Genomic DNA, 60948 nt, shown 5'->3' with positions numbered 1-60948 from the left:
ATCAGGCATGGCTGCCGCAGAGCCCTCAGTGCAGGGGTCTCTCCACCAGCTAAGACCCCACATCCCCCTGAGCCGTGTATCACCTCAGCCCTGACACTGCCTGCTCTGAGGGGGCTGGGTCAGGCCCATCGTGTCAGCACTGGGCCCATTTCTCCCCACCTGCCCCCACATCAGATCATGGCCCCTCCGCCCTGCTAATGAGGTGCCAGGCCCGGCCCATTGCCAAGGCTCAGCGAGGGGAGTGGGCTGGGGGGCTGGGAGTGGGGTAAGCTGAAACAGGCAGCAGCCATCTTCCCCACTACACCCCCAGCCCCACTCCAGCCGAAGTTGGCCGTTCCCAGTGGAGGGCTGTTTGGAGAGCTGGGGCACCAGCCCAGATCAGAAGAGCCACCGCCACCATGGGCATTAACTGGTGCTTGCAGGAAGAGGCCCAGGGCTGAATGGGCCAAGGGCAGGAAGGAGACAGGTGCTGAAGGAGCTGAGGAGGGGGAGAGCTGCCCCCGTCCTGTCCTGGGTGGGGATGGCCATGTCCCAAGAGGTGGCCTTGCAGCTGCAGGTGCTAATTTACCTCGCCCAAGGCCAGGAAACTCTCCCAATTACCGGACCAGGACCGGAGGGAGGAGACGCAGCAGCCCAGCTGGGGAGCCACCTTTGGGGGAAATGAGGCTGGGAGGCCCCCTCGGGCTGACCCCTGCTCTTTAGGAAGAATCGTGTCCACTGGATCGAGGGGGCGGGGTGACCCAACAATGGGGTCTGGGGAGAGGAGACTCCTCCCCTCCCAACTGAGCCCAGCTTCCCAGGGCACCGAAGGGAGTTAGGCGCAAATGGGGCTTTTGCTCCTGAATCATGCGATGCTTTGGCAAATGTCACCTGCTCTCTGGGGTCGGATCTCAGAGGAAGCCCCTCGCCTACAGGTGGACAGGAGACCCTCTAGCCCTGGGACAAGATCTGCTCTTGCCCATCGTCCCCTGGTGAGTAAGGCAGAGCCCTGGGCCCCTGGGGGACCCCCGCCCAGCTGGGAAGAGACAGACAGACGGGCTAGGGCCATGTCTGGACTACGGTGTTTAATGGAAACCTATTTGCCAAAGCAGCACGAGCACACATGGCGCGACGGCCCCGCACACACACGCCAGGGGGAAGGGGGCCCACCCGGCTCAGGGGGCCAGGGAGGTAGTGGGGGGGAGGTAGAGCTGGCTCAGGCGAGATGACACCAGGGGTAGGACACTGGAGGGCAGTTACATGAACCTACCGTCTCTACACGTTATTGTGCTCAGAGCGTGTCCCTCCCAGAGCAGAACCGTCCAGGATGGGACATGCTACAAACCTCCCTACCACAGTGGCAGCTCCCAGGGCTGCACAAAGGAAGGGGGAACTCTGGGATCAAACCTGCCTGGAGATGGTGGGGGGAAGTAACCTGGGAGTGTCTCTCAGAGCCCCCCAGAGCAGGGAAGAGGAGATTTTATGGGGCCGGGCACAGCAGGACCTTGGGGCCAGCAGCATCCCAGAGTAGGGGAGACCAAGGAGGGGGCGGAGGGGAAAGGGAATCTCCCGGACAAACAGCCCCGAAGCAGAAGCTCCCAGATGTGGCTAGAAGGGATGACTCCAGGCTAACCCCTTCGCTGTGTGGGACCTTCCAGGACAAAGGCCACCCCCCCAGAGCAAGACGCAGGGGTTGGAGGGCATTGGACGCAGCACTGCAGCCCGAGCGACTTGCCATTGCTGCTTCGAAGCAGGAGTCCCCTGTGCTAAAACGGCCGGGCATTCGCCCGTAGGGGCTGGGCTGGGGCCGGCCCAGCCCTTCCTCGTGGTCAGCAAGCACCCAGTGTCCCCCCCAGCATCAGAGGGTCTGCACGGCGACGGGGTACAGCAGCGAGAGTTGCTCGGCGCCTTTGACGGGCAGCTGTTGAGCCGTGTAGTAGTGGATGACCTCGGGGATGCTCTCGAAGGGGGCGCTGTTCTGGCCCAGCACATACTTGCTCTCCCTGGTCCTGGTGAACTTCATGTGCATGAAGCCCTGGCTGCTCCTGGGGATGGAAGCACAGGGGAAAGCGCATTAGCAGTGGGCATCCCCTCACATAGGAGCCACAGAAGCAACCCCATTGGCCCTGAGCTCTTGTCTTTGCTGCGGCCAGCCACTAGAGGGAGATATGGTCATACTAAGCAGAGCTGCTTGGCTGTGTGTCATAGGGCCTATACTGCTAGCTGTTGCTGGGGATTCTCCCTAATCTGAAGCAGCAACAAGTAGTGGTTTTTGCAGCAGGAGTCTCTGAGTTGTAGTAGCCACAGTACTCAGCACGGCGATAGCTGTGCAGTCACTGGTGGCCATGTGATCTGCCACGCTAGCCTCCTCCTCATTGCTCAGTGGTGGAATCTGAGACCCCAGAGAAGGGAAGCCACTTGCTCACCATCCCAGCAAACCAGCCCCAGCAAAGAACCCGGGAATGACGACTGGCCACTGTGTCTGGGCATCGGAGCAGGGCACTGCAATGTCTCCAGGCCAGAGGATCCCAGCGTAGGAATATTCCTGGTTGTGGAATCCCTGAGCACCCTGGCGGGTTGCGTGATCCAAGCCAGCCAGGAGAGTGGCTGCTCTGCTATCTGGAGCCAGGCTGGGGGCAGAGACAGAGCCCACCCAAGCCCCATCCCTGTGCAGGGATAAATATTTCAAAGGGCGCGGCGGGGGGAGCGGGGCCCTGGGCTCCTGCCGGGGATCAGAGCATGCTGCTGCGATTAACCTGATGAAATATTCATGATGGCCACTTCCCAGGCCGCGCGGCTCACTCTGTGCACAGACAGCCGACAAAACGTCCGCCGGCCTGGCCCTTTGATGTGCATGTCGGCCGCTAATAAGAAGCAGATGTTCTGGGCAGAGAGTTCATGGGGAGCTACTTGTCAGGTGGATTGTGCCCGTGTGCCGGGGAAGGGCCTGGGGAGAGGAGACTGGGCCTCTTGCCCCTCTCCCATCCAAGGCTCTCCAAGCCCTTTACCGGCAGGAATGACTTAAAAACTTACCTGCCCCAGGAGGGAAGCTTAAGGGTCTAAGCTTACAAGATGCTGATCTCCAGTCCCTTGCTCTGACCACTGGGCCCCGCTGCCCTCCTGGAGCTGGGAACAGGAGCCTTTTCCCAGGACAAGTGGGGACTCTGGAGTCCAGCCCTCCCCTGTGCTAACCCAGCAGACCACCCAGGAGCTGGGAACAAGAGTCTGGACTCTGGTTCTCCTGCACAAACCCACTCGCCCATCCTTAAGCAGTCCTGGGGTAAGAGGGAAGCTCCTCTCCTGGATCAGTAACTGGTTTAAAGGCAGGAAACAAAGGGTCAGTTTTCAGAATGGAAAGCGATAAATTGTGTGTCGCCCAGGGGTGTGTACTGGGCCCAGCGCTGTTCAACTTATCCATCAGTGACCTGCAAAAAGGGGTAAACAGTGAGGTGGCAAAATTTGCAGATGATACAAAATTACTCAAGGTAGTTAAGGCCAAAGCTGACTGCGAAGAGCTACACAGGGATCTCACAAAACTGAGTGACTGAGCATCATAATCCTGCAGTATAAATTAATGCTACAGCCACTCCTTGAATACCGCGTGCCGGCCTGGTCGCTCCATCTCAAAAAGGCGATACTGGAATTGGAAAAGGTACAGAGGTGGGCAACAGGAACGGCGAGCGGGATGGAACAGCTCCTGTATGAGGAGCGATGAAGGACACTGGCGGTGCTCAGCCTGGGAAAGAGACGACGAAGGGGGGATATGATAGAGCAGAGGTTCTCAGTTCAGGGTCCGTGAGTCCTTTCCGCGGCTGAAACCTGGTGCCCCAAGCCCCAGCACCGAAGCCAGGAGCAGCATGGGGCTGAAGGTGGCGCCCGCCCTCAAGCCCCGGAAGCCGGGATCGGCATGGGGCTGAGGCCGGCAACTCCCTCCTGCAAGCCAGGAGCAGCAGGGGGCTGAAGCCGGGAGCCCCAGTGCCCCCCCTGCTGAAGTTGGAAGCTGCACTGGGAGCCCCCCTCCCGTACTCAGCCCCTAGCTACTCCTTGCCTGCACCCTGAGCTCCCCCACTACCTGCACACAACCCCCAGCTACCCCCTGCCTGCACCCTGAGCTACCCCCTGCCAACACACAGCCCCTAGCTACCCTCTGCCTGAACCCTGAGCTACCCTCTGCCCACACACAGCCCCTAGCTACCCGCTGCCCACACCCTGAGCTACCCCCTTCCCACATACAGCCCTTAGCTATCCTCTGCCTGAACCCTGAGCTACCCCCTGCCCACACACAGCCCCTAGCTATCCCTGTCCACACACAGCCCCTAGCTACCTCCTTCCCACACACAGCCCCTAGCTACCCCCTGCCTGAACCCTGAGCTGCCCCTGCCTGCACCCTGAACTATCCCCTGCCCACACACAGCCCTTAGCTACCCCCTGCCTGAACCCTGAGCTACCCCTGCCTGCACCCTGAACTATCCCCTGCCCACACACAGCCCTTAGCTACCCCCTGCCCACACACAGCCCCTAGCTACCCCCTGCCTGCACCCTGAGCTACCCCCTGCCCACATACAGCCCCTAGCTACCCTCTGCCTGCACACAGCCCCTAGCTACTCTCTGTCCAGTTGGGGTGGAGGTGATGCTCCCTCCCTGGGCCCCGTTGTGCGGAGCTGACTCGAGTCCCACCAGCCATTGCCCCCCCAAATAGAAGTAAAACTCTGCCCATGGCCAAGGGTCCCCCCCTGGCCCAGATCCCCGAGTTCGCCCCTCTGCCTGCTGGGCCCTGGCATTTTTGAAGCATGTTGAGGGGGGCCGCAGCAAGGAAAAGGTTGAGATCCCCAGTGATACAGGTCTGTAAGATCAGGAATGGTGTGGAGAAAATGATGAATAGGTGTGAATAAGTATGAATATTTGCTGCTTCACATAACACAAGAACCCGGGATCACCCAACGAAATCAAGAGGCAGCAAGTTTAAAACAAACAGAAGCCTCCAGGAGAAGGTAGCGTCCATAGGGCACCGCTAGGGCTGGCTCTATAGGGCTGGAGAGCAGAAATGCGCCACTCCTAGGTGGGCTCTGGCCCTTGGGGCAGTGACCGATGACACCATGTTTTCAACCCTCAATGCCCCCGTCCTTCACCCACATCAACCCCTTGGCTCCAGGAGTCGCGATGCCCCATGTGTCCCAGTGCCAGGGAATGGGGCAGGAATGTAGCAATCACCGTGCCCCCCCCCCCCTCGCCAGCTCCCCACGGCCTGCGATGCATCCAGCGCCTGGAGGAAGTGAAGTGCTCTCCTCTGAGTCAGTTTCTGCAGCCCCCACCTCCATCTCCTCCCAGGCCTGCAGGGTAAGAGGCAACCAGCTTCTCCCCTCCCGACTCTCCACACTCCCCTCCCCACCACAACCCCAACAGGTCGCAGGCCACGGCACACCCGCTTCCTGCACTACACAGGGATTCGGTGAGATGCTTTCTCTCCCATGCACGTAGGTGGGTATGAGCTCTCGCTCCGACCTCCAGAGAGAGGTGTCTTGGGAGCCCTGGGAAATGAGAGGGAGAGAAAGGGGGAGTCTCGTGGTTACAGCAGGGGCGTGGGAATCAGGACTCCTGGGTTCTACGCTTGGACCTTGTAGTGTGGTCTAGTTTATGGGAGTTAGTTACCGACTTGCACCTAATCCTCATGGGAGTCAGACCTCCTGGGTTCTCTACCCAGCTCTGCCAATATCTCACCACTGGCGACCAGACCTTCCCCATTCTGTGCCTCGGCTTCCCCATCTGTGCAACAGGGCTAACAGCTCCCCCTGGTGGGGATGCCAGTTTAATTCATGACCGCCCACCTGGGAAGCTCCAGGTGGCTGGGTCATAGAGCTGCAGTGCGTCCGTACCCCTGCTGCGGAAAATCCCCTGGCACAGCAGCTCTCTGTAGAGGCTGGAAGGTAGAGAGAGAGGGAGTCTCACCTGAGCGACAGGGAGTAGTCATGGTGGCTGGTTTCACTGTTCCGCACCAGGTAGCTGCCTTCTTTGCACAGAGTCAGCAAGGTCTCGGCGTCCACTCTGCTGATGGAGCCGTGGTACCACCTGGGGTGGGGGGAAAGGGAGAGGGTCACACAGTGACAGACACAGGGCTGCCAAGGCTCACCATCAGCCTCATGATACCTGCTGCTTTTAGGAACACAGAACACAGGGCTAGACAGGAGCTCTTGGGTCTTTGGGCCAGTCCCCTGCTATCCCAGGCAATCCCATCATATCATCCTGGCCACAACCTAGCAAGCTCCATTTTCAAACTAGCTAGGTTGGCTTCCCCTACTCCTCCTATTGGGAGGCTGCTCCACAACCTCCCTCCTCACAAACGTTGTTTTAATTGCCTGCCTTTTCTCAAATCCCCAGCTTCTGGAGTCATGTGAATACAGGAGAATCTCAGCTTTCCTTTAAAAAATTAAGTGGGCTTCTAGCTCTCCTGCTTGCAGAGAAAAGCCTGAAAACACAACCCAAGAGCATCCTGAAAGCTCAGAACCAAGAAGGTAAATTGAAAGAACCTCCTCTCCGCAACGTTTTTAATCCCAGGATTGTTCAAGGCCATCTCATGGTTTTGGGGGGCCTGACTCAGGAACTTTGAATGCTTGGGGTTGGCCACACTGCAGGCAAGGTCCATGTTATCATGGCAAGCACACAACCCCCTGTCCCCCGTCCCACCCATAAAGCTACTTCTCCATCCCCCTGGACCTCATGATGTCTTTTACACCAGTGGACAGTGGGAGCAACACCCTATCACAACCTTTGCCCTGGTGTGACTGACAGTGGAGCCTGTTGCTGCAATCAGCTGGGCTGCAGAACACGCAAGCCAGGCCAGTCCGCACAGGGAACTCTGGAATGACTTAAATACCTGCCCCCTGTGGATCCTGACCCTGGCCCTGTGTTCAGGTGTGGTAGCAGCAGTGCTTTCTGGGCACGTATCCCAGAATGCCCAGCGGTGCTCCGATCTGTGGTGCATTGTGGGGTGATTGCAAACCATCCCCTGGGAGGAGAGAGGTCAAACTCCTAGAATTCCTCCAGGAATTCCTTCCTCCTGTGACAGTTTCCATGGCATGTGACGGTGCCAGCGCTGTGTTCTGACTAATGACCCATACACATGCCTTGCCACAGTGCACCCTGGGACAAATGCATTCGGGGCTCAGAGCTCTGGTCACAGTTGCACCCAACATGGCTGGCTTGGGGGGTGGTACACCCTCAGCTCCCGCCCTGTGGGGCCTGCCATCAGGGCACCGGAGCAGGCAGGGAACTGTGGATCTAAAGGACGCTGGTGCCCGTCCAGCTGCCCGGTTTGCCCACCCCTGGGACTTACACCTGCTTCTCCAGTGGCAGCGAGGGGTCCACGTGCTCGGCCATGGGCGGGCTGCGCTCTGGGCTCTGCGATCGGCCGTGCTTGGGGCCTGCCGTCAGGTGCTTCGGCGGCCAACAGCGCTCTTTGTTCAGGGAGGAGGGGCGCTCCCAGTCGGGGTTCTCAAACTGCACTGCTTGGGTGGGGGGAAAAATGCGTTACATGGGGAGGGAGGGAGAGACAGCAGGCTGCTCCTGGTCGGGCCGCAGTCTCCTGCCCAAGCTCAGCTGAGCTCCAAGTCCCCCTTGCTGGCTCCACTCTCCACTCTCAGTGAGTCCAAGTCTCTTGGGCCCCACTGACGTCAGCAGCTGGGCCCCACACTTGGTACCTGGAGGACACTGCTCCCATCTCCAGCCAGTATCATTGGTCCAGGGACAAAGGAGGGTGAACTCCTGCCCTACAAATGCCACCCCTGCCCTGTACCCAGCCTGGTGGGCAGAGCCTCACTCAGGCCCAACCCTTCCTCAATCTGATTCCTCGTAGCTTCAGCCTGCGTCCCCCGGTGCCCGTCTGCCCACGCACCCATCGAGCTGGGGGACGCTGAGTGCCCAGAACCCTGCTCGTTCAGAACCCAAGCAAACAATGTCAGAGCCGGAGCTCGGGATCCAAACTCTGCCCTCAACTCCACTCTCTGTGCCTGATCCCAGCACCCCTCAGCCTCGGGGGAACCCTGCACCACATCGCCCCGCTACATTACTTTGCTCCTTCGGCTCATTAGGCCAGACACAGAGGCCACTGAAGCCAATGGGAAGACGGCAGAGGCCGCAGGCTCAGGCCTGTGGCTTCTTTGCAGCAGGGGTCTGTAACCCCATGGAGCCTATCTGGGACTGGAATGGAGCCCCAGGCCTGATGGGCTCTTAAGGTGCCATTAGTAATGCCACATCCTTTCCCTCTGACGCCAACTCCTGCTGCTGCGCCGGGCAGGGCAGGAGTCGGGGCGCCAGGCCGGGATCAGGGGGTTGTAGAGTCCCCTTGGCACTCCCTCCCTTTTCTGGCACCATCATGCCTGGCCCTTGTTAAAAATGACATCCCGATGGCCTCTTTCACCCTAGAGGATCCCAAAGCACCATGGGCCTGCAACCCCAGTGACACGCAACCCACCCAGGGCATCAGCTGGACACACAGCCCCCTGGGGGTCATGGGGATGCCTGACCCTACTGGAAAGTGCTCCGGGGTGTTCAACGCTCAGGCAGAGCAGGGAGGATTTCAGGGCTCGGGATCTTGCCGGAAAGGGCTCCCCACCAGAAAGGCATGGAGCTGAAGCCACCTGCCTGGGCAGAATGAACTTCCTGGGAATTTCACACCTGAGACTTAGCCCCAGAGCCATCCCCCTGCCCAGGCTCCAGCAGAGCCCCGTGTCTCTGCACTGCCCCTGCATTCCTCCCCACAGAGACTCGCCCTTCCCTGGGGCACTGGCTGCTCAGCAGAACGGGGCAGGACCCACCTGCAAAGGCCCGGGAGATGTGGTCTTTCTTCCACTCCCAGGGCTGATCATACTCATCCGCCGGCCGCTCGTCATCTTGGGGCAGGCGGCTCTCGCGGGCCGGGCTGGCCAGGCCACCTTCTGGGTCTCGCCCCTGCTCCTCATAGGGGGTGTCGTAAAGCTGCAGCCCCTGCTGGCACTTCTGCCCCCACCGGCCCTCCCAGTCGCCTTTGCCCTGGAGATCTGGGAGTCCAGCAAAAGGGGATTAGTTGGGCAGGGCCAAGGCTGGGCAAAGGAGTCCGTGTATAGACGTGTGCCAGGGCATGGGGGGCAGACAGCAGGAGGCCACACGCAGATGGAGGGGGGCAGTAGATGCTCATATACATAGTGGGATTGGGTGCCAGGCAGCAGGTGCACAGATTCATGGGGGGTACACTGGGTACCAGGTGCCCATGGACATGAGGGGAGATTGGGTACCAGGTACCCATGGGAATGAGGGGAGATTGGGTGCCAGGGGCCCATGTGCCTGGGGGGAGATTGGGTACCAGGTGCCCACATGCATGGGAATACATTTGGTGCCAGGTGCCCACGTCCATGTGGGGAGATTGGGTGCCTGGTGCCCACAGGCATGATGGGAGATTGGGTGCCAGGTGCCCACGTGCCTGGGGATACATTGGGTGCCAGATGCCCACATGCCTCGGGGAGATTGGGTACCTGGTGCCCATGTGCCTAGGGGGTACACTGGGTGCCCCCCACTCACCCAAGGGGTTAGCTAGCCAGGCAGGGGAGTTGATAACAGCCTTGTCCTGCCCCTTGGGCACAGGTCCCTGAGTGAGAGTGAGAGGCAGCATCACCGAGCCCTGCCCCAGCCTCCGGGTGCAGTCGCAGCTGGGAGCCACTCCATGCCCAGCACCATGCAGCATGGAGTCCCCCTGGAGACTGCTCCTGCCCTGGTGTCTCTCACCTGCCACCACCCGCTGGGCGTCGTAAGGCTCCATGTAGCCATTGTTCTCCGGCACCGTCCCCTCGACGTCCCCTGGCTGCTCCCGGCTGGCATTGAAGGGGTTGGAGTACTCGCTGTCGCCATCGCCCTGCGGGCAGGAGGGCTACACTCAGCGCAGAAAGGGCAGGGCCAGGCTCAGCAGCACCCAAACGGCCCAGCTGCAGGAGCATCTCGGGGAACCAGCCCGGGGCACTGATCAGCACGAGTCCCTCTCCCCCAGCACACGGATCAGAGACAAAGGGACTTCACTGTGTGACTTCACTGTGTCCGCACGGATGAGGAAAGGTTAAAACTGAGCAAAGACGCCTGAGGGGGGATCTGAGATCAGTCTTCAGCTTCAAGTATGTGAAGTGTTGTTATGAAGACTGTGGTGACCAACCGTTCTCCATGTCCACTGAAGGCAGGACAAGAAGCAATGGGTTTAGTCTGCAGCCAAGGAGAGTTAGGGTGGATATTAGAGAAAACTTTTTAACTGTCAGGGGAGTGAAGCTCTGGATCAGGCTGCCAAGGGAGGCTGTGGAATCCCCGTCATTTGGGGTTTTAAAGAACAGGGTTATTTGGTCCTGCCTCAGTGCAGGGAGCTGGACTCGGTGACCTCATGATTTCTCTGTGGACATGGGAGTTAAACTAGGAATCCAGTCAGAGCCAGGTAATAGCCCGAACCCAAGGCCACCAGCAAGCTCATCTCATCAGAGGCCAAGTGAAAAGTGCAGAGAGAAGGAGAGGAGCTGTGAGCCTGGAATGCTCTGAGTCCAACTTCCTGCTTTGACACCAACTCTCTGCATGATCTCAGGCAAGCCCCTGCCTCAGTTTCCCCATCGGTGACACAGGACTAGTGACACCTGCCTGCCTTTCACCTGCTTCCCATGGGTTTGTTGGGGGATCTTTGCAGAGTGTGATGAAGAAGGCAGGTACTAAGACCCAGGGCCGCCCACTGGGAGCTGGGCTCCTAAACATCACTGAGGATCTGGCCTAAGCTTTGTCACAGCTGATCTCATGTCTCCGAAGGCAGAGAGGCAGCACGTGGGCTCGAGTGTGAGATGGGAAGGGCTACGCCCTGGGTGGAGAGGTGATGGAAAGCAAAAAAATCAGCGGGACTGCGTGGCCGTGCGGCTTTGGAGCTTTTCACCTCTGGGATTCTGGTCTGAATCCAGGCTGGGGCAGGGAGGCTTGGGAGAAGCTGCCTTCTGGTGGCTGCTCAGTGCAGATCTCAGAGCTGGCAGAACGCATTTAGCGCTGCTGTCGCTGCCAGCCTCAGCAGGAGGGAGCCCGCTGTCCTCGCTCCGTCAGGTCAGGGGGTAGAGGCAGGTAGGCTGGACAGAGAGAGTGTGTGAGGGTGTGTGTGTATGTATGTGAGTGTGTGTGCATGTGTCATAAACAGATAGCTAAGGGTTAATGTTTCTTTTACCTGTAAAGGGTTAACAAAGGGAACCAAACACCTGACCAGACGACCAATGAAGAAACTGGATTTTTCAAAGCTCAGGGAGGGAAGTTTTTGGGTGTGGGTTCTTTGTTCTGTCTGTGTCTCTGCTCTGTGCTCTCACTCGGCTCTGAGAGTAATCTGTCTGTCTCCAGTTTCTAATCTTCTGTTTCCAAGTGTAAGTACAAAGGTGAAACAATAGGTTTTTATATTGTTTTTTGTATTTACATGTTGGTAGTTGCTGGAATGTTAAATTGTATTTCTTTTTGGATAAGGCTGTTTATTCATTTTTCTTTTAAGCAATTGACCCTGTATATTGTCACTTGATAAGAATATTTTTATGTCTTTTTCTTTCTTTTATATAAAGTTTTCTTTTAAGATCTGTTGGATTTTTTCCTAGTTGGAACTACCAGGGAATTGGGAGGAAGGAACAGGGGGAAGGAGAACTCTCTGGGTTAGAGTTGCAAAGCTTACATTTGCAGGACTCTGCTGAGGGTGAAAGAACTGGATCTCTCTGTTTTGCATTTCAAGGAATGAAATAGGTGATCTTCCAGGCCATCCAGGAGGGGAAGCCGGGGAGGAAATAAGAGACAAGGGAGGGTGTTATTTCCCTTGTTGTAGACTCAGGCATCTGAGTCTTGGAGTCCCCCAGGGAAGGTTTGGGAGACCAGAGTGAGGCAGGCACTGGAATTCCTGTCTGGTGCAGTGATATCAGATCTAAGCTGGTAATTAAGCTTGGAGGTTTCATGCAGGCACCACATTTTGGCACTAAGTCAGAATTGGGACTTATGCTTATGACAGCATGTGTGTGAGTGCGTGTGGTGCGTGTGGGGTGTGTGGCATGTGTGTGCAGTGTTGCGTGAGTGTGCATGTGTTGTGAGTGGTGGGGTGTGTGGTGTGCATGTGAGTCTTTGTGTGTGTGCGTGCATGCGAGGGTGTGTGTGTGTATGAGTGTGGGTAGGTGTGCATGTGTGTGGTGTATGTGAGAGTCTGTGTGCGTGTGTGTGTGGGGAGGTGAGTGTGTGAGTGAATGTGTGTGTGCGTGTATCTGTGTGTGTGCATGTGTCTGAGTCTGTGTGCGTATATCTGTGTGTACGTGTGTGGGGAGGTGAGTGTGTGAGTGAACGTGCGTGTGTGGTGTCTGTGTGTGTGTGTGTGTGTGGTGTATGTGTGTGAGTGTGTGTGTGTCTGTGTGTGTATGTGTACCAGTGCGTGTCTTGTCCCAGGCCAGCCCAGAATGCACCTGTTCTGTGGATAAAGAAAACATCAGCCCGCAACGCTATCAATCCCCCTCCTTCCCCAGCGCTCAATTCACAGACACAAAAGGGGAGAAATAGGGTCATTGCTTCGAAAGGCAATTTCCACGTGCCTGTCTCATTTGCCTGCAGCTCTCAAAACATTTCCTCCGCGGGCTGTTTGAGCATGTCTAACGCGCTGTCGGGGGCAGCGAGCAGGGGGACACGGCCTGGCAGCCAGGGATCAGAGATGGGGGAACTGCCCGATTGGCAAGGGGACACCTGCCCCTTCGCAGAGTGTAGGCAGAAGCTGATACTGCTGCTCATCAGGGACGACAGAGTAAATGGCAGCTGGGCTGGGAATTTCGGATGCAGGAGAACTGGCACCTGCAGCTACTGTGAGGAAAATCCCAACGGTCACAGCACCTCCCGCTGATCTCCTCACACCAGCAGCATGAGGCCTGGGAGGGATCTGGGTGGGAAAACAGGCTGGGGTACCAGGAGTGGTGCAGGCACTTCTATTGAGTCAGCACTGAGCCCATGGGGCACTGAGGAGCTGTGTTTCAGGTGAGTTATCAAACCCAGTGTGCTGAGCACCTGTGCTCATTACAAACCCAGGGGCAAGGCATTAGCCCCTGTGTCCTGGTCAAATTCCAGATGGGGAAATGACTTTTTGGTTTCTTTTTCACCTCCTGTCCTGAACTATTGCGCAGTGTTGCTGGGTGCTCTTAGAGCTGCCATGTTCCAGCCCAGAGATAGCTGCATATCAGTGCTGGGTGAGTGAGCCCTATGCAGAGGCAATGTTAAACAGCTGTCGCCGTTCACCCGAGAGGCGGCTGCATTTCAGCAGTGGATGAGTGATCCCTGTGCAGTGTTGCCATGCGCTGCTAAAACAGCTGCCGCATTCCACCCCAGAGGTGACTGCATTTCAGTGCTGGGTGAGCGTTCCCTGGAACTGTAACGTACTTTGGGATGAAAGGCGCTGCCTGAATGTCAGGTGTGTGTATGAAACCACGTCCCTGATAGAGTTAAAGGAAAACAACTCCCCTGGTGAGAAGTACGGCCAGCAAAGGCCAGCATCCCGCAGGGACTGTCTCTGAACTCAGGGTGATCGGTAGCAGAGAGGCGTAAATCAGCAATAATCAGAGTCACTCCTGGTGTAAAGGAGAGGAGGACATGGTCTAGTGATCAAAGCAAAGGGAGTTATGACTCCTGGCCCCTCTTCCTAGCTCTGTTTGTAGGTCCACACTGCAAGCGGGGAGTGTAATCACAGCAGGCCTGGACGTGCCAGAGCCAGCTTAGCTCTAGCTAGGTCAGACACCAACAGCAAAGGAACCATGGCAGCGCAAGCTTCAGTGGGAGCTGTACGTGCCCCCCAGCCAGGACCTGGGTACGCACTGGGGGGATGAGCCTGTTATGAAGTCCAGGCTGCTGCAGCTTCACCGCTATTAGTACCTGAGCTAGCTAGATCAAAGCTAGCTCGGGTATGTCCACACATGGTGCAATCACACCTCCCCAGCTGCAGCACAGGCAGCGTCAGCGTCTCCATCAGCAAAGTGGGGGGGCCATTACGTACCTGCTTTAGGGGATTCCAGGCTTACCGAGGCACTATCGTGTAAACATCATGTTATTCCAGTAGTGCCTTAGCGATCCCAACCAAGATCAGGGCCCCCTTGCCCTGGGCACTGCATGTTCATAAAGTGAGAGACACCCCCTGCCCAGAAAAGCTTCTGATCTAAAGAGATAGGATGGACGGGGCACCAGAGGGGAAGGGATTTGCCCGACGTCATGTAACAGGACAGTGGCAGAAACAGGAATAGACTCCCCAGGTACCCCAGCTCACTGCTCTCACCACTAGATCACGCTGCTGCTGAGCATGGCAGTGCTAGTCTTACCTCTCTAAAACAAACGGGGGCTTTCTTCCTCCGTGTAACCCACTAAAGGAACAGTCCTAAACCCCCCTCCCCCTGCCAGCCTTTGGCTGCTTCTTACCCAGGATGCTTAGAATCTCAGGCAGTCAAGGTCAGATCTAGGTTATTTCTGCCTGTAGAGTCGCTCACCTTCCTAACAGCTTGTGCCATAACCTGCAGCTGCCCTCAAGCCCACGCCCTCCTGAGGAACAGCCATGTTACAAAGTCACAGGGACGATTCAACTGTGGGTTAGGTGAGCTGGCAATCTGCTGTTGATGGCCTCGATCCATAAGCTGGGTGCAGGGTCCTCCCAGCTCCCCCCTCCACCTGATCTCGCTCAGAAATCCTCCGGCACGGGGTGGTTGGAGTTTGGCACCCAAAGCACAGTCGCTCCTGGTATTAAATGTCGCCCACTTATCGTGTCCAGTGAATTAACCATCAAAGGCAGAGGCTGAAGATGGGAATTTATGGCTGATGCTTTAATTATGGTGAGTGGGCAGAGAGGAGGAGTGGGGAGACAGGGGTTCTAATCCCAGCTCTGCTGCTGTCATGTCCCCTCTCCCTGGGCCTCACATTCCCCTGGGGAGAGCAGCACTGACCTCTCCCACAGCAGGTTGCATTAGCCATCGCTGGGCATGCTGGGATGGGGCTACCCTAACGCGCTGCCACCGCCAAACCCAGGGAGCGGGAATGCAGAGGGTGCATGCAGAGGTGTGAAAAATCCCTCTGAGCCTGCCGCACTTCTGCCTGCCTCACATCGCTCCTAACAAGGCTGAGAGCAGGGGTGCTAAGAAGGGTGGGAACCTGCAAACCCAGCAGCAGTCGCATGCATCTGAGCCTGCCAACAGTCTTGCGCTTTGGGCTGGATTTCACACACTCCTCCATGAGCTCACTGATGTGCTGACGATCCCCTAGCCTGCTGCACCGGCCCGTGTTACAGCCAGCTGGCCGAGGGCACTGCAGACCCATCCCCGCCATCTGTGACCTGGACAGAGGGGTCAGCGCTGATCTCTCCTTTGGCAGCACTCCCAGCCTGTTGAGAACCCAGGAGTCCTGCCTCCTCACTCCCCTGTGCCACCCACTGGACTCCCCCCTCTGTACCGTATGTCTACCCAGCAATCACGAGACATATGCAAGCTGGTTTTGTCCACACTCACTCACTAAGTCCTGGGCAGAAGCTCACACAGGTCCTTAGGAATCTGCTCAACCAGCTAACCGAGGCCTCTGCCCATGCTGCCGCGGCTTCACTGCTCTGCTCGCTGGGGTACACTACACGTCCTGCCATTGCACCTCCTGATTGTAGGGTAGACGTACCCACAGCGTCCCCCATCTCCTTCATGGAACATTAGAGCCCATAGTTCAACGGCTAATGGAAAGGATGTGTCCAGAGTCTAGTGGATGGGGCAGAGGTGTCCCCGCATCAGTGCCCATGGGCACGACCTGCATGGGCAGGCACTGGCACAGCTACCCCTGCGCAGGGGCAGAATAATACGTCCATGGATCCACTGCTCCAAAGAGGACCACTGAGTGCAGCAGGTTGCAACCCTGTTGATCCAGGCCCGTTACAGACTTAGCCCATCGTTGTTCCTGCCCCACTGACATGCCCAGAATGGGCCACAGATGAGTGATTGCTGGACAACCCCAGGCATACTCTGAGCAACACTCCAAAGCTTCCCCCCTCTCCCCCAGTGCAGCTCAGCATGCTCTCTGCATGGGCAGCTCCAGAGGACTAGCAGGGATGGAGCTGGGCTGGAGAGGTGAGGCTCACTGACTGTCAGAGGAACAATACAGAAAATGCCCCTGGGAAAGTGTTACACAGCATTAATAACGACCGGTATTCCAGGAGGACTGAGACGCCCCAGATAAGACCAGGCCTCACGGCACTCGGCATTGTACCTACACGCAGCGAGCCCTGAAAAGCTTACAGTCTAACCAGATGAGACAGACCCAGGGTGTGGCAAAGGAAGGCGTTTTGTTTTAGCCCCATGTTCCAGATGGAAAACCGTGACCCGAAAGAGGGGAAGGGACTTGCACAAGGTCCCACTGGGCGTTGGTGGCAGAGCTCCAGGTCTCCTGGGCACCAGTCCAGGTCCCAGTTCTCCTCTCCAGAGCTATGAAACCAGCAAGTCGGCTCTTTCCCTGATGCTGTCAGGAAGGATCATTTATTGCACATTTCTTGCCAGAAGGTGAAACAAACCAAAAAGCGTGGCCCCCGCTTGAAATCTTTCACTGCCCATGGAGCCCCATGATAGACACTCCCGGTCCTCTCCTCCCCTCCCTCCTTCCTTTCTACAATTCATGGGCGTATCCCACAATGCTCAGCAAACTCTCCCCTTGGGAGTAATTTCACACACCGCCAAAATGCAGCCACCTCTGGGGCACAACCAGCAGATGCTTCGTCATAATAGCTCCCTGCAAAGCGCTGTAGGACAGGAAGTGAACAATGCTGAATCTAACTGCAACATCAGGGTCAATTCAGGGAAGCCAAGGGTCCTCACCAGAGTGGGCCTCTGGCCAGGCTGCTGGGCCAAACATGCCAGCTCTTACAGAAAGCGTTCAGGATCAGCTGGACACCATCCGCTGCACAGTGTGCCCGACCGTGGCCAGAACAGCATTGACTCAGAGCAAAGAGCACCAGTGATTGAATCCCCCATCCCACGGCATGCAGCACCTCGGAAATCCCCATCCAAGCGGAAACCTGACCTATCTCTGCTTAGCACGAGAGATCTGATGTGACCCCAGGCCGAGAGGGCCAGGCCTGAGTGTGATCAGACCCCTGGAGGACACCTGCTCAGTAAATCTCCAGCACCTACCTGCTCTTGCCCGCCTTTGAGTTCCTCAGCAGCCGTCGCCAACAGAGCTTTGCCTCTGTTCAGGTCTGTGGACTCCACTTTGATAAGCCTGTGTTTTGGGGAGGTGTATTTCCCTTCCGCACAGCCACCAGCAGCTGCTGTATTTGAGGAACCCGACCCCACAGGATCCAGTTCCAGTTTACTGTTGCTGTCTTCATAGGGATCCTCAAAATCCAGGCTCTTCTGCGCTCTGTAAGCCTTTAAAATCTCACTCTCTGTGTAGTCGGGCTTGGGGGGCTGTGGAGGAGACCTCCTGCTCCCAAAACTCAAGTAATCTTTCAGCCACTTGGCCATTTGTTCCAGCCTGACAACAAAACCCCGACCTCTCTGGGCAGAACAAATGGGTTGGGAAGAATTCTCAAGGTGCCATCAGATAAGCCTTAGTGGGTCCCCATGATTTATAATCCAAATTGGGCGTCGTTCATCTTCCTTTCAGGAGACCCTGAGCATCGAGGGGTCTCCAATGTTTATGTCTCAGACTGATGTCTTATCCCAGAGCGAGCTTCTCCAGGAGTTAGAAATGAAATGTCCTCTCTCCCTTTAAAAGAAGAGGGTTTCAAAGGTGTTTAATGCAAAACGAAAAGCAACACACTCCTGTCTGGAGACCCTATAGACCCTATGAAATAAAATACTTACATCAAACCAGATCTCTGTGTGGGGCTTGGCTCACGGAACGGTTCCACAATCTATTACCAGTTCAAATGCAATGGAAAATTGAGGGGAGAAAAAGTCTTTTTTTTAAAAATGTCATCTACCCTGTACTAAGCTTCAAAAAATAGACACCCGTAGCCAAAAACCTGTCTCGAATGAAAGCCCCAGAGTGTCTTTCTAAGAGATCGGTTTTAATCCCTAAAACGGATTTGCGATTCCGAGCATTTACAAAGCATTAGCGCTTTTAAAGGGGAAAGAAAAGAGAGAGAAAAGAAATTTACCAGTTCATTATGGAACGATCAGATCTAAGCAACAATAGAGCATCCCGCAGACAATTTCCTATGGTCTGGAAAGAAACATTTAAAAAAACAAACCCAAAAAAACCCTAGACAATGAACATCTCACCGGTTCAAACACCAGCCAGGCACATTAATGTCCATTTAAAAACTGCCTTGACAAAGTTCCTCTTAAATACATAAATATCTAACCAGTGGTTCTTTTAAGTCTTTGTTAGACTCCTCTAAGAGATCCAGGGAACGGAATCACATTCTGGCTACATTTGCTTGTCAGATACGAAGCTGTGTATATATTTATTTCCCATCACCACCAGAAACTTCCTTGGTTTACAGTTAAGGTTGCTGAAGTGTCAAACCCTCAGACACGCAATTCCTGGAAAAACAAGACAGTCTCCAGTACACACTGGCACACATCCATCATTCGGGTTTTATTTCTGGTACGGGGGGGGGGGGGGGGGGGAGACAGTGATTTATTCCAAAGCCCAAACAGGGATCTTACAAAACAAAAATAATCATCAAACCTCCTCCCTCTTAAGAGACATTCACAAAAGCAGGACTGGAAAACTTAAGCAAAAGTCTAGCTTGGAAGAGTCCAGTTACAGCTTTCTTCTCCTTTGTTAGATTTGGAGAGGGTTGTTATGATGCTTTCCTTGAGAGCTCGTCTCCTTTCCAGGATCCAGGAAAGCAGCTGCAAACACAACACAGCACAAACAACCGCACCAGTGATCTCCAACCACCACCAGTAGCTTTTTGCAAGGCCACTGCACAAAGAAAAGGAGGCGGGAGTGGGAAGAGACTTTTCAGCCTTTTGCATCCATCAGTTCTTTCCTGTTTTTGGGGACCTGCAGGCTACTTTTGGGAGGAAGGAGGGAAGGAGCTGCAGCTTCAGGAAGCCGGTCATCGCTTTGATGCAGTTGTTGGGGATGATCTGGGGAAAGGCAGGAGATAAAGAAAAAAAATCGGTAGCTGGAAGGTCTGGAAGCCTCTTTGCAATCGTTGCTCCTGATACGTCAAAGGGTTTTTCGCCTCCTCCTCCTGGCCCTAAGGTTTTCGCATGCACAGCTCCCTCTAGTTTGAAAAGGTTACAGAGACCTTCAGCAAGAAGCAACGCAGCAGCTGGAGGGGCAGATACCTAGCACCCCCCAGGCCCGGCTCCCAGAGAAGTGTCATCCCCTGCAACAGGAAAAGGGAGGCAGGAGGGAAAATGCCCCTTCTCCAGATCCCTGATGCTTATGGAGCGTGGCCTAGGGAAGCATCAATAGATTCAATTCCCCCCAGAGGCCAGAGCCTAGCGAAATTGACCAGGGAAAAGGGAGGGATAAGCTGAAATTGAGCAGGCAAAAGAAAGTTGGGGGTATGCAGAGAGGAGAGGTTTAAATCTCTTCCTTTTTCAGCCTTCTCCATCCCATCTCCCCTGGCTGTCCCTGGCTAGGCACGCCGGCTGCTCCATGGCGCCCAGCCCAACCTGAGGTGTGAAATTGCAAACTGGCTCTGCTCGCTAGAGAGAAGGTGACCGTAAATAAAGAAGAGAGAGATCAGGGAGAGAGGGAAAGTGGAGGGAGGGGGGAATTAAAGGCGAGGGCAGCTGGAGGTGGAGAGACAGAAATTGAGCCGATAGGAATTAAAGAAAAACAAACACAACAGTGAGGCTGGCTGGACGGATGAGAACGAGATGCTGAAAGTGGCAGCTGGTTGCTCCCTGGTGGGTGGGAAGGGGATGAGTATCTGCAGCTCTGACTGGCCAGGGCTATTTTGGGTGGGCAGATGAAATACTGTGCAAGCCAAATTTCACCTGGGGGACCACCTGAAATGTTCTCACTAGATGAGTATCAGCCCTAGTCACAGCAGCAGGGGGAAATCGAGGCCGGATGGCTGAAGCCCTGGCCCCACTGGGGAGCTAGGCATGCTGGGTTCTAATCCTGCCACTGACCTACTGTGTGCTCTTGGGCAAGTCATTTCCCCTTCTGCTATTTAGACTGTGAGGTCTCTTGGGCAGGGACTGTCTCTCACTACATCTCTGTACAGCTCCAAGCACAACGAGGCCATGATCTCAGAGCAGGCCTATGCTGCAATGGAAGGTGTGTCACACAGGCATACCCAAATTATCTTTAATCTAGTTAACAAGGCCACGAATAGCAGTGAAGACGCAGTAGGCCGGGCTATTTTCAGCCACGTCAGCTAGACGAAAGCTAATGCGGGTTCGCCTACCCAAACTCAATCCCGTCCCCCAGTTGCAGTTCAGTTGGAGTGTAGAGATACCCTCAGCTGGGACTTCTAGGTGCTACTGTAATAAAAATACTGTAATAAAAAATACATTCATAAGAACTTATATAGCTTTAAAAATATCCTTGGGGCTACATGGATGTGTGTGTGTCTGTATGCTGCAAGCCCTGGAAAACTGGGCTCACAGGTGTGGTGTACGGAAAACTATTAACATGGGAGAGCTATCAATTTAAATGCTCAGGGGTTTTCTGGTCCTGCAGGTAGGAGCCTCTGTAGGGAAGCATGAACACAGCAGTCAGTTTGCATCCAGGAAGCCTAGAATAACAAGGTGGGGTGAGTTGTACTTCTGGGAGCAGCCTGCTTTGTCTCTCTCTGCTTTTATCATCCTGAATTCTACGAAATAAAGTAGTGCTACATTGCAACCTTCCAGTGAGACTATTTTATGTTTTCATCTCACTTCTCTATTTGTATGTTATGAAACATAACAACAGGCTCTTACTTCAAGCTGGCTGGAAAACGTTGAAGAAAGCTGGATGAGTGGACATTTGAAACACCACCCCATTTCTCAATTAGCTCTGTTCCTAATTAAGGCTCAGGCCTGCCAGTTCTTCCATGCCAGACTGATACCAGTGGGTTTTGACGGACATAGATCTACTTGCAGGATTGTGGGGGGCTTACCTGGTGTCCTTCCAGGTTAAGAGGCCAAGTGCACAAGTGCCCTCAAGAGTTACTAGCATTCAATGTACTGCGTGTCAGGTAGGCACGGTTCCTGCAGCCATGGTCCTGAAGTACCTGCCCAATGCAAGGCAGCTCTGTATGGAAACAAGGGTCCATCTACACAGAGCAGGAGCAGGGCCCTACTGCTAGGTCCTCAAAATTATTTAGGTGCCTAACTCTCAGCGGTCATTAGTGCTCTGTGGTTGCTTCGTTTCTTTATGATGTATAAAGACCTAACACCATACATTCAAATCTTGTCTACTGTTTTTCCTGGAAGACTTTATGGACAACTGGAAAACTAGGAGGATTACACCACCACATAGCAACCAAGGAAGTGAAACTTGAGCCATTGAGGGTTTTTTTTAGTCAGACTGTTCAAAGATCTGGGTTCGTTTGTTTTTGTTCACACTGATTTAACTCAAAGCTCTGACAAACACTCAGGAGAAAAGCTGTCTTTAAAGATTCTTCCCCACTTCAGTTCTCTTGCCTTTCAAGGAGACATCCAGCAAAAAAACAGGGAAGACCAGATTTAATCTTTCTGCTTTTTCTAAGGTTAAAACCTCCCTCATTTTTTCTTTTTTTTGGAGAAGGAAATGAAATCTTCAAGTCTTCTTCATTCATCATCAAGCGGCCCAAAAGGGCAGAGTCTCATTGTTTTTCCTTTAAAGCAGAGATGATGTCCTTTCAACCTGAGCCCTGAACTCTGCCGCTGCTTCCCTCTGAAGCCTTTCTGCCTTTGGTACATTGTAGTCCTGACCTCAATGTAGCTTTTTGTACTTAGTATTCATAAAAACGGCACCGTTCTTTGCCACCTCCTGGGACACTAATCTATTCCTCTGTTTCAGAACAAAGAATCCTCTCCCCCTACTCCTCCACCCCCCCACCGCTCCCCAATCAGCAATTGAGAAGTAGCCTAAATGTGTTTCTAGGGGGAATAAGCATAAGAGCCAGCTAATTGTCCTGTTTAATGTGCTCGGCTGAAAAATATTCTGTCTAGCAGAACAGTTGTTGACAGATCTCATCAAATATAAATAGCAGAGCCCTATATAAATCTGAAGTATTAATGTTTGAAGAGGCTGCTAATTATAATTCACGTGGCAGGAATGTTCATTGTTCTAGTGACAGAAGAATCGAGAGGAAAATCTGATTTAGCCTTTTGTCTTTTGTTTCCTTTAAATGCAGGGAGGTTAACATTTCTTCTGTCTCATTCCCCCAAGCGAGCGCACACGCCCAAAATAATCTGGGTGTGTTAAATCCATGCTGAAATAGGTCCCTGTTTGCTGTTTTTAAATGAGGGTTAATTAGTGAAATCCTGCTCATTAATTAGGGCTGGGAATACGGGGCCTGATCTCACCTCTGGGCAAGTCAGTAGAGAGACAGACATTGAGTTCAGGGAGCTTCGGATCAGGCCCATAGCCCAGCCAACCAAGGCAAAACCCCCTACAGTGCAGGCAGGCAATGCTGCTATTGGCAGAGCCGGGGATCACCCCTGCTTGGCACCAGGCTAGGCCAGAAGCTTCAGCACACGCAAGCCCTGTAACGACCCAGGGTACCAGGGAGGCTGAAGTGCGTGCTGTCATGACTTCACTGCTCCAGTATGTGAGCTAGCTTGGTTATGTCTACACAAGCGGCAAACACTCTCCATGACTGCAGTGCAGATGTCCCCAAAAGCAGCTGGGCTTTGAAACTTGGAATCTGGCAAGAATAGGCTGAAAATCCAGGACCAGAGCCTGGAAATCCAGCTAGACACGCCACTTACACTGGACCTTTTAAGCAGGGCCCAAGTGGTGAAAAATCAACTGGCATTTCATCCCACCTCTGCCTTGGTATCCTTCGCAAAGAAAGCAAAGTGAACTCCCTGAGGGATGAACTTATTGAGTCTGGCACATGCTGCCCCTCGGCTGGGGTACCGGGCAGGATCTGGAAAGAGGCTGGCCTGGAACTGACCTCGCCACAATGGCCTGGAACTGACCCCAGCCCTTGTTACATGAAACACCTCAATAGAACCCCATCACCGCCGTGGGGGTGGGGAGGAAAATGTAGACGGCAGAATGGTCTCTCCAAGGATACAGTGGATGTCGCATCGACTGAGTCATTCTAAACTGGAAAAAGTGCTGGAGATCGCGCTCAAAGGAAGAACCCAGCTGCAGCGAGGGGACCAGACACAGCCCAAAAGGGATCTTTCATCTCTCTTCGATGGCTAAAATGCTGTGAAAATGCTCCCCCAAAGAGAAAGAATGGGAGAGTTCCCCGGTCTGCCCCCCAAACAGACCCAACTGTCCCCCTGCAAACTGCCCCCCAAAGCATTATCGGTACTTGCAATTCCCATTTTCCTCCCCCAGTGCCGCTGGAGGACAGCAACAGCGGAGATCAATCACTGCTCTGGGTAATGAAAGGAGATGAAGAAGCAAACAGCTCTGACACCTCCAATTTATTACCCCAGGCCGAGCCATTTTTAACAGGGAGTAATGCGATTGTACTGGCAAAATCAAAAGCCTCCATATGGGCTTATTACACGGTGTGCTAAGCTGGCGGGAGCTGCTAACCTGGAGGCTGAGCAGGACTGGGAAGGTAATAGGATGGAGCAAGGTTCCCCCAGGCACAGCAGTAATGAAGAGTGCTTCGGGGTGGGGGGTAAAGAGGGATGCCACCACCATGTACACAGGATCAGCTCAGCCACAGACACTTCATGAGCAGTGGAAACGCTGGTCCTGCTGCACACCCGCCTCCCATGGCAATGAATGGCAGCTCTGCGGGCGGAGAAGCAGGCTGGGGGGAGAGGGGGGAGTTGGGACCCTGCTTTGCAGATCCAGGCAGTGATAACACTCCGCGCTGCTCACTTGCGTGTCGTGCATGTGGACAGTAACCACTGGGGCCTGGTTTGTATCTGTCTAAAGTGATCCCTAGGCTGGACAAACGCCATATTTCACTGCATAGACTTGAACGCGAGAAGAGACCATCGTGAGTGTATAGGGTAAGTCCCTGCCTGACATGCACGCACCAAGAGCTGTGGGCCAGTGACCTTCAGGAACCCGGTTAAAGGGCCATCTTCCACATTACCAGCCAGAACCCTGAGACTACAGGAGCTGCACTGCCCCTGCACTGGCCAAGGGCTGAACGAAATCCTTTAGCCGCTCCTTGCCCTGCCGTTGTGTAAATCCAGTCTGCTCAGAACCGCCCTCCAATGACTGCGTGACAGGGAGGCATCGGGTGACCAACCTAACTATTCTGCAGGATCAAGCCCTAAATCGCAACTTTAAGGGCTAGTCCGTGCAGTGCTGCATGGCAGACTACGGGGGTGTGAACTGAGGGGCGCTCGAATGTATTGCACACGCTCTAAGAGCCCTGTGTAGACCCTGCTGGTGGGAACTAAAAGGTACCTCGCTCGCATGGATGGCATCCTGTTTCAAACAGCGCTATGTTAATGGGCAGTAGGTACCTGTCAGTTCGCGCCAGCAGGGGCAGTTCGAGCACTTTACAATTCATACCCCTGTAGCCTACACGGTGCAGAAAAGCCCTGAGGTCCAGATCCTCAAAGATATTTAAGGATCCCACCTTCCATTGGTTTCAGTCCCTTTGAGGATGGCCATAAATAACTTGCACTGGGTCTCCCATTCGTTACAAAGAACACTTGTTACGGTCACCTAATGCTGTCTCTTAATAACACTTAGTAACTCTTTTAATAACACTTTGCTTTTCCCTAGCACCTTCCATCCAACGTTCTCAACTCGCTCTACGAACGCACATTAGCCAAGTGTCACAAGCACTCTGCCTGGCAGGTCAGAGTGGCCTTTAGCAGACAGGGAAACTGAGGCACAAGGAGGGCAAGCGGCTTGCCTATGGCCAGTGGCAGAGCCAGGGATAAAACCCACTGCTCCCAGGCCCATACCTTATCACAAGCCATACTCCCTGCCGTCTTTGTCACTGTTTCCCTCTTGTCAAATGCCTGGGAGACTTTCCCAACAGTGCCACACAGCTGGGAGACCGAGGGAAACGCAAGCTTGACGGAAGCCAGCTCCAATAAGGTTTGACAAGCGCTGCCTGAAGAGGATGATAACGATCAAGGAGGACAGAGGGTGAAGAATGGAACAATTGGGGAGGCAATGAGGCAGAGATGGATCATACCCCACACCTCGGGTGACCAGACAGCAAATGTGAAAAATCAGGACACAGTGTGGGGAGTAATAGGAGCCTATATAAGAAAAAGACCCCAAAATCAGGACTGTTCCTATCAAATCAGGACATCTGGTCACCTTACCCGCAACAGGCAGTGGAATGGAAAGCCCCTAGGATCATGTGATCAGATGGGGACGGGGGTGAAAGTGGCCATGGCAGAGCGGATGATCCAGTGGATCAAGGAGCGGTGAAGGCATGTGGGAAAGATTCCCTGAAGACAAAGATCCGTAGCAGGCAGGCAGGCTCATTGGAGGGGAGGGCTCCGAGATGGCCCATTGAAAACGGGGCTGGCAGGCTCTTCTGTTTACCTGGAATGAACTGAAGTCTCTCAACTCCAGACAGGCACATGGAGTATCCAGGTTACACTAGAAGTAACCTGGCTGCCGGCTTCTTTCCAGGGCCTGGCCGGGTGCACCCCCAAACGCACCATGCAGTTCACACACAGGCCCCACAGCATGAGCAGCCCGGCCCTTGCCTTTCCAAAGGAGCACTCTGTTTTTAAGGCGGCCAGCCCCCTTCCCCTGCCAGCCCCCACTCCCAGAAAGGAGGCAGGGGAGAGTGAGACCAAGCAGCAGCACTGCATGACAGCACAGCGCTTGATGCCTCTCCCTGCGGCTGTTGGTTTAACTTTTGTAAGCCTGGCAGGAATTCAGAGCACTGTTCCAGTGCACAGCTCACCCTTCCTTACGCCTGACAGGGATCAGACAAGGCCCTGCTGTGACTGCCCCCCTGAGCAGGGCTTAAAGCCTTCGCAAGGGCAGTCTCTGGCTCGGCACACCCCTACATCAAAGCCTCTGGCAGACGGTCACACTTGCATCCTCCTGGTGCTCTTTGCAGGAGTCGTGGGTTTCAGTAAAGCTACAGCTGGGCAGCTTCACCCTCCCTCCACAGTGACAGAGGGGGACACTCAAGGCTGCATTTGCCCCTTGTGATCACTCTCCGCTGCCTGCTCCTGAGCGACTGCCTTCATGGGTGTGGGGGCCCAGGCCATAGTTAGGAATGACTTGAGATAAAGAGGTTATTGCCTGAATCTCGGCCAGTTGTTTGAGCTTGTCTTGTCTGACTCACCCAGTGAGAAGGCCACAGGGAGACAGAATGGGGCAGGGAGAGAGGCCTAGAAACCCCCCACTAACACTCAAAGCAAGAAGCACAGCATGTCATGGGAAACTGGAGAACTCGGGGAAGTACATTACACAGAGCTAGGAAAGGACTTTGGGGGAACAGAGACCGCAGGGAGGTTTGGGGGTTTTTTTCCTGACTCTGCCTGGAGACCTTAAGGGGCTTCAGGACTCTGGGAGGGTTTCACTTTCCTCTGCAGCATCAAACATGGGTCACTTGCAAGTTTAAACTAGTATAAATGGTGGATTCTCTGTAACTTGAAGTCTTTATATTGTGATTTGAGGACTTCAGTAACTCAGCCAGGCATTAGGGGTCCAGTACAGGAGCAGGAAGGGGTGAGGTTCTGTGGCCAGCGATGGGCAGGAGACCAGACTAGATGACCAGGACAGTCCCTTACGATCTTAAAGTCTATGAGCTAAGGACACAATAGTATGAAGCAAGCACGCGGCTGCTGAACTCGTCTGAATCCTCCGCATATTCTGTGAGCACAGTTTTGATCCAGGACTTTAGATCTTTTCCATCCCTGACTCCAGCGAGTCAATTAATTAATCCACCCTCAACATATTCCTGTAGACCTCTCGGGCAGGTGATTTAGTGACTCCTTGTGTCTCAACTAAAAAGGTCACACACTGAGCCAGCAAGAGAACCCAGGAGTCCTGTCTCCCAATCTCCTACCCTAACCACTAGGCAACACCATCTGAAGACCCCTTCACAAAGAATGACAGGGGAAGGGAGAAATACTCTTCAGAACTCTTTATTACATCTGAAGTTAAACAACGGTGTTTAAAAATTGCATGATCCTCATGGGAAATGAGAGGCGCTAGCATTGCCTCTAACTTTAGCACGGGCTAAATGTAGCAACATTGAGGAGGACAGAAGAGAAGACCGCAGCCCCATGCCAAGAATTCAGACACGGGAAGAGTTAACAGAGGGGTCTGGAGACAGACTGGGTTTTACAGGAATTCCAGGAGACTGCTGCGTGGTGAGGGAGATGGTGGTAAATAGAACCACACACTTCATTACCCTCCACTTAACTGCTGCTGACAAGGCTTTCCATAAACACAGCATGATGGATTCCAGCCACAGTGAGTGACCTGCTGCTCTCAGCCCTTTCTGACATGCTTTGGGGCTCTGCTCCCGCTATCGGGCCAGGCAGCCACTTTCTACTTCCTGATCTCCCCAAACACGTGGTCAGGAACCTTTCTCCGAAGATGCTGGAAACATGCCTGAAAAGAAGAAGCTTGTCTCATCTAATAGAGATTCTTCCCCTGGGCAACTCTGGTTTGCTGGTGCCACCATCACTCACGACAGGCTGACAGGAGCCCGGATTGATGGATGTTTAATGGGAAGAGATGCCTGGAGGCAATCTGCTTGCATTGGAAGCAGTCCCCCTGTATCCCAGTTTGAAGGAATGCTGCAACATGACGGTATATTAGGGGTTTCCAGGAAGGGAGAGCAGCTCCGATTACACATGACTGGCCATGTGTGCAGAGGGCCAGGGAATCCCATGGGGATCGTCTATGCACAAGGACGCCAGCTCTCTGGCAGGATTCGGTTGTTAGGACAGCAGCTGCCTGGTGGTGGGGTGGGAGAGGAAACTCTGCCCTCACTGCATCCCATTGCCAACTCCTGGCCTCGCTCTACTCCAGCAGGGTAAGGAAGCAGAGCGAGAGCTCTCAGCAGAGACCCACAGACTCAGTCACTGGTACTGTCTTCGCTGTCGGAATACGCCCCCAGCAGGCTGAGGGAAGAGCCCCGGGCTGCTGATGGGGGCTGGGTCACAGCAGGTAGCGAGGAGCTCCAAATTCCAGCATCTAGAAGCCAAACAGAGCAGGTTCAATCATTCACACCCCACACCCACGGCTGGAGAACAGAGAGCTGCACCTTATGGACGCCCGAGGAAAACACTCCTGCTCTTGCCTGGATGGGCACTGCCATGTTCTGAGCACCAGCTGCAACACCAGGCATTAGGACCTGGCGTAAAACAGTTTCCTTGGCACTTTGTCTGAATCTCAATGAGGATTAAAAGGTTTGCCGTTGAGATGATCGCATTTCTATGGAGGCTCTCCTCCTGCCCCCTGATGGTGACATAAGAGAATGGAAACGTCTGAGATACTTAAGCATAGAAGGCTGCCACCTAACTAGAAGAGGGTGAGGTGAGTCAAACCTCAGTCTAACAAAGATGCTGTCTGTGAGGTAGCCTCCAGTGCGTGAAACTGTCTTTTGCGTACAAGCTCTTAAGCTGGAAATGGGGGCGGAGGGACTGCTGTGTGGATCACATAGCGAAAACATCATTCAACTGGGCCATTCATGAAACACCAGGTTTGGATCAGCAGCCAACCTAATCTTACATAGCACGTCATTAAAAAAGATTAACAAACTACCCAGAGGGCTGGGATCATTTCGCTCGCCATCAAAATGCAGCCACCTCTGCGATGGAACACAGCCGCTGTTCAACAGAACAAGGCAACCCCACGCAATGGTTTAGGACAGGAAGGAACGAATGCTGTGTGCAACTGAAAGTGCAGGGGAGTTTGGGGAAGGCAGAATCTTATTATTCAAATATCACAGCATACAACATAACCTCCCTCTACAGTAAAAGGAGATTTAACCAACTTAAAATGAAGATGAAAGATGGCTTCTGATCAGCTGCGGGCTGTTCATGTTACTGTAGCAGACAGCTGTGCCAACTGCCCCAACCGCATTGTGGAAAGTACGTTTTGGAACGGCACAGTAAATTCAAACCCCATGGCTGGTCTCACATTACCGTCTGTATTCCTGTAGCACCTAGGAGCCTGAGTCATGGGCCAGGACTCCTTCGGCTTAAGTGTTCTACAGACACAGAACAAACAGAGCAGCTGTTTTATGAGCAACGATATCAATATACACCTCTACCTCGATAGAACGTCGCCCTCGGGAGCCAAAAAATCTTACTGCGTTATAGGTGAAACCGCGTTATATCGAACTTGCTTTGATCCACCGGAGTGTGCAGCCCTGCCCCCCCGGAGTGCTGCTTTACTGCATTATATCTGAATTCCTGTTATATTGGGTCCCGTTATATCGGGGTAGAGGTGTATTTATCATGGTACTTCTACAGACTGGCACCATCATTGTATCTGAGCAACAAAATGTTAATATACAAGTTGAGACACTGGCAATCAGCCCTCATGCATCAGAGCACAAGCTCTTTGCCAGAGCGGTCAGGAAGGAATTTTACTTCCCCGTAACAAGGCACTATACAGGAGGCAGGAGAGAGGAGACGGCTTCCTCTCTGAAACACTGGGCATTAGCCCTACTGGAAATCCCAGCACCAGACTTGATGCCATTCTGGCAAAGTTCTATTGGGTCATGAATTACTAAACTGCAACATATAACTGAAGACAACACAGACACACGAGATTAAACCGCTTGATGTCACCATGCTGTTAGACCCCACCTTGGTGGCCTGGAGTTAAGTGGCTAATCAGATCCCACATCGTCATGCAGGTGAGACTGAACCAAAGTTACCTGAGCTCTGCAGTGTAGCTCGCTTCCCCACACCGCTAGCTGTGGTGGAGCCCGGGGTCTGTTTCTTCACAGTGACCAGGCCTGCCAGCTGGGACTTGCTGTTCAGTTTGCCCACACTCCTCTCCCAGCTTTCAGTCTTTAGCTTCTTACTCTGGGGCTCACTATCCTACAGAAGGGAGCACAGATATTAACGTTCTCTGCCCTTGGAGCTGCTATGGGGGGAAGAGAGACTATGCAAAATGTTACATCATCGTCAAAATCAAGGGGGGTTTGGAGCTGCATACACAGAGGTAACATATCACAGAGCAGCAAGGAGAAAGCCCCTCTCTGGATAGCTAAAGAGTGTGAAGAAAGGGTTTGGCTAGGATGAGATAGCACATTGTTAGGTGCAGAGGAACGAAATCAGCCCAGGAAGATTCAGGCTGAATACCAGGGAAAGCCTGCTGTCACAGAGATCAAGGTGGCTGCGGAAAAGCCTACCCAGGGCTGATGCCCTGTTGCTTCGGGCATCCACAGCAAGCCTGGAAGAGACACTGGTCAGCAGGCATAGTTGTCCATTGGCAGAGGGGTGATCCAGATGTGTGCAACAGGACTTTCCAGTATCCAGCTTCTGTGACCTCACGTGTTGGCTGCTGGAACAGCCACTGGGTTTAACACACTAGTGACTAGATGGCTCAGAAGGATTAGCACTGGGACAGGGAACATTTCACAGTTCAACTCCAGCCTGGCTTGGGAGTCATTTGAAAGCTTTCAGAAGCCTGCACTGTTTGACGGTCTCAGTGGACAGGGATCGACATCAAAAAGCAACATCTGCAACTGGCATTAACTGGCCTGTTTGCTGGATCCTCTGTGGAGATTATACCAAGGACTGAGCTCCCTCCGCCTCAGAGCAAGCATCAGAACAACAGGCTGGGATCATGCAGGGGTGCTTGCCCTGATGTGTATAAACACAGGGCTTCGGTCTTCAGTGCTGTCCCGCTGGCATCTTCCATCACTGCTAGTCTTGCATTGATGTGACTTCAGTTTGTACGATGATTAAAGCAGGGAGCAAAGCCAGAAGCAACGTGCTGACCACTTAACCATCATCAGGCATGACAGTAGGGGTGGGGGCTCTTAGCAGCAGCTCACCCCCATGGAGATGAGCCCCTCTGCTAGCTGATACAGGTTGAAGTTTACTTCGACCAAAACCTCTCATTTCCTCCTTTCAGTCTAATGCACAATGAGCCACATTTTCTAAACTAGGCAGAAAAGAGGCAACTGTGCCTCAAAGTCTCCAAACCAGGGGACTTCTCATGCAGTGTGGTATGCTGGGTTTTAGTTTGTCCCCTTGTGGAAAAATCTCCCACCTCGGAGAGCCACGCTGCTGGAAAAGCCCCTACCCCCAGGATTTACCTCCTGCAAGATGTCTGTGGGTTTCGCTTTCGGTAGCGATCTTGAGGGCACTTGGGCAGCCTCTTCATCAGAGTCAGAGTCTTCCAGGAATCGCCTGCTCTGGGCTTGTTCCAGCATAGCTCTGCAAATCAAAGGGATCCCCCAGAGAGGTGTAACAGAGTGACTTGATTACAGTCTATATGTGCCCACATGGGCAACAAATATTTGGTAATAGGCTCTTTAATCTAGCAGATGGAGGTAGAGCACAATCCAAGGGCTGGAACTTGAAACTAAAATTCAGACTGGAAGTAAGTTGTTACATTTTTAATTGAGAGAATAATTAATCATTGGAACTATTTACCAAGGGTCAGTGGTGGATTCTCCATCACTGGTAACTTTAAAATCAAAACTGGAAGATTTTTCTAAAAGATTTGCTCCCGGAACTATTCTAGGGCAGGGAGTGGGGGGAGCAGAGGACTCCAGGTACTGTCCTCGCCTGCAGGCACCCCCCCTGCAGCTCCAATGGCCAGAAACGGGGAACTGCAGACAATGGGAGCTTAGAGGGAGGTACCCATAGGCGAGGGTAGTACACAGAGCCCTTTGCCTCCTCCCTTCCCCTCCCCAATGGGCCGCAGGGACATGCTGCTGGCCGCCTCCAGGAGCGGCGCGGGGCCAGGGCAGGCAGGGAGCCTGCCTTAGTCCCACTGTGCGCCGCTATCACCCTGGAGCCATTCAAGGTAGGTGGCACTGGCCCAGAGCCTGCACCCCAAAACCCTACTGCACCCCACACCCCAGCCCTGAGACCCCTGCCACACACTGCACCTCAACCCCTTACTCTGAGCCTCTTCCTGCACACCACACCCCCTCCACACCCCGCACTCCCTCCCACACCCCAACACCCTGCCCCATCCCTACATTCCATGGCCCTGCATGCAATTTCCTCATCCAGGTGTGGCCCTTGGGCCAAAAAGTTTGCCCACCCCCAGAGTAGAGGATGATCTTCACTATGGGGAGATTGCTGCTGCAATCGATGCAGCAGGGTCGATTTAGCAGGTCTAGTGAAGACCCACTAAAATCAACCGCAGAGCACTCTCCAGTGGACCCCAGTACTCCAGCTCTTTCAGAAACATAAGGGAAGTCGACTGGAGAGAGTTATTCACGTAGCTGGGAGTAGCATAACTTAGGTCAATTTACCTCAGTAGTGAAGACAAGCCCTAGATTATCTTCATGGGTTTTTGGCCTTGGAGTCTATGACATAATAAAAACGATCCACCTTCATGAGACCTGCAGAGAGCAGTGTTGTCCTGCACACACTGTAGTTCTGATATGTTACAACTGAGCAGGGACAGGTACTCTGCCAGAATTCAACAGCTCCCACAGAGTTGCCGGACACCATCTTCCCTTCCCAGTGTTAGCTGTTACGGCTTGGCAGGCCTGGAATCCGTGCAGCACTCCAAGTTCCCTTTTTAGGTGCAGTTCAGTGCTGCTGAAAGGTCTTTCATTTAGCCCCAGAATAATATCATGGACACTGCGGTAGGGGTTCTCCCCACACCCTGACACAAAGGTACTTTAGCCCTACACCCTGGAAGAGGCCTTCTCTGAAGGAGAGTTCAGTCTCAGAGGCCAGCTCAGTTTCTGATCTCTTTGTCGAAAATGCCAACTGGGACCATGATTTTTGGCATGCAAACGCCTCCCCATGGAGGAACAGGTCACTTATATTTCCCTTACCTCTTTCAGTATTAGGGCCACCACTCCTCATGTGTTCTTTACCTGTTACGTCTAGATAGGTAGGACATCAGCCATCCTACTAGATCTCCTCACATCCCAATCCACACACCTCAGATTGCAAGTGTTACCCTCCTTTGGATCTCTGGCACTGTCCCTCCCATTAAAATAGTGTGGGGGGTGTTAAGATCATTGCCCAGCCCACAGGGGGCAGCCTGGAAAGTGTCACATATCCAGGTGTGACCAGAACTCAAATATGAGCAACATTTCCAGCTGACTCACTTCATCTCCGTCTCATCCTCCTCTAGCTCCCTTCGTTTCCGCTCCTCCTCATAGTCCTTATACTGCTTCAGCATGGATTCAAAGTCCACATTTGCCTGACGCTGGTTCAGCTCCTTCAGCTCTTGCAGGTTTTCCAGAACCTCCATCTCCAGCTTGGAGTCCTTTGTCCGGTTCTCCAAAACCTAGCAGCGAAAGCAGGAAAGCCCTTGAAGTACTGGGTAAGCCACACCGACAACTCAGGAACTGTATTATAGAATCACAGAATATCAAGGTTGGAAGGGACCTCAGGAGGTATCTAGTCCAACACCCTGCTCAAAGCAGGACCAGCCCCAACTAAATCACCCCAGTCAGGGCTTTGTCAAGTCTGACCTTAAAAACCTCTAAGGAAGGAGATTCCACCACCTCCCTAGGTAGCCCATTCCAGTGCTACACCACCCTCCTAGTGAAAAAGTTTTTCCTAATAGCCAACCTAAACCTTCCCCACTGCAACTTGAGACCATTACTGCTTGTTTCTGTCATCTGGTACCACTGAGAATAGTCTAGATCCATTCTCTTTGGAACCCCTCTTCAGGTAGTTGAAAGCAGTTATCAAATCCCCCCTTATTCTTCTCTTCTGCAGACTAAACAATCCAATTAGCTTCCATTACTAGTATGGCAATTCTAAAGTGCCTGCTGCCACTGTACCTAAGCGACAGAGTTTAGCATGAGTACTAGACGTGCAGTAGCATGAGTATGGGGAGCCTCGTTTTCAGATCTTAAGAAGTACAAGTAAAGATTGTGGTAAACTCCCTTCACTCATTCCAGGCTAAGACTGACCCTACCGCCAGCAGGGACCTCAGTTACCAGCTCTGCCTAAGCCAGTTCCGAAGTTGCAGAACTGGGGCAGTAGCCTCCTTCAATGCACTGAAGCACAAGTGGCCTGAGGCCTGCAAATCTCAGTCTAGTATTTAGGACTTGGGGGAGGGCATTCAAATACCTTCATGGGATTGTTCAGCTCTTCCTCCTCTCTCTCCTTCTGCACTCTCTTCTCCTCTTCCTCCAACAGCTTCTCAGCTTGGAAGTTCCGAGTGGCACCATGTTCCATGGTGTAGTCTGTGTTCTCAGGATCCGTCTGAGGAAGACAGGGGCAACGAAAGGGAATTATTGTGAATGTGCCACAGGCTGCTATTGCTCCAGTCCCTGTCAATCCATTCAGTGCTGGTAATGAACAGCCAGGATGATTTTCAAAGCAACACATAAAACTACACAAAGCACTTCAACCTTGTTTTATTCACAACACCTTCCAAAAGAATGATTATTAATGCCCTAGAAACACCCACTGTACTCGGACATTTGAGCCGCAACAGTGCCCTACGCAGACTGTGGATGAGACACTTTACTGTTTGTTAAAAAGGGAATAGAGATGAAGTAGTTAGGATGCAAAATTTGACCTCTCGTTATCTTAAAATAGTAGCATTTGTTGGGAACCATCTAGGACTGGAATGGAGATCTCCTGACACTCACTGCCCTGATCTACACCAGGCTGCCTCCCCCCGAAATCAAGAGCCCAGCTACAGAACTCTCAAAACCTTCACCTTGAACGTGATTTCTGCCAGGCAGCGGGTGCACTTGATGTAGAAGCGAAAGATGGGAAGTCCCAGGTACACTTCATTCTGAACCGTCTCTTTGCGAGCATTAAACTTCTTGCCTTTATAGATGTACTCACCGCAAGTCTTGCACCTACAGGAAGCAAAGAGAAAGTGAATTAGGTCCACAATGTAATAAAAGACTAGAGAAAGACAGGAGTCTAACTGACATACAAGGGGGATGAGCCTAGTTTTAATGGGCATTGTAACTTGAGAATCACATTCCCATCTGAACATTTGGTACCTATTGTTATCCAAAACCTCTAAGATGACCAGAGCAGAAAGACATTAGATACATTGCTATTTTTTCCATTTAATCTTTGATCATTGTCACTTCTGTTGATTGACAGTTGCCTCCCTCTGACATACTGCTCCAGAGTGGGGCATTCACCTGCACATTCTGGACATTTAGGTACTTACGTGGCCTTCATCACTGTAGTATCCGAGGACCTCACCATCATTAATGGATATTATTATATAATTATTATTAGTGGCCAGATAGTTAAAAAACACACACAGGGCATTTAGACACAGGGCTGATTGGGTAACTTGCCCAAGCTCACACCACAAGTCTGTAGCCAAGCCAGGAACTGAACCCAGGTCGCCAGAGTCACATCCACTAGACCATCCTTTCCACCTCCCTGGTTTCTGTGAGGTTTTTACAGCAACAGTAGAGGCTGAATCTAAATAGGCAGGTGTGTCCATCACAAGCAAAAGCCTGGGTGGACTTGAGTCTGGTCATGCTGCCCTCAGGCCTGCCTGAAAGCCCCTTACGAATACAGCAGGGGAACATTTGGTCAGCCCTGGCAATTAAGCATCAGGCTATACGTGCATACATAGTAGTCTGGGAGTGTGTAGATTAAGCCATTCTAGAGGAGATTCTGCTATTTAGTTTATAGCTATATAAAATTGACCTGCCCCCAAAAAGGTTATGTCTGTTGTAAAAACTGTGGTGCACACAGTAACTCGCTCACAAAAAAGCAGGCAAAGCCTCACAAGCATTCCTTATTACCAAAATCCAGTCAGTACGGTCAGCAAATAGTTAGATTCACCCTCCATCCCAATATATGGTCAGCGCGATGGAAACACAGTAAAGAACCAAAGGGAGGGATATCTTACGAAACCCGCCAAACTCTTCCCATAGTTTCTCCAGTACATGTATCGTCAGCACCACTTCCCTCACCTCATGTTGAACGGGGCCATCAACCGCACAACGTATTGCCGGTCCTTTGGGAGCTTGAGCTTTGGGATTTTAGACGGATCGAAGTCCGGCGGGTAGTATTTCTACAAGAACAAAGCAGAACAGGATCAGCGGGGAGCCTGTGGGGTGAAGGTATCACCCATTGCTCCAGCACTTTGCGATCCACTGAGGATCGGAGCAGGGCCTCAAAGTCAGGGTTCCCCACGCTCACTTCAGAACCCACCCACACACAAAGCTTATAAGGCCTCTCAGCAGAACAGACACTGCTGCCATCTCTCCCCTCCCCCGCTACGGGGCCCCCAGCTCTCCCCCTTCCCCCCCCTTCCTTCCCCGTACGGCCAGTCTCTCCCCTTCCCCCTCCCCCGCCTGACCGGCGCCGCCAGCACTTTCCACCTTTCCTCCGATACGGGCCGCCCAGCCTCTCCCTTCCCCCTCGCTACGGGACCCCTCAGCTCTCCCTTCCCCCTCCCCCCCGCTACCGGAACCCAGCTCTCCTTCCTCCCCCCGTACGGGACTCCAGCTTCCCGCTTCCCTCCCCCCCCCGCTACGGGGACTTCAGCCCACAGCTCTCCCGCCTTCACCTCCCCCCGCACGGGACCCCAGTTCTCCCCTTCCCTCACCCCCCCGCTACGGGGGCCCCACTCTCCCCTTCCCTCCCCCCGCTACTGGGGCCGCCAGCTCTTCCCCTGTCCCTCACCCCACCGCGGTCGGGAACCCCCAGAAAACTCTCCCATTACTCCCCCCCCCTACGGGCAGCGACCCAGCTCTTCCGCTTTCCCTTCCGCCCGCTACGGAGAGACCCAGGGCTCTCCCCTTCCCTCCCCCCCCCCCCCCCGCGTACGGGCCCCAAGCATTCCGCCCTTCCCCCCCCCGCTCGGGATCCAGCTCTCCCTCCCTCCACCCCCCGGCTACGGGACCCCCGCTTCTTCCCTTCCCTCCCCCCCGCTACGGGCGCCCGCTTCTCCCCTGTCCTCCCCCCCCCCCCCGGCCTTTAACCCGGGCCCCGCTCTCCCTTCCCGCGCTGGGGCCCCCCGGCTCTCCCCTTCCCCCCTCCCGCCCGCTGTTACGGGACCCCCAGCTCTCCCCTTCCCACCTCCCCCGCTTTACGCGGACCCCAGCGTCTCCGCTTCCCCTCCCCGCTTACGGGGGACCCCCAGCTCTCCCCTTCCCCTCCCTTCCTCCCCCCCCGCTATGGGCGCGCCTCCCCCATTTCCAGGCCGCGCCGCAGGCTGCCCCCGACTCACATTCAAAACCTTCCTCTCCGACATGTTGCCCCCGCTCCGTGCCCAGCCCGAGTCCGCCCCGCGCCAACTGTCCACCCACCACAGCGCCACAGGCACTTCCTGGAGCCAGCCCCCCTGCCCTCCCATTGGCCTGGAAAAAAGAGACGCCGAGAATTCCTGTTTCCTATTGGCTCATACTGCCGCCCATCACAGTCACACCCCGCCCACTGGCTCGGGTGCTGCAGCTAAAGAGCTCCGTCTGCGCGTAAAGCCCGGCCGAGGAAAGTTCCGGGAGGAGCTGAGCCTTGGCTGCTACAGGGCTGGAGCAGCATTAGAGGCTCTGTGGGGTTCAGTGCATTGGCCGCGACTAGGGGCTGCTCTCACAGGACGTTTCAAACCCTCCTGTGTAGTGTACAGAGAAAGCAGGCAGCAAGCGGCCCATTCCTGAGTTTGCCCATTGCACAGAGACGTGCAGGGTTTATAGTGCAATGCCACGCTGGTCTCGCACTCAGCACCGCAGGGGCACGAGGGCCCAGAAACACGCCGCTGAAAAGAGCATGCTCCAGCAATGCTCGAGTTTTATACACGCGGTCCTCCGCCATGGGTGGGAAGGGTTGCCAACCCTCCCGGTTTTGCCAGGAGTCTCCCAGAACCGGGCTTTTTCTCCCGGAGGCTACTGAAGCCAAACAGGGAGAGTTTAGGCCACTAAATGTCTGGTGGTGCAGTGGGGCTAAGCGCCGCTCCCGAAAGCAGACAGCATGTCCTTCTGGCCCCTAGGGGGGAAGTCAGGGGGTCTCTGGGTCTGCCCTGAGCACTGAATCTGCAGCTCCCATTGGCCAGGAACTGGTGTGTGTGCCTGAGGGCATGGACAGCCTGGAGCCCACTCCTCTAGGGGCCGCAGGGATGAGTGGGCCACTTCTGGGAGAGGTGCAGGGCCAAGGCCGACAGGGAGCCTGCCTTAGCCTCACCGTGCCACTGCCCAGGAGCTGCCCGAGATGAGCACCACCCGACTGCAGCCCACTCCCCTCACCTCCTCCTGCAACCCAACCCCCTGCCATAGCCCTGAGCCTCCTCGGGGAGCCAGCACCCCTTACACCCTCCTGCACCCAAATCCTCTGCCCTGGCCCTGAGCCCCCTCCTGCACCCAAACTCTCTCCCAGAGCTTACACCCTACACACCCTGCTCCAGGCTCCAGCCCCCTCCCACACTCCGAACCCCTCTGCCCCAGCCCAGAGCCTGCATCTCAACCCTCTTCTGTGTGAGAGCAAGCGACAGAGGGAGGGAGGGAGGGATGGATTGAGTGCTGCGGGGCTTTGGAGAAGGGACAGGGGAAGGGGTGGGGCAAGGGTGTTTGGGTTTGTGTGATAAGACAGTTAGTAACCCAATTAGCATGTCTGATCCACTACTGCCAATTCCAAACCTTCCAAAACCACAAGGTGGGTTCTGAAAATCATGAGATTTAAAAAAATAATACATTTGGGGATCTTTTCATTTGCCTTCCGGGTTTTGAGCCTTTAGGATGTACTTGGGTCACATTTTCATGCTTTTCTCTACAGCTACGAGAACTAGAAACTTTCTTTTAAAAACAATTAAAGCCTGGATTATTAGGTATTCACATCACTAGAGCTGCTGGGGCTTTCACTAACAAACAAATCCCATTAAAGCCAGATTTGTGATAAAATTGCAAAAGTTGGCAACATGGCTGAGCATACCCCAAAATGAGGGCCTGGCCTCAAACATATCTTATAAAGCCAGAAGGGACCACTGTGACTACTGTCTAGCTAGGCTTGCAAGGATTAGATTTTTATTAGTAAATTTCAGTAAATGTTGATTTCGCTGTACCCACCCAGATGAAAAATATTTCTATCACTAATAATCAAAATGTACCAAGTAAGAAAAATGCTACTTGAGAACTTGGAGTTTGATGTAAGGATTAGGGTTGCCAGGCTGTTTCTTGACCACAATGCCCGGTTAAAAAAGGATCCTGGCAGCTCAAGTTAGCACAGCTGACTGGGCCGTTACAAGTCCGGATGGCAACGCAGTGGGGGTAAGGCAGGCTCCCTGCCTGCCCTGGCTCCATGTGGCTCTCGGAAGCAGCCGGCATTTTCTTTCAACTCCAAGGCAGAGGCGTGGCCATGGGGACTCCACACATTGCCCCTGCCCTGAGCGCCAGCTCTGCAGCTCCCATTGGCCAGGAACTGTGGCCAAAGAGAGCTGTCAGGGCGGCACTTGGGACAGTGGCAGCATGCAGAGCTGCCTGGTCATGGCTCCTCCTAGGAGCTGGACATGCTGGTCATTTCCGGGAGCTGCCTGAGGTGAGTGCCACCCAGAGCCCACACCCTTCACACCCTTCTGCACCCTAACCACCTACCCCAGCCCTGAGCCCTGTCCCACACCCAAACTCCCTCTCAGAGCCCCCTCCCACACACTGAGCTCCTCACCCCAGCCCCACACCAGAGCCCGCACCCCCAGCCAGAGCCCCTGACGCCCCAGCCAGGAGTCCCCCACTGCACTCTGAACCCCTCATTTTTGGCCCCACCCCAGAGCATGCACCTCAACTCAAAGCCCTCATCCCTTCCCGCACCCCAACCCCCTGCCCAGCTTGCTGAAAATGAATGAGGGTGGAGAAAAGCGAGCAACAGAGGGAGGGGGGATGGAGTGAGCAGGGGTGGGGCCTCGGAGAAGGGGCGGGGCAGGGACGTTCGGTTTTCTGCAGTCGGGAAGTTGGCAACCATAGTAAGGATATTTACTTTGTATATTTACACGTGATATTGACAATGTGTACTCTCATGGTTATAAAGCTTTTAACTTTTTGAATCTCAAAATCTATTGTTATTGTTTCCCATAACAGTGAAAATTTAAATAGATACAAACTGGAAAAAATGCTTCAAAATAAGCAGCAATATTTTCCATCCAAATCATAACAAAATAAATAACAAATGCTGCCAAACCTATGTATAATATAGGCCACAGGGCATCCCTGAATTAATTCCTGTTTGAACTGAAATGTATCTGTTAGCGCAAATGTCCAATCTAGATTTAAAAAACAAATTTAATCTTACTAGGTGTGACAAAGTGGGACTGTACTTAATGTTTCCTCTGACTACTGTGCGGGTGCCTCAGTTTCTGGCCGACACTGTGTTTCCTGGCAAAATGGCCCGGGCCCTTCCCCCCTGCAAAGGGATGCTAAAGGTATGGGAAAACAAAGAGATCAGGTAACCTCCTGACCCGGGAAAGAGACAAAGGCCAGAAAGGAGGGGTTGGGGGGCGGGTTTCAGTTTGGAGCTGGCTGGGGACGGGAAGTGAATGCAAACAGGGTTGTCTGGCTCGCTGGGCCCCAGAATGGACCTGGCTGAGGGGTCCCATTCTCTGTACCTACAAGCTCTGTTTTAGACTGTGTTCCTGTCATCTAATAAACCTGTTTTACTGGCTGGCTGAGAGTCACGTCTGACTGCGAATTGGGGGTGCAGGACCCTCTGGCTGCCCCAGGATCCTGCTGGGTGGACTCGCTGTGGGAAGCGCACGGAGGAGCAGAGGATGCTGAATACGCCAAGGACAGACCCAGGAGGTGAAGCCGTGTGAGCTGCTTGCCCTGAAGACAGTCTGCTCCAAGGGAGAGGAGGCTCCCCAAAGTCCTGACTGGCTTTGTGAGGAGCAGTTCCAGAGCATTGCCCAGGGACTCCATGACACTAGGACATAAGAAAGTCCTTATAAAATATACTAGAACAACAGGTCAAAACGCTCCCCTCACACTAAGCTGTAGTTTCAAATGGATATGGTATTCTTACGTCTCCCTATCCTACACTCTTGTGTCAAACAACCACCAGGCTCCACCCCCGAGGTGGCTGCATTCAGCAATCCTCAAGTAGAGTATTTTGAAGCCTGATCTTGCAGACATTCCCTGCCAGGCACAGCGCTTTCTAATGTGAAGAGTTTCCTTCATAGGATCGTTCATGATACTAAGCAAACCTGTGCTCAGCAGCAAAAGCATTGGCAGGATCAGGCCCACAAACCGAGATGCTGCAGAGCACTCATGTACTTACCTTTATACGCATGGGTAGCCCCACTGGTGTCTTACTAAGTAAGGGTGTAAGTCTTTGCAGGGTTAGGGGCTTAGATTGTAAAACACTTTAAGGAGTGGACACTTTGCAACGAAAGATGCTATTTAAAAGTAAGATGTTTTTTCTCTTCTTTGTTTGAACAGCCTCTGTCTCTTGGCAAAAATCTAATAAAATAGACGGTGAGTAGAAATGTGATAAACCTAAATCCCCAAAGCTGAAAAGTATGTCAGCCAGACCATCGCTTAAGATAAATGCCATTTATTCCTTTTATCCGTTCGCTTTTTTATTTCTCTACCTTCTGCATGAAAGAGCACGTTCTCAGATAGAACGCCGAAGCATTCAGACTTCTTTGGCTAAAAAGTGAGGGAGTATTTGGTTATCCTAAATATGTTTAACCTGATTACAAGATGCCTTATTGATATGAAAACCAGACATATAAGCTTTGCCTGTGGACACGGAATATTCCTATCCCAGTGACATCAACACACATATCAGTCGGTTACAAGATCAGCTGCTGCTCATTTTAAATTCGCTGCAAAGCCAGAAAATACTTGCATCGTTCCAAGGCAGTGACAGATGGGAGATGAGATGCTGGTGGCACATGATTTGGTCCCACAGGGCCTCCCGTGCTGTCTCCTCTCTAGAAGTAGGATGATGAGTCTGGCACAGAGGACAGAGGACAGAGATACAGGGAGAGGAGGGCATCCATCATGGGGGAGGATGACAGGAAGGGAACTGGCCAGAAAAAGGGCAGGAAACCAGAAGACACTGGGCGCTGGGAAGAGGGTCAGCCAGCCCGGGTGGGGACCCAGGTTCAGGAAGAGGATCCGACATCGACAAAAAGGGCGTTGGAACTGAACTGACCACAGCCCACCTTGAGGCAGGGGCCCGGGGAAGGAGTGACCTCCTGCTGCCAGCTTGGCTTTGAATGAGTAGTTGAACCATAGTTGAGTCCAAAGAGCAGGATTTGGGCTGGAATTTAGCCCCGTCTCTCTTGGGAACCATGTTCTGAGTTGGCCCTGCTAGCAGAGGAGGGTTAACTGAAACACACAGCCACCCTGAGGACCTCCCGAGCCTGCTCTGGAGATGGGACTGTACCAGGTTCATTGTCCTCGGTGAACTGGCCCAGAGGGGCCTCGTCCCACGCACCTACCAGTGGGGCACGTACTTCTCTGCTCCAAGGAAACTCATCCCCAGTGTCTGAGGCCCACAGCAGGAGCCCGTAGTGCGTTACACAGGGCACCAACAACGACAAAGCTCCAGGAGCCAGGGTGGCAAGAAGTGGGGACTGTTACCTGCGAAGGGCTGGGGGCGAGGAGAAGGACAGAGGGGTTTTGAGAGCTCAGCAGCAGAAAGGAGTTTCACAGCACAGGGACCCTCTCCATCCCAACCCAGCTCCTGTGTTTTCTGTCAGGTGAATTATAGCCACCTGAGGGAAAGGCGAAGGCAAAAGCAAGTCAAATCTTGACCCCGCTGGGAGGCAGGTGCGAGAGCTTCCGGCCGCACTAGACAACCCCGCTCACGGCTGTGTCCAGGGGGTGCCAGATACCAGCGGGCTCCAGGTGCTGTAGTTGCCATAGTCCGTGAAGTCCTTGGCTGCCACTTGCACGTGGTGGACGGCTCTGGGGCGGATCCCAGTCAGGATAAAGGAGGTCTGCTCGTACGGCCCGATCTGGGGGGCAACACACACATGGCGGAGGTGGGGTTAGGCCGGGAACCTACCTGCAGGGCCAAATGCAAGGGGAGGTTGCCTAGCGGACTGGGAGGCAGGAAACAGAGCTCCTATACCTGGCTCTGCCTTGGGCTCGCCCTTGGATCTTGGGAAAAGCTAAGGTACGTAAGAGGAGGCACCGTGCTCAGCGCTGGACGAGACGCTGTGCAGAAACACGGAGGAGGAGGATACTTAGCGCACCAGAGGACATGCCTGAGCGGATCAGATCCGGGGCCCACCTAGCCCAGCCTCCCGCCTCAGACAGTGGCCAGTGCTTGCTGCTTCAGAAGAAGGTGTAAGAATCTGCCCCCAGGAGGAACAGAGCCAAGGGACAGAGAATTGGGGTGGATGGGGATCCCCCCACCTCCCCATTAATCAGCTGTCCGGCTCTTCAGCACGCTCAGAAAAGCAAAGCGGCGACTCTCTGCCCTTGTCCAGACCCTGCAGTCCCGGTGTGGGCAGCGGGCAGGATGCGACTGGAGCCACTTCTATGCCAAAGCAGATAACGGCCTTGACCCAGACGGGTCCTGCCTGGCCCTGGGAGGGCAAACGAGGCCTTTTCCAGGGGGTCGAGTGCACCGGCTGCCCTCAGTGCCATCCACGAACCAACAGCAACCCGCAAACTGCTGGAGCCGAGAGCGCTGGGGCCTCGCGGGCACTCACCATTCGGTTGCTATTGGCTCCTTCCCTCGTGTAGCGGATGAGGTACTTGAGTGGGAAGTACTGCGGGAAAGGCCAGGAACTGGGCGGCTGCCACTCCAGGAGCAGCTTCTTGCTTTCCCCAGGGATGGGGGAGACCCTCAGGTCTTCCGGGGGATCTGGCCGGACTAACACAACACACAGAACAATCACACCCTGGAGCACCTGGCGAGGCCGGCAGCCCGAGTCCTTCCGCGCCAGCGGCAGGTGCAGCCTCATTGCTTTGCCCAGCAGCACCGGCTGGGGAGCCCAGCACGATGAATGTCCCAGTGCTGTGCTCTTTGATATCCAGCAGGGGCTCTGCTGGGGCCCATGAGACCCCAAAGTCCTCATGGTAAGGTCCAGCCAGCCAGCACTGGAGACTGAAGCCCTCTGTCGTGGCACCATACGGCGGGGGCAGGGGAGGTTTCCCAGGCACAGCTCCCCACTACAGAGTCTCACCCCAGAGCTAGAGGGAGCACTTCTAAGCATTGGCCTGCAGTGATGAGCTTTGGGGAGTGGCGCCTGCCCATTGTGCAACGGGCTGAGACCCATCGGCTCGTTGCACAAAGGCCTCCAAGCAGCCAGCAGACCCAGGGGACTTTCCATCCCAGGTGTGCTGCGTGACCCAGCAAGGACCCAGTCCGTTTTGGCTAGGATTCCCCACGGAGCCCAAGGGGGGATGGGTCTGTCCTGTGGGTCCCCTTTGAGATTCCCAGTCTCCCTCCGCAATCCAGTCCCACTGGTATCTGAAACGCGACGGTCAGATTCACTGAAATATCTTCTCTGGGGCCCCACACTCCACTAGGTGGATCCTCCTCCCCAGCCCCATTACCTGGGTCACCAAGTGCAGGGATAGCACAACCGTGGAAGTGGCATAGAACCCAGGAGTTCTGACTCCCACTCCTGCTGCTCTAACCAAGAGAAGTTAAGTGATGTGCTCAAGGTCAGCTCTGAGAATAGAACCCAGGAGTCCTGACCCCTAGTATCCTGCTCTAAGCATGGTACCATGCACCCTTATGCCCTGGACCCCTGCCCCCCCGTCCCCGGGGATCCCTGCCCTCCCCTCCCCATGGCGGCATATCCCGAGAGGCTGTGAACTCTTACTGATCTGCTCCACAATGAAGGGGAAGAGGTTCATCGTCGCACCCAGCGGGTTCACGGCCGTCACATTCAGCACGTAGGGGGTGATGGAAAACATCTGGATGTCGCTGATGGAGCAGCTGCGGGCCCCAGCCCATGGCTGGAAACACTCGTTCTCCTTGGCCCCCATGCCATGCCTGCAGCAGGGGAGGACGCAGCTCTCTGTCCAATGGGCTCCTGGTGCTCACAGAGGGTCACATACCCCGTGGGCTTTGTGCTACCATGGGCTCACCAGGGTGAGCTGGGAGTCTGAGCTCACCTCTCACCCCAGCATTTGAGTGATGCCCCAAGAGTCAGCTGATTGCACCTGGGGACTGAACTCGGGGACCACCTAGAGGTCAGGTCCTCTCTTCCTCCCTCATCCCCTTGTCCTCAGCTGGCCCCTGAAGGATTTTACCTGTACGTGGTGATGAAATACGTCTCCGGGCGCGGTTCAGACGCCAGCTTCCAAGTACAGTTGACGGTCTGGGGGTAACTGACAGCCCAACACTCAACGGCAGGCTTCTCGGGGGGTGCTGCAGGATGGGGAGGGACGGACAGTCACACAGACATTGCAGGGGAAGCCGGACTATATCCAGAGCAGCGCAATCCTGGAGCAGCACACGTCACTCACCCCACTCAGCCTGGCGCTCTGTCCCAGGGGGGGCCCCACTGATCAGCCTGCCCCAGCCTTCGCCAACAGAAGCAGCTCTTTTAGCTCAGGCAGCAGCAGAAGCATCTGCATTGAGAGCCTGAGGTCCCGGGTTCATTTCCCCACTCCTGACAACCTGTGGCACAGCAGCTGTGGGTGTGGGGCAGAATGAGAGAACCCCCACCCCCCGACACACAGAAAGGAACTGCGCACTCACAGCCCACCCGCAGCCGAATCCTGCGCAGGGTCCTCCCAGTGCCGGGGTGGTGGCAGCTGTATTCCCCCTCCTGGGCCAGGCTGGCGTTCTGCAGCAAGAGCTGGTCCTTGTCTCCTCCCGCCGTGGCCTCGGATGCGGCCACCTTGGTGCCATTCACTCTCCATTCCACCCTCCCGCCGGGAGCGTCGCAGCGTAGAAGCAGGTCAGTGCCAAGCGCGCCGTGCTGGATGTGGCAGAGGCCTACAACGCAAGGGGGGAGCTGTCACAGGGTGCCCGGCATGGTACCCGGAGCTTGGGCAGGCAGTAGGTGCTGCTTTGGGGCAGGGGTTAAAAGCCACCAGAGGAGCGAAGTGCTCAAATCCCATTACCATTTAGGGGAATTCAGAAGGGAGCAGGAGATCATCTGGTCTGATCTGCTGGGTATCACAGGCTGGAGAATTTAACCCAGTTACCCCCATTGTGAGCCCGGTACTTGTTCAGTCAAAGCGTCTCTTCCAGACAGGCTGCCAGAGTTGATCTGAAGGCATTCAGAGATGCAGAATCCACCACTTCCCTCCGGAGCGCGTCCTGCTGGTTAATCCCCGTCCCTGTTACTGCTGGGGTCCTGGTTCTCATTAGAACGTGGCTGGCTTCAGCTCCCAGCCACCGGATCTCGTCCTGCTTTTCACCGCTAGCTTAACTGGCCTAACTCCCTCTGCAGCTTTTGAAAACCTCCCCCCAGGATTATGACCCGGGGGCCAGGACACCAGACTGGGAAGCCAGGACTCCTGGGTTCACTTCTTGACTCTGCCACTGACCTCATAGGAAATGACTGGCCCAGGAGTGGGCCGTTCCCAGCAGGGGAAGTTCCCAAGGCAGGTGGTTCTGCCCGGCACGTTCCTGGCTAAATGGGGCTTGCAAAGCAATGTGACCCCCCCTCCCCCCAAGGGAGGCAGCCTTCCCTCCTCCCTGCCCTTCTTGTTGTTAACCTAACGTGCCCAGCGTCAGTTCCACGCGTGATGTTATCCCCTCACTACGATTAATCTGCAGGGGCTGCCCACCGGCCAGCTTCAGGCACAAGCCGATCACCAGCTAGGGTCAGGAGAAATTCCCCTCTCCCCCACCCTCCATGATCTAGTACCACCAGGGTGACCTGATGTCCCGATTTTATAGGAACAGTCACGATTTGTGGGTCTTTTTCTTATATGGGCTCCTATTACCCTCCACCCCATCCCGATTTTTCACACTTGCTGTCTGGTTACCCCAAGTACCACCCTCTGCTGCATGCGTCATTGGCTGGGTCAGAGTCAGGCTACTGGGTGAGATGGCGCATCGGAGTGCAAGGGACCATCTGCTCGGCGTATCCTGGTGCTACGGAACAAACCCCACAGCCACACAAAGCCTTGCTAGGGGCCACTGGGAAATGGCCCTTCCCCCTCATACCTTCCTCTCCATCGCTCCCAGCCGTGCTGCTGCAGGGGGCGGACCAGGCCGGCAGGACCAAGGTGATGATCACCATCCACTTCATCTCCCAGCGGGTGCTGGTCAGCAGCACGGGCACCTGGAGAAAAAGCCGTCAGGAGTGGAGCAAGATCAAGGTCTGAAAGTGGGTGTGGCTGGGAACAGATAACACCTTCCCGAGAGGTGCTTGACCCTGGGTGGTTGGGGCAAGAGATTGACGTCATTTATGGACGGGGTTTGGGCTGCATGAAGGCAGCATCATCCAGTGGTTAGAAGAAAAGGCCTGGGACCTGGGTTCTATGCCCAGCAACTGGGCAAGTCCCTTCACCCTTCCGTGCCTCAGTTTCCCCTCCCCCCTTTGTCTAGTTAGGTTGTGAACTCTTTGGGGCAGGGCCCCTCTCTGTCACTGGGTGTCTGTGCAGGGCCCTGCTCTGGGTTGAGCCTTCTGCTTGCTACCGGCGGACAGCTAAACAACAATCCTGCGGTAAGGAAAAGCATCCTGCCAGCCAAGTGCAGAAGATCTGATGCTGGGGCTGAGGCCCCATCTCGAATTCAGCACCACATCCAGCCAGGCTAGTGCCTGGAAGAGCAAACGGCATGTGCTGGCGGTTGTGCTCCAGGGAAGGGAATCCATCCCTGGGGTGGGGCAGGCCACCCCACCCAGCTTCCTTAAGAACAGCCATACTGGGTCAGATCAAAGGTCCATCCAGCCCAGTATCCTGTCTACTAACAGTGAACAACGTCTCAGAGGGAGTGAACTTAACAGGTAATGATCAAGTGATCTCTCTCCAGACATCCTGGCTAATAGCCATTAATGAACTTAACCTCTGTGAATTTATCTAGTTCTCTTTTTAATCCTGTTATAGTCCTAACCTTCACAACCTCCTCAGGCAAGGAGTTCCACAGGTTGACTGCGCGCTGTGTGAAGGACTTCCTTTTATTTGTTTTAAACCTGCTGCCCATTAATTTCATTTGGTGGCGTCTAGTTCTCATATTATGGGAACAAGTAAATAACGTTTCCTTATTTACTTTCTCCACATCACTCGTGATTTTATATACCTCTATCATATCCCCCCTTAGTCTCCTCTTTTCCAAGCTGAAAAGTCCTCGCCTCTGTAATCTCGCCTCATATGGGACCTGTTCCAAACCCCTAATCATTTCTCTGAATCTTTTCTAGTGCCAGTATATGTTTTTTGAGGTGAGGAGACCACATCTGTACACAGTATTCAGGATGTGGCTATACCATGGATTTATATCAGGGCAATAAGATATTCTCCATCTTATCTCTACAGCTTTTTTAATTATTCCTAACATTCTGTTCACTTTTTTGACTGCTACTTCACACTGTGTGGACATCTCCCAAGAACTATCCATGATGACTCCAAGATCTCTTTCCTGATTAGTTGTAGCTAAATTAGCCCCCATCATATTGTATGTATAGTTGGGGTTATTTTTTCCAGTATGCTCTACTTTACATTTATCCACATTAAATTTCATTTGCCATTTTGTTGCCCAATCACTTAGTTTTGTTGAGATCTTTTTGAAGTTCTTCACAGTCTGCTTTGGTCTTAACTATCTTGAGCAGTTTTAGTATCATCTGCAAACTTTGCCACTCACTCACTGTTTACCCCTTTCTCCAGATCATTTATGAATAAGTTGAATAGGATTGGTCCTAGGACTGACCCTTGGGGAACACCACTAGTTACCCCTCTCCATTCTGAGAAATTTACCATTATATTCCTACCCTTTGTTCCCTGTCTTTTAACCAGTTCTCAATCCATGAAAGGACCTTCCCTTTTATCCCATGACAACTTAATTTACGTAAGAGCCTTTGGTGAGGGACCTTGTCAAAGGCTTTCTGGAAATCTAAGTACACTATGTCCACTGGATCCCCCTTGTCCACATGTTTGTTGACCCCTTCAAAAGAACTCTAATAGATTAGTAAGACATGATTTCCCTTTACAGAACCATGTTGACTTTTGCCCAACAATTTATGTTCTTCTATGTGTCTGACAATTTTATTCTTTACTATTGTTTCAACTAATTTGCCTGGTACTGACGTTAGACTTACTGGTCTGTAATTGCCGGGATCACCTCTAGAGCCCTTTTAAAATATTGGCGTTACATAGCTATCTTCCAGTCATTGGGTACAGAAGCCGATTTAAAGGACAGGTTACAAACCATAGTTAATAGTTCCACAACTTTCACATTTGAGTTCTTTCAGAACTCTTGGGTGAATGCCATCTGGTCCCGGTGACTTGTTACTGTTAAGTTTATCAATTAATTCCAAAACCTCCTCTAGTGACACTTCAATCTGTGACAGTTCCTCAGATTTGTCACCTACAAAAGCCGGCTCAGGTTTGGGAATCTCCCTAACATCCTCAGCCATGAAGACTGAAGCAAAGAATTCCATTTAGTTTCTCCGCAATGACTTTATCGTCTTTAAGCGCTCCTTTTGTATCTCGATCATCCAGGGCCCCACTGGTTGTTTAGCAGGCTTCCTGCTTCTGATGTACTTAAAAAAACATTTTGTTATTACCTTTGAGTTTTTGGCTAGCCGTTCTTCAAACTCCTCTTTGGCTTTTCTTATTACATTTTTACACTTAATTTGGCAGTGTTTATGCTCCTTTCTATTTACCCTCTAGGATTTGACTTCCACTTTTTTAAAAGATGCCTTTTTTATCTCTCACTGCTTCTTTTACATGGTTGTTAAGCCACGGTGGCTCTTTTTTAGTTCTTTTACTGTGTTTCTTAATTTGGGATAAATACATTAAGTTGGGCCTCTATTATGGTGTCTTTTAAAAGCAGTGTCCATGCAGCTTGCAGGGATTTCACTTTAGTCACTGTACCTTTTAACTTTCTGTTTAACTAACCCCTCATTTTTGCATAGGTTCCCTTTTTGAAATTAAATGCCACAGTGTTGGGCTGTTGAGATGTTCTTCCACACCACAGGGATGTTAAATGTTATTATATTATGGTCACTATTTCCAAGCGGTCCTGTATAGTTACCTCTTGGACCAGCTCCTGCGCTCCACTCAGGACTAAATAGAGAGTTGCCTCTCCCCTTGTGGGTTCCTGTACCAGCTGCTCAAGAAGCAGTCATTTAAAGTATCGAGAAATTTTGTCTCTGCATTTCGTCCTGAGGTGACATGTTCCCAGTCAATATGGGGATAATTGAAATCCCCCACTATTATTGAGTTCTTAATTTGATAGCCTCTCTAATTCCCTAGCATTTCATCATCACTATCACTGTCCTGGTCAGGTGGTCGATAATAGATCCCTAATGTTATATTCTTATTAGAGCATGAAATTACTATCCATAGAGATTCTATGGAACATGTGGATTCACTTAAGATTTTTACTTCATTTGATTCTACATTTTCTTTCACATATAGTGCCACTTCTCCCCCTCCCCCGCACATACCTGTTCTGTCCTTCGATATATTTTGTACCCCTAGAGGAATGATTGTGTCCCATTGATTGTCCTCAGTCCACCAGGTTTCTGTGATGCCTATATATCAATATCCTCCTTTATCACAAGGCACTCTAGTTTCACCCATCTTATTATTTAGACTTCTAGCATTTGTGTACAAGCACTTTAAAAACTTGTCACTGTTATTTATTTGTCTGCCTTTTCTGATGTGTCAGATTCTTTTTTATGTGAATGTTTTGTTTTCATCTGATCTGGCCCTTACATTATCTCTTCCATCCTCTCCTCCTGACAAAACCTAGAGAATCTTCTATCAATAGACTCTCCTCTAAGAGAAGTCTCTGTCCAATCCACATGCTCCTCTGCAAGCAGTCAGCTTTCCCCCATCTCCTAGTTTAAAAACTGCTCTGCAACCTTTTTAATGTTAAGTGCCAGCAGTCTGGTTCCACTTTGTTTAGGTGGAGCCCATCTCTCCTGTATAGGCTCCCGCCATTCCAAAAGTTTCCCAGTTCCTAATGAATCTAAACCCCTCCTTTCTACACCATCGTCTCATCACGCATTGAGACTTCTGAAGCTCTGCCTGCCTACTGGCCCTGGCGCATGGAACTGGGAGCATTTCTGAATGCCACCATAGAGGTCCTGGATTTCAGTCTCTTCCCTAGCAGCCTAAATTTGGCCTCCAGGACATCTCTCCTACCCTTTCCTATGTCATTGGTCCTATATATACCACGACCTTTGGCTCCTCCCCAGCACTGCACATAAGTCTGTCTAGATGCCTCAAGAGATCCACAACCTTCGCACCAGGCAGGCAAGTCACCATACAGTTCTCCCGGTCATCACAAACCCAGCTATCTATGTTTCTAATGATCGAATCTCCCATTACTAACACCTGCCTTTTTCTAATAACTGGAATTCCCTCCCCTGGAGAGGTAACCTCAGTGCGAGAGGCAACCCCAACATCATCTGGAAGGAGGGTCCCAACTATGGGAAGGTTTCCCTCTGCTCCCGCTGACCGCTCCCCTTCCCTGAGCCTTTCATCCTCTTTAACAGCGCAGGGGCTGTCTGACCGGAAGTGGGACAATTCTAAAGTGTCCCAAAAAGCCTCATCAACATACCTCTCTGCCTCCCTTAGCTCCTGCAGTTCCGCCACCCTGGCCTCCAAAGCCCGTACGCGGTCTCTGAGGGCCGGGAGCTCCTTGCACCGCATGCACACATATGCCCCCCGCCCACAGGGCAGGTAATCAGACATGCGACACTGAGCGCAATAAACAGGAGAGCCCACTGTTTCTTCCGTTGGGATCGGGCCCCAGCGCTTCCACAGGAAGCTGCTGAATTTGTGTGAGCCCCGTGCTCAGTGGCAGCTGCTTTGCTGGCAGAGTGGGTCCCCAACAGGCCTCCCCCAGGGTGAAGAAGGTGTGTCCTGCAGCAAGCCCCTCGGCCCAGCTGGGCTTTCTCCCACCCGAGGGCCCTGCAGTGTCTCCTGGGAAAGAGAGACAGGTTGGGCTGGGAGGAAGCTACCCGGGGTCTCGAGAACCCAGTCACAGAGGGGACTTCGGACCGCGACTCCCTACCCCTGGCTTAACCCAGCCTGAACCCTAGACCTGCAATTGAATCCCTTCCTTACGGGAGGCCGCGGCACTGCCAGCCTTCGGCTCTTTCCAGACGACATTGGCCAGTGCCCAAAGGGTTAAAGGGTCCAAGGGGAGGGTGTGGTGCCGGCAAAAAGGAACCAGCACCAAGCGGGAGCTAGAGTCATGCGTGCAGGGCAGGCGTCTCAGCTGGGCTTTCCCAGGCTGGGTGAGTGGTTGTGGCTCTGTGGCTGAGAGGTGACCCTGTGGTGAATGCTGCTGTTTGGCAGATGTAGGAAAACCCTGCTGCTCTCTGCTAGGGGCCAGGCTCAGGATGCACCAGGGCAGCACATGGGCTCCAACAGCCATGGTGAGGTCAGATTGTTTTACCGGCAGCCCAGCAAGGCAGGGACAGAAAAGGGGATTTTTTTTAGCTGACACCATCTTCTCGTGGCGAAACCGTGCTTGGAGGCAGCCTGACTTACTGGTTAGAGCACTGGCCCAGGGACACCTGGTTCTATTCCTAGCTCTGACCCTGGCCCGCAGGGTGACCTTGGGCAAGTCACATCCCTGCTCTGTGCCTCAGTCTCCCCATTTGCACATTAGGGGTGATGACAGTGACCACCGAGCTTTGAGATCTACTGCTGGGAAGTGCTAGAGAAGAGCTAGGGCTTAGCATTAATGTTCCCCCGTGGCCCTAGAGCTCTGCCGTTTAGCGGGGTGAATTCAGAGCTAGGGGTTCTGGTGGACAATCCTATGTCTCTGCTAGGCAGGTCTCATGTGGCAGCAGCTTCTGGGCCAGCTGGTCTGTTCTCTTGTTCAGCCTCCACAGCCCCTTCGCTCCTGGACAGCCCTGCTGCCACAGCCCAGGCTCTGCCAAGGCCCTTACCCACGCAGTGAACCCACATATCTGAGAGCCTCCCCCTCCGTCAGGTATTTGAGCAGGTAAGGTTACAGACCAGGGGGCCGAGCGCCGGGTAAGTGAAGGGACACAGAAGGGGTCTGTAGTAGAGCTAGGAATTAAACTCAGATCTTCCCAAGACTCAGCCCCATGCCCTGGCCCCTCCGCCATCCTTCGTACTCCGGTTAGGAGGGCAAGTGGCCAGGGGAATTTTGTCCTGCCTGGCACTGCACTGAGGACCCAGCCCACAGCCAGGAGATCGCAGCGGTTTTCGGTCTGTGCCAAATCCAAACAGCTACGCTCCAGGGTTGACAGAGGCTCTGATGCCAGGAGGGTGAGTTACTCACCCCTCTCCTGGGCGCAGAGGAGGGCGTGAAAGGCAGTGAACGTTACGGCTTGGCCCCACGACGCTTCACACCAACCACACGAGCAACAAACAGCCCCACCTGCCATCAAAGCCCAGAGGAAACCGGAGACTCACCCGACGCGCACAGCCCGACGTCCTGATGCCGCTCCAAACTAGAGCCAACTGCAGGAGCCTCGGCTCGGGAAGCAAAATCCCCATCTGACCTCAGCACGGCGGCTGCTCACTTCCTCGCACACAAAGCGCTCAGGAAATTCATGAGCCTTTCCCACCAAGGTTCCCGGAGACAACTTGGCACAAACCACACAGCCCACAAGTCCCCGCCCCGGGCAAGGCATGGTCCCTGGAATGGTGTCTGGAGGGACCGCGAAGCGCAGAGGGAATTGGTGTCTGGGGTGTGTGTGTGTGTGTGTGTGTGTTTAGCCAGGCTGGGCCCAGCTGCAGCAGGGCAAAGCGCTTTTGAAACAAGGGTTTAAGAAAAAGGCAGGGGCTGGATTATTCAGAGGCCTGATGCTTCGGCAGGGTTTGATCCTGCCCCTCAGAAGCCAGTGGGAATTACTGCTCTCACACAAATGCGAGCGGGGTCGGCCTCCTAGTATGCACGTAACGTGGGGTTAGGGAGTCCAGCCCCCTGGCAAGTGCAAAGCTGTACAGGGGGAAGACACAGACTAGGCCCCAGGGGCCTAGATGCATCTCAGGACAGCACAGCCACTTTCGGCCAATAGTATTTTTACTAAACTTTCCTTTTTTTAACTAAGGTTTTGACTCCCAGGTGTGTCTGGGAGAACCTCCTTCCCAGGTGACACCACTCACCCCCAAATGGCTAGTCCTGGTGGAAACCATGAGCAACAAAAATCCCGAGCTCTTCCCCGACCAGCTCTCCTCCATCATAGCCTGTCCCCGGAGTCCCCCCTGCTAATAGCACTAGGCTCCCCCACCTCCACTGGGTCAGTCCCCGGCTGAGAATGGGGCTGGGATGACATCACCGGGATCAAGCCAAACGTTTCCCAAATGTTGCCATTTCATGGGGTGCTGTTAACGACGTTTCCCAGCTGGCCGAGTGGAAAAGGAGCATTTTGCCGCTGGACTGCTGGGCTATGGAGCTGGCTTCGGCCACAAATGCAATGAGTTTGGCAGGGTCTCAGCCGAGGCCCCGTGAAACGAGCCAGCGAACGATGGTTAACAGTCCAGCAGCACCAGCTGAGTCTGCTTGGTGGGGGCGCAGAGAGCGGCAGAGGAGGGTTGGGACTGAGGGGCACTGACAGAGTTGGGGTGATGGGGTGGGGTCTGCAGGGCTGATGTGCGTTGGCTGTTAGTGACATGGGAAGGCTACGCAGGCCAGGACTGGAATAACAGGTGGGGTGGGAGCTGCTGTCCTGGGGGGAGAGACCTGGGCTGGAACAGCCCCCAACTGCAGCCCCCCTGCTATTCCAGCCCTAGGCTCCCTCCACACCCAGCTCTGCCAGCGCCCCTCACTCCTGACCCAGAGCCCCCTGCCGCTTTTCCAATGGTCAGCTGCAGCTATAACACCGTCAGCGCCCCCCCGCCCCCGTGGAGGTCCAGACAGGCGCCCATATCAGGAGGGGCTCCAGCCTGGAATGGCAGGTGTGGCAAGGCAGGAGGGCAGCAGTGGGCACATTCAGCCCAACATCTGCCCGTCATCCTGGCACCAGCTCCCACATGTACGACCCGGCCCCGCACATGTCCCTTCCCCATGCAGGAAAGCCAGCGAGCCTCTGCTGAGTGAGTACAAACAGTTTATTGCTGTGGATGCTCTGCTGAGAGCCGCAGGCAGGAGCTGGTGAGTTACCGCAGCCTCTCCCCTTCCCTGCTCCCTTCTGCCCATGGAGCGAGGCTGGGCCCCTCGCCCAGTGGCATCGCCCGGTCAGGAGCCCACCTCCCCCATCCCTGCCAAGGTGAAAGCACCGATGGAAAGGGCAGTGACCTGCCACGAGGCATCTTCCAGCCACTCGCCCACGGGCACCTCCCAGCACAGGCTTCCCAGGAACAGGGAGCAAAGGTGCCGCCCTAGTGATCACCCAACACACGTGTGCCTTGATTTTTGGTGAGGAAGCATGTGCACGGGGCCTCGCCACACCGCTTGACGCTGGAGTCCAGCCGGTTCTGTGTGCGAGTCCCGCTCCGCTCCCCTGTGGGGAAGGCCCCCCTGCTTGGAACCGGGCTCCCTCGCCCCGGGGCGCTCATCTGCCTTGCTCCTGCAGCTGCTGCATCATCAGGATCTGGTACAAGAGTCTCTGCACATCTTTGTCCATGTGGCCCTACAAAGGAGATGCAGGCGGGGAAATCACACCGGTCTCCCTGACAGCGAGTCAGCGGCTGCCCTGACTCACCCTCCGCCAGCCCCACTGGCTGAGGCAGGGCAGGACTGTGCCGACTCCAGAGGCAGCCATCTCAGCAGGCGCCTGGCAGCAGAGATGCTCTGGAGCTGAGCAGAGCCCAGACCCCTGCATCTAATCCATGGAGGCTGCTGTGCTCCCAGCCACACCCTAGGCAGGAACACATGGCCACTGCCGGATGCTCAGTGAGATAATTCCTTCGTTCTGCTGGATATGGGCTCCAGGATGCAAAGTTCAGCTCCAGATCCCAGATGCCCCAGAGGCCAGGGGAGCTCAGAGCTTGGGGGCTGGCTCTGACCCAGCGCTACATTTTGGGAACTCAGATGGAGAAGAAAAAGGTTGTTCCAGTGTTGGTTTCCCCGCTTTTCACATACACTGTCACAGATACACACACACCTTGGACCTGCTGCACATCCCAGGCATGGAGACACAGACCTGGCCACGTGTGCACCGCACGCCTCAGACAAGCCGTACATCCCGGGCATGGAGACACAGACATTGCCATGTGTGCACCGCACGCCTCAGACCCACCGTATATCCTGGGCACGGAAACACAGACATTGCCATGTGTGCACCGCACACCTCGGACCCGCCGTATATCCCGGGCACGGAAACACAGACATTGCCATGTGTGCACCACATGCCTCGGACACACCGTGCATCCCGGGCATGGAGACACAGACATCGCCACGTGTGCACCGCACGCCTCGGACACGCCGTACATCCCGGGCACGGAGACACAGACATCGCCACGTGTGCATAGCACGCCTTAGACCCGCTGCATGTCCTGCGCACAGAGACGCAGATGTCGCCACGTGTGCACTGCACACCTTGGAACTGCTGCATGTCCTGGGCATGGAGACGCAGACGTTGCCACGTGTGCACCACATGCCTTGGACATGCTACACATCCCGGGCATGGAGACGCAGACGTCGCCACGTGTGCACCACACGCCTTGGACATGCTGCACGTCCTGGGCATGGAGACGCAGACGTCGCCACATGTGCACCACATGCCTTGGACATGCTGCACATCCCGGACATGGAGACACACCGTGGCAAGGAACGTGCACTCGACATGCACACACACAGGCATACACGTCTCACAGGCTCCTGCCTTCTGCACAAGTGTCCTTCCACCCAGCATGACCCACCAGCTCCTGTCCAATGTGTGCTGAGACCCTCCGCCCTTCCTCCAAACTCCTGCTGGACTCCGAGGGACAAGGCCAGGATTCCCCACTCCCAAGGAGCATGGCACTTCTAAGGTCATATCCTTCAAGTGCTGGGAATCTTGGGGCCAGGGACGGAAATCGGGGGTTTTTGTAGGTCCAAACAGGCCTAGTAACCAGTGTCTGAAATGCTTGGAATTCAGACAATCACCCACTACACACCCATTTATACTGACACACCCATGTGCAAACACCCCCCCCACTTCCACGGACACACATATGTGTACAAACACGCACCCATTTATACTGACACATGCATGTGCAAAAACACACCCACTTATACTGACACACACGTGTGCAACTCCACCCACCCACCCACATGCTGATTCAGACACACAAACAGACGCACGGCTGGATACACACAGAATAGCGAACGCACATGCTCAGTCATCATGAGATACGGGGCTCCCAGCCCAGCCCTGCCCCCCGCGCACTGACCTGAATCGCGCAGAGCAGGTGGCTCCGGTAGAGTGAGACGACTTTGCGGTGGTGCGTCTCTGTCCCCTGGAACCAAGGCGAGAGGTGGAGGGGTCACACTACAGTCCCAGTGGGACCAGGCCACTGTCCACTCACAATCCCTCTGACCAGCGCCCCCCTGCCAGACACGGCACAGAGCTAGGGGAATCGGATCCTGCTCTGGCTCTCACACCGGACCTAGCCGAGGGGAGCCAGTATCACTCCCCTTCTGGTACGCAGCTAAAGCAACTCCCTCAGTGCTGTATAAAGATGCGGCTGTTTTAGTGCAGGGGGACGGAAGGGCAGAAGGCATCAGGCCAAGACACACTGGCCCAGATCCTTAATGGGAGTTAGGCGCCTATTATACCTTTGTGGGGCTGGGCCCCTGAATCAACATGGTCCATGCAGAGCTTGGAACCAGCGACTCTGCTGCTTCCACCTGCCCGGACAGTGCCCCCAGGTCCCGAGCTGCATGGCAGTTTCCAGACGCAGCCGAGGTCAGCACTTAGCCCTGCTGTCCCCGAGCCCAACGGGGGACTAACACCGCAACGCTCAGGGACCCGCTCAATGGCGGGCTCTGCTCCTCCCCTCTCCCAGGTCCAGCTGGTCCCGGATACCCACGGCCAGCTGCTGTTCCAAGGCCTTTATTGTGCCCTGCAGCTTTGCCACCGCCTGCGGGTTCTGCTGCTTCTGCGGGGCCACCCCCGGGCCGGAGAGCTCAGACAGGCTGTTCAAGGACTCCTTCAGCTTGAAGACTTCCTTGGACAGCTCGGTGATCTGCAAAGGCGAAGGGATCGGCCGGTCACGAAGGGCTGGCTGAGTTCACCGGGGTGGGTTTGAGTCTAGGGCAAAGTCTCGCATGATTATAGGACTCGCAGCACAAGGGATTCCAAAGCCCAACTCCCCAGCGTCACCCTCCCAGCCAGCCCGACGCAGAGCCAGAGCTGCTCGTTAACCCTTCGGTTGCTGCTGCTTCATCGTGTGAGAGCACCCGCATTTCACTGAGGCATCGGCCCTTTGGGCAGCAGAAGGGCGTGATTTGCTCTGGGTGGCGGATAAACAGCTAAAGAGCCAGCGGCGCAAACATCTGTTTCTGGCCAGCCAACTCCTGTCCCTACTGGGGGGAGGTGGGTTGGTCTCTTTTGCCACAAATGGTGACAAACGATTTGGGGTTTTTTGGAGGTTTTTCGCTCTGCGACCAAAGATTGCGAAGCAAAATTCTGTCTGTCTCGTTTCCCTGGGGGAACTTCCCCCTCTCACTTTCTCACCCTTGTGCCTAGCAGTGCCAGGCAGAGGCGTTCCCTCCTTCAAAACAAACGTGCATTCGGAGAACGCTGCATGGCCCCAGACCCACCTCTCACCCCACTCACGTGGCTTTATTGTGGGCAGGGAGCTGGGATCCCCAGACCTAAATTTCACCCCTCTCGCAAGGCTCTATATCAGGCTGGGCTCTGGGGTTGACAACCCAAATTTCACCCCATCCCATGGCTCTCTCATGGGCAGGGCTATGGGGTCCCCAGTCCCATATCAAACCTGGCTTTAGCACGGGCAGGGTGATGGGGAAGCCCAGACCCACCTTCTTGTCCTTCTCCTTGACCAGCTTGGCCGAGTCCTCGACGTGGCCATGCAGCTCCTGGATCCGGCCCGACTCGGCCCGCAGGCTCTGCAGCTGCTTCTCCGTGGCGGCCAGCTGGGCCTCGGCTGCGTGCTTCTCGCTCTTCATGAACAGGGCCTCGCGCTGCACCTGGAACACCTCCGTGCAGGTCCTCTCGTGCTTGCGCTCCAGGTCGCTCAGCTTCAGGCTCAGCGCACTCACCTCCGCCTGCAGGTTGCACCGCAGCTGCTCGTGCTCCTCCCTGGGGACCGTGCCCTCCCGCGTGCTCGCCAGCTCGCTCTGCAGCCGCGAGGCCTCCTGGGCTTTGGTGGCCAGCTCTTGCTCCAGCTGCTGGACTCTGGCCTTCAGCTCCCGGACGCTGCCCTCCAGGGCCTCCTTAGCTCGGGCGTGCTCGGCTGGCGGGACCCACTCCCTCCTGTATCGCTCCGCCACCTGCTGCAGCTCCCTTGCCTCCCGCTGGGTGGCGCTGTGCCTCTCCTCCAGCTCCAGCAGCTTCTTATTGGACTCGGCCAACAACCCGCCCAGCGCCCCCGCCATCTCCTCCTGCTCCTGCCTAGAGATGCTCTCGGACGCCAGCTGCTCCTTCAGGGCGCTCAGCTCCTCCTCCTTCTTGTCCTGATCCTCTCGGAGCTGGGCCTGCACCTCCTCGTACTGCCCCCTCAGCTCCTCCAGCTGCTCACGGAGCTGCCGGTTCTCCTCCTCCAGCCCCTGGCTCTCCGAGAGGTGGCCCATCGCTCGCTGCAGCTCCCCGGCTCCCTCCTCCACGCTCCTCCTCAGCTGCTCCGCTTCTGCCTCCGCTTGGTGGCACCTCTCCAGCAGCTCGGCATTCTCCACGGCGGCTTCGCCCAAGGAGACACTGAGGGCCGCCCTCATCTCCTCGGCGGAGCAGCCTCGACTGGCTGCTTCTTCCTGGGAGTCCAAGCGCCCCTCCAGGTCCTTCACCCTCTGGTCTCTCTCCAGCAGGGCCTCCTGGGCTTTCTGCAGAGCTGCTCTCACCGTCTCCAGCTCACTCCTGGAGCTCTCAGCCGCCTCCTGCTCCTCCACAGACAGGATGCCCAGCTGGATCTGCTCCCGCAGGAGCTGCACCTCGGCCAGAGCTGCCTCGTGCTTCTCCCGCGTCTCAGCCAGCATTTTGGTCAGCTCTTTCACAGACACATCTCCAGCCCCTCCTTCCCTGCTGCTTCCTTCTGCTGGCACCCTGGCCTGGCCTGGCTCCCGGCCTTTCCCCTCGGGCTCAGCTAGGGTGTTGCTCCTCTGCAGCACCTCCTCTAAGGTCTGGATCTGCGCCTCATATTCAGCCTTCAGTTGCTTGTAAGCCTCCACTGGGACTAGCTCGCAGGAGGGACCATGAGGCCCACTGCCTTCCAGAGCCTGCAGGGCAGCCTGGGCCTCGGCATGCTGCTCCCTGAGCTGATTGAACTCTGACTTGAGGGAGTCGTAGAGGGCAATGGGGACGAAGTCTTCGGCTGGGCCCACGTCACTCTCGTCTTTCTCGTAATTCTCCAGGATCTGCGGAGGGTGGGGAGGATAAAACCATGAGACTTGCTCACTGGGACCCTGAGCCCCGACTACGCAGGGGTATTACAGCAGTACAACACAACGGTGCCTGCCGTACACAGCAGCTCGGCTCCCCTGGCCCAGAGCTCCTGTACCCTGAGATGCTTCCTAGGGCCTGATCTCTTCTTCCATCAATTACACCAGTCCAGTTACCCCAATTTACACCAGGGTGGGAGGAGAATCAGGCCCTGCAGTTTAACTGCACAGAGGGCTATGATACAGTGACAGGGTTAGACAGCAGGGCCTTGGAGTACAAGGCAAAGGAGCAAAGATTAGGCTGCGAACG

General features: G+C 54.3%; 4 protein-coding genes across 6 annotated transcripts in view; all 4 read right to left on the bottom strand.

Moving 5' to 3' along the window:
* Positions 1-1499: 1499 nt before the first annotated feature.
* SHD (Src homology 2 domain containing transforming protein D) lies at positions 1500-17483 on the bottom strand. Of its 2 annotated transcripts, none has more exons than XM_032772647.2 (6): positions 17151-17483; positions 9733-9859; positions 8790-9011; positions 7310-7481; positions 5926-6045; positions 1500-2024 (listed from the first exon to the last, which is right to left on the bottom strand). In XM_032772647.2, the coding sequence occupies exons 1-6, from the start codon at positions 17481-17483 to the stop codon at positions 1838-1840; spliced, it is 1161 nt and encodes a 386-aa protein (XP_032628538.1). In that variant the 3' UTR covers positions 1500-1837. The 2 variants fall into 2 exon arrangements, with proteins under 2 accessions (XP_032628538.1, XP_032628618.1); XM_032772727.2 differs by having other exon boundaries at positions 7310-7478.
* A 158-nt stretch (positions 17484-17641) lies between these two features.
* YJU2 (YJU2 splicing factor homolog) lies at positions 17642-37422 on the bottom strand. Of its 2 annotated transcripts, none has more exons than XM_032772929.2 (8): positions 37327-37422; positions 36065-36165; positions 34831-34975; positions 34233-34367; positions 33257-33438; positions 31271-31391; positions 29879-30044; positions 17642-17727 (listed from the first exon to the last, which is right to left on the bottom strand). In XM_032772929.2, the coding sequence occupies exons 1-8, from the start codon at positions 37348-37350 to the stop codon at positions 17657-17659; spliced, it is 945 nt and encodes a 314-aa protein (XP_032628820.1). In that variant the 5' UTR covers positions 37351-37422; the 3' UTR covers positions 17642-17656. The 2 variants fall into 2 exon arrangements, with proteins under 2 accessions (XP_032628820.1, XP_032628742.1); XM_032772851.2 differs by lacking the exon at positions 17642-17727 and adding an exon at positions 27112-28185.
* A 4001-nt stretch (positions 37423-41423) lies between these two features.
* EBI3 (Epstein-Barr virus induced 3) lies at positions 41424-53636 on the bottom strand. The gene is made up of 7 exons (XM_032772538.1): positions 53567-53636; positions 47169-47286; positions 45747-45986; positions 45296-45413; positions 44863-45035; positions 43741-43904; positions 41424-43038 (listed from the first exon to the last, which is right to left on the bottom strand). The coding sequence occupies exons 2-7, from the start codon at positions 47251-47253 to the stop codon at positions 42886-42888; spliced, it is 933 nt and encodes a 310-aa protein (XP_032628429.1). The 5' UTR covers positions 47254-47286; positions 53567-53636; the 3' UTR covers positions 41424-42885.
* Positions 53637-55409: 1773 nt separating this feature from the next.
* ANKRD24 (ankyrin repeat domain 24) overlaps positions 55410-60948 on the bottom strand; it is a 27178-nt gene continuing 21639 nt past the window's right edge. The window contains exons 17-20 of the mRNA XM_032772421.1: positions 59067-60614; positions 58112-58267; positions 57473-57538; positions 55410-55728 (exon numbers count right to left, since the gene is read on the bottom strand). Of these exons, the coding sequence (XP_032628312.1) occupies positions 55651-55728; positions 57473-57538; positions 58112-58267; positions 59067-60614 (1848 nt within the window). The 3' untranslated portion in view covers positions 55410-55650. The remainder of the gene's footprint in view (positions 55729-57472; positions 57539-58111; positions 58268-59066; positions 60615-60948) is intronic.

This window comes from Chelonoidis abingdonii, chromosome 11 (genome assembly GCF_003597395.2).
Source record: "Chelonoidis abingdonii isolate Lonesome George chromosome 11, CheloAbing_2.0, whole genome shotgun sequence".
In the NCBI taxonomy this organism is placed as follows: domain Eukaryota; kingdom Metazoa; phylum Chordata; order Testudines; family Testudinidae; genus Chelonoidis; species Chelonoidis abingdonii.
The sequence above is the reverse complement of the archived record's forward strand: the minus strand, read 5'-3'. Positions and strand labels throughout refer to the sequence as shown.

What these genes read in the sequence shown, in the direction of transcription:
- SHD (XM_032772647.2), bottom strand. Translation starts at nt 17,483, where the DNA reads ATGGCCAAGTGGCTGAAAGATTACTTGAGTTTTGGGAGCAGGAGGTCT. An exon ending in CGCCCAGCGGGTGGTGGCAG is followed by an intron (nt 9,012 to 9,732) that starts GTGAGAGACACC and finishes CTGGACTCCCAG; the next exon opens with ATCTCCAGGGCAAAGGCGAC. An exon ending in CTGCCACTGGAGAAGCAGGT is followed by an intron (nt 6,046 to 7,309) that starts GTAAGTCCCAGG and finishes CCCCCACCCCAG; the next exon opens with GTGGTACCACGGCTCCATCA.
- EBI3 (XM_032772538.1), bottom strand. Translation starts at nt 47,253, where the DNA reads ATGAAGTGGATGGTGATCATCACCTTGGTCCTGCCGGCCTGGTCCGCC. An exon ending in TATTTCATCACCACGTACAG is followed by an intron (nt 45,036 to 45,295) that starts GTAAAATCCTTC and finishes CCCCTGCTGCAG; the next exon opens with GCATGGCATGGGGGCCAAGG. An exon ending in GAGCCAATAGCAACCGAATG is followed by an intron (nt 43,039 to 43,740) that starts GTGAGTGCCCGC and finishes GTTGCCCCCCAG; the next exon opens with ATCGGGCCGTACGAGCAGAC.
- YJU2 (XM_032772851.2), bottom strand. Translation starts at nt 37,350, where the DNA reads ATGTCGGAGAGGAAGGTTTTGAAT. An exon ending in CGGAGAGGAAGGTTTTGAAT is followed by an intron (nt 36,166 to 37,326) that starts GTGAGTCGGGGG and finishes TTGTTCTTGTAG; the next exon opens with AAATACTACCCGCCGGACTT. An exon ending in AGCTGAACAATCCCATGAAG is followed by an intron (nt 33,439 to 34,232) that starts GTATTTGAATGC and finishes TTTCGCTGCTAG; the next exon opens with GTTTTGGAGAACCGGACAAA.